Source organism: Triticum aestivum, chromosome 3B (genome assembly GCF_018294505.1).
Source record: "Triticum aestivum cultivar Chinese Spring chromosome 3B, IWGSC CS RefSeq v2.1, whole genome shotgun sequence".
NCBI lineage: Eukaryota > Viridiplantae > Streptophyta > Magnoliopsida > Poales > Poaceae > Triticum > Triticum aestivum.
In genome coordinates, this window is record NC_057801.1 from 67777199 (window position 1) to 67849287 (window position 72089).

General features: G+C 44.8%; 1 long non-coding RNA gene across 1 annotated transcript; it reads right to left on the bottom strand.

Annotated features, from left to right (window-relative positions):
• Positions 1–28035: 28035 nt before the first annotated feature.
• On the bottom strand, positions 28036–33232 carry LOC123064810 (uncharacterized). The gene is made up of 3 exons (XR_006430801.1): positions 29552–33232; positions 28973–29059; positions 28036–28800 (listed from the first exon to the last, which is right to left on the bottom strand). It is a non-coding gene; the product is annotated as an uncharacterized lncRNA (long non-coding RNA).
• Positions 33233–72089: the final 38857 nt, after the last annotated feature.

Sequence of the window (72089 nt, forward strand, 5' to 3'; positions counted from 1 at the left end):
TTCAGGATTTCTTGATTCGCCCTCTCAGCTTGACCACTGGACTGGGCGTGTGCCACGGATGCTAAATCAAGCCGGATGTGCTCTCTCTGACAGAAATCCTCCATCCCACCTTTAGAAAGGTTTGTGCCATTATCTGTGATGAAGCTATGCGGAAAGCCAAAGCGGAAGATAATCTTTTTGAGAAATTGAACCGCCATAGCTGCATCACACTTGCTGACGGGCTCCGATTCAACCCATTTAGTGAACTTATCCACCGCCACCAATAGGTGGGTCTTCTTATCCTTGGAGTGCTTAAAAGGTCCCACCATGTCAAGCCCCCAAGTGGCAAAAGGCCAAGTGATAGGAATCATCCGTAGCTCTTGAGCCAGAACGTGAGCTCGACGTGAAAACTTCTGACAAGCGTCACACCGCTTTACCAGATCCTCTGCATCAGCATGAGATGTCAACCAATAAAACCCATGACGAAAAGCTTTAGCCACCAGGGATTTTGAACCGGCATGGTGACCACAATCGCCTTTATGGATTTCACATAGAATCTCTTGTCCTTCTTGAAGAGAAACACAATGTTGGAATATGCCTGAAACACTGCAATGGTGTAGCTCGCCATTATGAATAACCATGGACTTAGACCGCCTGATTATCTGCCTGGCGAAGACCTCATCATCTGGTAACTCGCCCCGGTTTATATACGCCAAATATGGAACCGTCCAATCCGGAGTGATGTGTAAAGAGGCCACCAATTGGGCCTCCTGATCAGGAACAGCTAAATCCTACTCTGAAGGCAACTTAACAGACGGGTTATGGAGGATATCTAAAAAGGTATTGGGTGGTACCGGTTTACGCTAAGATCCCAGCCGGCTTAGAGCATTTGCAGCTTCGTTTTTGCACCGGTCAATGTGCTCAACCTGATAACCCTTAAAGTGACCTGCCACAATATCCACCTCGCGTCTATAAGCCGCCATGAGTGGATCCTTAGAATCCCAAGTACCAAAAACATGCTGAGCCACCAGATCAGAATCTCCAAAATAGTGAACCCGGCTTAAGTTCATTTCCTTAGACACGCGGAGACCGTGCAGTAAGGCTTCGTACTCAGCTGCATTGTTAGTACAAGGAAACATTAAGCAGAGAACATAACAAATTTTATCACCTCGAGGGGAAGTAAGGACAACTCCAGCCCCCGAGCCTTCCAATTGCCTGGACCCATCAAAGTGAATAGTCCAGTATGTACTATCCGGTTTGTCCTCTGGTGCATGTAACTCAGTCCAATCATTGATGAAGTCAACAAGCGCCTGAGATTTGATGGCGGTTCAAGGCATATACTTCAATCCGTGCGGACCAAGCTCAATTGCCCACTTTGCAACCGGGCCAGTGGCTTCCCTGTTCTGAATTATATCACCCAAGGGAGCGGAACTAACCACTGTGATGGGATGGCCTTGAAAGTATTGCATGAGCTTCCGACTTGCCATAAAAACTCCATATACCAGCTTCTGCCAATGCGGATATCGTTGTTTTGAATCGATCAACACTTCGCTGATATAATAAACTGGCCGTTGAACCGGATATTCCTTCCCAGCCTCCTTACGCTCAACCACAATTTCCACACTGACCGCACGGGCATTGGCAGCCATGTACAATAGCAAGGGCTCCTTATCAACCGGAGCAGCAAGAATAGACGGTTCAACCAACTGCGCTTTAAGTCCTCAAAAGCCGCATTAGCAGCGTCACTCTAGACAAAATCGTCTATCTTTTTCAACATCTGATACAAAGGAATTGCCTTTTGACCCAAACGGCTGACAAACCGGCTAAGGGCTGCAATTCGACCCGCCAGACGCTGAACAAGGGACACGAGAGTTTTATACTAGTTCGGCCCCTTCGATGAAGGTAAAAGCGTACGTCTAGTTGTGATGGAATTGATTGGGTTTCGATGACTAGGGAGCAAGTACACTTTGCATGAGTCTCGAGTTGTTGTCTGTTGTCCCCCAACCGCCGCCGGGTCGTCCCTTTATATACATAGGTTGACGCCCGGCCGGTCTACAGAGTCCCGAGGCCGACTCATACAAGTGTCCGGCTCGGTCTCTCCTTTCCTAACTTACAATACAAGTTACATAACCATGAAGGTTTACCACTATGGTCCCTAATCCGTCTTTGGGCTCCGGGCCTCTAAGCTTCATTAGTAAAGCGCCATCTTCTGGATCTTCGTGGGCTTCAATAAATTGAAGGTGAACCGGCCCCTCCTGGGCGGTTTACACTCAGTAGTTATATCCCCAACAGTGACGTTGTAGCTCGTTAGGTTCTGCTCATTTATTTGCACTGGCATCAATCTTTGATAGCCCAGTGGATGTAATTTCTTGTAATATATGCTGGATGTGCAACGTTTTTTCCTGTATGTCGTACCTTTTCTTGATTGGTTTTGGTCCTTTGCATAATTGCTCGTCGTAATGAGCTCAAATTATCTAATTTGGGCTAAAGACATGTAGGGACTTTAGTGAGCCCATTAAGTTAATGGGCCATTACTAGGCCGAAAGTTAATGGTCGACCCTCTTACCTCCCGGGTCGTTAACATGCCGACATCAAAGCGGGCAACAGGTGGGCCCAATTGATTTCACGGGCCGTTAATAGGTCGTTACTAAGTTTGGGCTACATATGTCCCAACTATACTGTAGGCCTTTAGCAGGCCGAAAGAGACAGCGGGCTTGTACTGGACCATGAAGAGCATGGGTCGCTAAGAGGCCGAAAGTCAGATTGTATTGTAAATGGCCCAACTGTGTTGTGGGCCTTTAGCAGGCCGAAAGACAAACCGGGCTGGTATTGGACCATGAAAGGCATGGGCCGTTAAAAGGCCAAAACTAAGGTCCGACTGCAGATGGCCCAACTCATTTATGGTCCGGTAACAGGCCGAAAGGCACACATGGCCGGGAATTGGCCCAACACTTAAATGGGTCGCTAAAAGGCCAAAACTCAGGTCCGACTACAAATGGCCCAACTGATTTATGGGCCGTCAACAGGCTGAAAGAGACACCGGGCCGGAAATTGTCCCAACACTTAAATGGGCCGCTAAAAGGCCAAAAGTCAGGTCTGACTACAAATGGCCCATCTGATTTATGGGCCGTCAACAGGCTGAAAGACACATCGGGCCGGAAATTAGCCCAACATTTAAATGGGTCGCTAAAAGGCCGAAAGATGTACATCCTAAAAATTGGCCCATCCATTGAATGGGTCGTTAACATGCCGAAATCTCGTCGGGCCAATATTGAGCCCAAATATATAGTGGGTTGTTAACGGGCTCGAACTGACGATGGGCTGCAATGGTGTCAAATCTTTAATGGGCCGAATTCGCACATCTCGTATGGGCCGTGCGCTTAAATGGACCTGACACAAGTAGCCCTTATATGGGCCGGCCTGCTAATTTTTACTGGGTCGACCTTTTTAACCGGATTATGCCACTGTTGGGTCATGCCACGTGTCGACCTATCATAGGCGCTTCCTGTCCAATGAGTGGATGACATCTGTCCCAACGGTGAGCCAACACATGTTTCCTGCGGCCAATGATGATTTTACACGTGGAAAATCCCCATTGGTCCAGGGTGTTAACGGGTTATCAGATCCAAAACCGGACCCGATAGCTTAACGGCATTCCGTTACGGTGGATGCCACGTGTCGGTCACCCTTGAAGAAAGCACTTCTGGACACGCGATTTATCGTCATGGAAGTGGACGCTTTCGTGATGATAATTTTGGTAATGTCATGGAACACTTCTACGATAACACAGGTATGACTATATTGATTCTGTCATAAAATCGTCATGGATCTACATGCATGACAAAAAACGCGACCTACTGTGACAAACACGTATCATCACGGAAGTGTATTTTTTTGTAGTGTTTACCCTAGCAACTAAATTCGTATCCATTTTGTACTCCTATACAAATCTTTATAAATCATTCTATGTGTTTTTATATATCTTCAAAAGCATGACAAAGATGTATTCCACTTTCATATATGAATATGATTTACAAATGTCGAAAGTCGAATTCAGAAACTAGAATCCAGTTTTCGTGAATTCGAATATTCGAAACCACTTTATGTCCAACTCAAGTGTCACATGCAGCATAATGTATACTCCCATTTAGATATGTACATAAGCGATGTATCAAGATTCAAATACCGAGTCAATCAACCAATAATATACAAAACTAACAGACATATGAACACTTATAGAGTATATGGAACAATAATATCAACTAACATACATAAGCCAGGCCACTGTACATTTTTTGCTAGAAGCGCATCCTTTTTTAGCGAAGCTAGTACAACATCTTGGCCCTTTCAGATGTGTGCCACTCAAGGACCATCTATACTATTATTATTGTTGAATGCACATTCAGCCCGGTTGGCATATTTGTAGGTCTGGCACAGCAATCAAAATGACATGTCTCGGGGTCCTATAAGTTAATACAGACTTGTGCTAAAAAACTTACAAACTAAAAAACTAAAAACAATTATTACATGATCTCTAAAACAAATGGTTTGATCGATTAGATGAACAAACAACACAAAGGTTATTCAACGATGGAAAGAACATTTCACCTATGATTTACCAAGTGGGAATTTAATTTCCTTTTTTCCTTTAGGACCTTAAGAATGTGGTCAGTATCAGCTTGCTTTGTTTTGAAATCCACCAAATATTTAATGGTTGTCTTGAGTACTGCTTGTGATTGTGTTGTTTGCTTCCTCGACATGTCAACTTCATCTCTAAGTACAGAAGCAGAATCTCTTTCTACCAATAGTTTAGCCTCTAGAGCATCAGCAATTGGCAATTCATGATGCACGATTGGGCCGGTGCCACTGTTGTGGGATGATACAACGTCCATGGGGACCTCGCTCTTTGATCTTGGGCTAACCTATTTTGCCTTTAAAGTTCCGATTGGATTCCGAAAAGTTGAAGTTCGCAAAACATCTCAACTGGGAGTTATAACAACAAACCAGTTAAACAAACAAGGAATTAAAGAGTTTCAGTTGGATGATGAAAAGTAGTTATTACCATCATGGTAACCGGTTGCAGTAGCAAAGGAGTTAAACAAACAAGTTTTGCAAAAGGTACCTGTTGTGGCATTGGAGTTCTCTTGGATCCCAAAAAGTTGAGTAGCCAGTAACGTGATCAGAGCAATCGATTACAGCAACAAAGCAGTTAAACAAACAAGTTTTGCAAAAGGAACCTGTTGTGGTATTGGAGTTTTTCTTGGATCCTGAAAAGCTGAGTAGTCAGTATAACTTGATTAGAGCAACAAGTTACAACAACAAACCTGTTACACAAATATATTTTTGAAAATATACCTAATGTGCAATTGGACTTCCAATTGGATCCTGAAAACTTGAAGTTGATAAGATGATTACAGCAGCAAGTTACAGCAACAAACCAGGTAAACAAGGAAGTTTCTGAAAACATACCTGTTGTGCCAATGGAGTTTCAGTTGGATCCTGCAAACTGAATGTTAGCAATCATAAATAAAGTGTTGCAAGATACATAAGAAACTAACATCAAACTAGTAAAACTAATCAGTTTTGGCAATGTATTTAATTACACATGAGCTAGTAAAACTAAAAATTCTTGGCAACGTATTAAAGTAACAAGTCGGTACCGTTTACCAGCAACACAGACATCTGTAAATTTCTTTGATGTAAGCAAAATGATTCCAAAACACACACACACATATAATATATATATATATATATATATATATATATATATATATTTAAAAGACGGTGACTGTCATATAAACCTGACAATTGTCTATCTATGAACATGCAAACATTACTAGTGCTACAAGTGATAACAGCAAATCATTTAAACAAACAGGGTATCAGAACATAAATTACACGTGAATTCTGCTGCACCCTAAAAGTACATATGACCAGCTATCTACGTGCTTAAGTAGCTATTTAAGTTCAGGAAAACAAGAAATTCTAAACAGTAAGTATCAAACACAGAGGTAGGCGTAGTCTATAATAGGACTAACAGGCTATGGCATCATGTAATTAGTAGCAAGCTAAATTAAGCCAAACAACATAATTGAACAATTTTTCATTAAGTGGCTAACTAAAATTCCGAGAAGCAGGTAATTGAACTTATGCTACCTCTTTGTACATGCACACTGCAACTTCTTTTTCACTTGCAAGGTTCTACGAAGTAGTACATGCATCAATTGCTTGGATACGCAGTCCCAATACTTATTTCTTGCAACACTGCATTGGTAAGTTGAATGGTTAGCCTGATAAGATGGTGCCTCCTTGATATCAAATATGAGGACGGGTTGTCATACTAGTTGTAGCCACACAAATCACACTAGCTTTTACTGTATATTTCATGCGATTACATTTGGCAAATCGAGATCTAAGCAATCTACAATAGGATGAAAAGACTGGCATCCTTCAAATTATTGGCGAACTCAGTTCATAGAAACAAGTAATTCAACCATTCCATGGGTAAATCAAAATCGCCATTGGAATATTTTTCACTTCCTCAATCATACACGCAAAAAGGGGCGACGCCACCGTAGGGGCTGGTGTGGGCGGCCGCCTCGGGTGGCTCGAAAGTGTGCACCTAGTTTGAGTCGCCCAGGTTGGCCCATGCTAGTTTTGTTCGTCCCAACGCACGAGCAGGCAATGTAAAAAATGAAGAAAACTGTTTCAATTTGGATGGGCCAATAACTTAAGTGCAAGGCATGCCCTATTGCAGGCTCGCGGCTCAAACGAGTGCCTCCCATATTGATCGACAACAGGAAAAATCCCAATTTGTTCGCTCTAGCCTCCAGTCCGGTTCGCTCCTAACCTAGCCGCCGTTGGACAGACCGACATAGCACTTCCTCGTGCCCTTGTTGGACGCCGGTCGCCGGGCTTCAAGTGAATGGAAGGACAAGAAGATGAAGATCTAACCCTGGGTGTAGCCTGCGTGGGAGGCAACGGCGGCAACACGGGCATGGCATCGAGCGTGCACAAACGGACAGTCGCATCACGCAAGAGCAGCATGCGCAACTAGCAGGTACATCACATCCCTGATTATATCTAATTCAAAATGTTCAATTTCTGGCCATTAGTTAAACCTGACGGTGTTGTAAAACTGCTTGTATGTAGGGAATCTATGAGAAAACGAAACCAATTTCTGCTTATTTTATAACTCCCCCAATCAATACTGAACTGATTGAACCTGATGTATCTAATCAAGTTTCCGGTGCAAACATACAAGCTCATGTTATTCTTGAGCCTGAAGTGTCTAATGAACAGACTACTAATGAAGGATTTGTTGGAAACATTTTACATGCTCCTGGTGATGAACATATAGTATCTAATGAGGGATGTAATGCAAGCATTTTGCAAGCTCCCATTAAAGGATTTAGTGTCTAATGATGATCTACTATGTTGATAGAGACATAGAGATTTGTAGGCATTGATGACAAGAAAATTATAGTACATGTTCATGGTTTGAGGAAACGTCGAAGCCATCTACCAGAAAGTCCCCGTATCATGACAACGTAGCATAAATACTTTTCTAATCTCTTGTTTGAAACTATTGGCATACTTGTGCAAGATAGATATATTGATATGCAGTTTGCGCACTGGTATAGGTGCAATTACACTTTGATATTTTCGGCCAGAGAACGAGTAATTCAAGCAGGTACAGATCATGTTAGTAGTCCTTGTACACCATGTTGCATTTTGTGTTTTTTGGTGCTTACATCATTTAGTGTTTTATAATCTGGAACTACTTTGGATCATTAGCTAGTTTTCAAAGTGCATGTAGCTTTACATTTCTCAAGTTATGTTGATTTCCGGAGTGCAAGTGCCTTCATATTTTTTAAGTTAATTTTTTTTCCCTGGTAACTTGAATTCGTGGATCCGCCACTTCACACAAATCATACACATAGGCCAGTACGAATTAAATGAAATGCAGGGACTTACGCTAGCTCGTTGTACAAGCTCACTGCAGCTCTACTTGCGGTTGGGATGTTCCATGTACAAGTCCATGTTACCACTTGATTGGATGTGCAGGCCTTGTGCTCCTTGCATCCCCTCTGTATTTTTGACACGACGAATGGTTGATCAAATAAGAGGAATCGACCTTCCTGTTGTACCGGAGGATAGGTACTTACAAGGTTATACCAGTGTGCAGGATGTGTACCAGATCCGGTAGTGCCGTCATGCTTCTCTACAAAATGGTTTTGCTTGTTTCAGATGATATCTCGAGAAGAAATAAGAGTTAAAGTCAGAGTTCCATAGGCATGTAGGCTAAGAGAGCAGTGAAAGGATATCCAAATATCGTCAAAACAGTGCGCAAGGGAGTGATATGTGGATACCTAGTTCGGGCCGGCATTTGGGCATGCTCCCTAGCTAGAGTGTTGGTCACTTTAGAGCCGTTGAGGGTGATGCGCTAGCGTTGGCTGGCTGCGCACGGATCCAGATCTTGAGTGGCAGCGGAGCGCTACCATGCGGTGGACGAGACCATTGCTGAAGCCCCAACAGCCTTGGGGGCAGAGGTGCAACGATGTGCTTGGTGAATTAGCCCTGATAAGGTGGGAGACAGAGCTGGTAAAGCGCACTTGATGCAGTGGAAGTCGGTGCCTGTGAGGCACGTCTATTTGTGGCGGCCGACTTTGTCGGTGGACCACCCGGTGCGGTCGACGATGGTGTAGATGAGGTAGCTCCGGTGCGGTGGTGAAGCGCGACCGTCGTCCTCGTCGTCGTCGTCCTGCACAGAGGTGGGGAAAGAGACGAGATGAGGGGTGATTCAAACTTTGCTTGGATTGGTGGTGAATTAGGTATTTGAGTGCTCTAGGCGAGGAAGGGGACGATGGAGAAGGGAGATTTTGCAGGGCTGGAATTGGGGCCGTGCCAAATATTTCAATTGGAAACATGGAAGCGTGAACTTATTTATTCGTCATTCTTTTGGGGGGTGAGGAGGGGTTGGATGGGTGCTAGCGTCCGTACGACACACGCGACCACCACGACACGACGCTGGTCTGCCTGGTGCGCCTACATTTTGAGAATGCAAACAAATCTTCTTTCATTTGCAAACGAATCTGTATGTATTACCATGCCCGTGTTTTCCTTGCAAATAATTAGTCATTCGAAACGACATACTATAAATTGATTACTGAGGAGTCATTTGAATTAGAGTGTGTGTCACATAGCGATCTCCAATTCTAACATGGATTTCGTATTTCACGGTATCCATGCTACTTTTTTAATACAAATTCATATGTATATGATCAACACCATGGTAGTGAGAAAACTTTGGGTGGATTTAAACATATGACCTAAAAAATAGCACAACAATTGAGTCAGTGTCAACTTTTCCAAACCTAGTATGGCACGAATTTCAAATAATTACGGAAGCCATATGCATGGTCCTCAATTCAAATCTTACAATGTACACTAAATTGAAACGTCGATATAAAGTCTCGTACTATCTACATTCAAATGTTGTTTTTAGCCCCTCCCCCCTCGGCACACACGCTACATAATTCCTGTATCGATCAAGCTTTCTCTCCTAGCCACCTTAGGAAGCTATCGGTTTTCGACACACATTCATTCTTTCTCTCCATTTCTCGATCTCTAACTCTCTCAACTACACAACCCCCCTTTTCCACTCTATTACCAAATGTATCTACCTCACACACCCACCATTGCACTCCATGCCGAGCTCTCTCTCTCTCTCTCCCTCTCTCACACTCTCTTGCTAGATACATGCATTCCCTATCTAGACCCCCCCCTCTCAGGCGCACGCACGCACGTTGTCTATCTAGGTCACTCTCTCGAGACTGTCTCACTATCTAGGCCACACTCGCTCAATCTCGCTCTCTTTATCTAATTCTCGATGAACCTCGCTTTCTTTCACACACAAATGATATATCTCCCTGTTCGTGCCTCGATCGACACACTTTATACTCTCTCACGCAGATTGTCTATCTATGTCAGTCCATCCAAGCCGCCCCACTCTTTCGACCTCATGACGGGCCACGCTCGCTCAATCCCTCTCTCTCTCCCTCTCTCTCTCTCTCTCTCTCTGTGTGTGTGTGTATGTCTTGATTGATCTATATCTTTCTCAGATACAAACGATATATCTCCATGTTTGAGCCCAATTCGACATATTCATATTGACCTAGCTTTAAATAGGTCACTCTCTCCAACCCGTCTCACTCTTTCAATCGCACGATGACCCACACTCGCTCAATCTTTCTCCCTTTATATATGTAATCGATTGACCTTGCTTCCTCCCACGCATAAAATATATCTACATGTCTGTGATTTGATCATATCTCAAGCTCTATCTTACAGCCCTCACCCTTCCCAAAAGCTCAATCGGACAATATCTCTCCAGAGCATATATATCTCTTCAACGAATGCCAGACCACACTCACTTTGTCTCTCTATCTATCCATGTCTTGATTGACCTCGCTTTCTCACGCCCTATCTTCCACACATTGGAGCTACCTATCCATCCCTCGCAGAGCTAAGCTATTTACATTGCGAGGGGGACTCCAACCTTGGATTAATTTGTGAAGGCATTTATTCTGGTGGGTTTAGATTATATTTTCGTAGTACTCGGCCCACAACTACTCCAAACACCATTTCAACCCGCACACCACCCCAATTGATTTCCCTCTGGCTCGGTCATCGCTCTCTCGCACGTTATTTCTCACCTTCAACGTCGCACCATGGTATTTTGTTAAAAACTCTGTTGTTCTCTTTAATTGTTACAAATAAGCTACAAAACTACACACCGATAGTCCACCTATAATGGAACAACTTTTGACCCACAAATTAAAGTGCTACAAACTACACACCGAGGGGTCCACCTGTCATGGAGCAAATTTGGACCCATATAAATTAAAAAATAAAAAGAACGAGGAACGAACATGCGACCAGGGCCTTCAAGCCGCACATTAATAGACAACATAGTACATCAACGTTTGTCGTACCCCCCTTTGTTGATATAATATTTTTATATTACCACAGCCTATTTAATGGATAACATGTTTTAATATCATTTTTGGTACATTTGTTCAGAAAAACATCACCTATATGCCAGTGTCATTTGCATTCATAAAAAATATGTTGGAACGTGCACATCTGAGTTTTAGCTCTTTTGATACCACCATGAATAGTAAACTCTAAAAAAATTCAAAAAAAAAATATGGTGGCAAAGAACGACAAATGTTCTAAGTGTTTGCCAAATTTCATTACGGAACGACATTCGTGGAAGTCGTGGCAAAAAAATAATCTATTTTGGAGTGCTGATTGTTTTTTTTTGCCACGACACCCACGAATGTTATTCCCTAATGAAACTTGGGAGGCACTTTAAACATTTGCCATTCTTTGCCACGGAATTTTTATTGGATTTTTTTTGAAGTTTTTTAGATTTTACTATTCATGGTTGTAGCATAAGAGCTAAAACTCGGATGGGCACTTTCCAAAACTTTTTTCATGAATGCAAATGACACTGACATATAGGTGATGTTTTTCTGAAGATTTTGGCATCTTATTTGCATTTTTCTGATTTAATATGAATTAGTTATGAAGTTTTCAAACTGACGGTCAAATGGTCAAAGGGCAAAAGCATAAAAGGAGTAAAGTGACTTGGACAGAACTGATGACTTTTGGGAATTAGGGTAAAACAGACGAGTGGGACACAACTAGGGGAATAAATCTAATTATCCCTTTTACTAAAAGGAAACGGCGAATACTGATATTTCCTAGAGGTGTACGGAAGTTTGGAACTGTTAGGAATTAATTATGTGGATAATCTCCACGTTGTATTAGAGAGTCGGTTAGCAAACTAACCGACGCGTCTGTCTCTCCCGACTCTCCGAAGCGTTGTGTCTGTTGGACATGTCTCTTCAGGAGATATATAAGTTGTAATCATCAGAGAATCAAATAGACCATTGATTTTGGGTCGCGATAACTGCCACACGTGTGGCAAGAAGGGAGACGCATCACGCGTCTCTAATGTAAACAGATTGCCACGTCATCGCATGCATGCATGCAGGAATTTTTTTTGGATTTTTAGTTTTCAAAATGTTTTATCTCTTAAACGAAAAATTCGATTGATCCCTCGCGATGAGATCTTCGAAACTAGATCCCATGTTGATATGTTTTGATGAAAAAAAATTGGATTAAAAGTTGCCATGTCTATTGCATATGAATTGCCATGATGTTTACACTGAAGTTGCCATGATATGTTTCAGCTATTTTCTTCTACATTTAAAAGTAAATTTTGACATTTACAAAACGGAGAATTAAGAAACTAGACTTGTCATGAACCATAAACTAAAATTGCCATGATACATGCACGTAAAATTGCCATGGTTCATACAAAAAATAATTTTCATGGTTAAAGTACTGGAGTTGCCATCATCAAAATACTAAAATTGCCATGATCTACAAACTAAAATTGCCACACGGCAACTTTAGTTTAAGCCCTATGGCAACTGCAGTGTAAACATCGTGGCAACTTCTGGCAAAAAAAAAAATTCGTCGAAACATATCAACTTGGGGTCTAGTTTTGAAGATCTCGTCAAGGCGGATTTAATGGTGAAAACGGATTTTTAATTCGCTTTTTTATTTAGGAGATACAACATTTTTAAGCCGAAAACCAAAAAAAATTCTGTTGATGTCATCTATTCATACGTGGCAAAGTGAGTGGTGATGAAAGCGTGTGGGCGATGTGCAAACGCCCACACGTGTGCGCGTTAACATTTCCGTTGATTTTAGCAATTGTTTCTTCACACGTTATCAGCACGTGTCTCTCCGCTGAAGAGAAAGGCCGGAGGCGCCGGATGAGGCGCAGTGCGAGGAAGCGGCTGCTCCAACGGTATCCTGACGCGGCCCTCTTCTTCGCTGCGACGGCAGCCGGAGGCAGCGACGCACAACGAGAACCAGCGAAGGATCATCCTCGCCAACTTCTTGCTCCTCGCCGTGGGCATCGGCGTCCATGACGTAGGCACGGAAGGCCGTGATTGGGAAGCGACGGGTGCAGCAGCGGACACCGGCTGCGAGGACGGCGCTCACGTGGTGGCTGCGGCAAGGCAGGCCGGTGCAATACGACGCGCATCGCATCGGAACTCCCTAGGCGAGGGCTCGGTAGAGTATCTCGACGGCAACTTCCTCGCAGGAGTTGGCGGCGGAGGCGCACAGTTTGCCGCTCCGGACTCGTGGACGCCATCCACCATCAGCTTCCAAACGCATAGCGTTCCAGTCCATCCGAGGCAAAGGCATCGGCAGACATGCATGCATTCACTTGCACATAAAGCAATCAGGTGAATAGTAATTTGATTTCCTTTACGTGATTATTAAACAAGGAACTTGCATGGATGTTCATGTCTTCATCGTCGGCCGGCTGGCTGGGACGAGACGCACGACGCCACAAGCGGCGCTAAAGCCTGAGGATTTGGCGAGAGTGCGCGGCGCATGGCGTCGGCGGCGGACGGCGGCGCTACCCTCCCGGACGGAGCAGGCGCCTCGTGCGTGCGGCGACTGGCTGCCATGTGTCGCAATCGGCCAGAGGAAAGGCCAGCGCGACGGCGACCCTCGGCACACGCGGCGTCGGTGGCGCACGTGGATGTGTCATATCCAGCACTGGATGACGGCAGGACAGCGGCGCCGATGCGTAGCAAGCCGGCACGACCGTTGGCGGTGTGGCTTCAGCCATGCACACACGGCTGCCTGTGCCAATGCAGCCCGGCGCGACACAGCACGCGGCGGCCTCGACCCAGCGGCGGCATCGGCTCAACGACTCCATGCGCGTTCGCGCACCCCGGCGGCCGACAGAAGTGGTGGCCTACGGCCACGGCCGTTCACGGCCGGCGTGTGGCAAGGCCAACAATACGGCCTCGTCCGTAAGCAGCGGCGTGAGCCAAAACGAATCCTTCGATTCGTAAACGCGCATGGAAAGGCCATGGAGCCTTATCCTTTCCTAAAGTCTTAGTTCAGCCCTTATAGTTTTACTTATCCACGCCTGAGTGCCTACAATTCTGTGTTAAGCCCCAGGCTTGGTTCAGCATTCAGGATAGGTCTTAAACTCTATCTTAATCAGGGGTAGGTCCTTGATTTTATTGATTATACCTTTGACTCACGGAAACAGTCAAAGAACTTACGGGCTTTATTTGTTTTTGGAGCACATTGGGTATCAACATATATGTTCCGGCAATTTATATATTGCTATATGTTGATTGGTGCACATGTATTTTTTTTACAACATAATTAATTTATTTCGGAGTAAACTAATGGGCATGAAGTTTTCATGCAAAATATGTTGAACATATCCAACAAAGAATTTGCTGAGATTGCCATTAATGACATCTAATTTTTGACTTGGCCATGGATGTCAGGACTAACTTGAAGACCCAGAGTCTCGGTTCTACCATAATCACTTTGGTTAAGTGGGCTTCGTGCTATAGTTGATATAGCAAAGTATGTTGCTTTACACTTCAGCTGGCACCACCTGCACCAGGTTCTCAAAATAGAGTGTGTGATGAAGGAGAATTCTCCAACACTCTGGAACTCCTTAAATTGAGTGAGATGACCAGCAGAGGGTGGTAATTATACATGAAGTGTATATGAAATGGACGCTTGTTTGATGTCATGACTTTGAGTCAGTGGCAACATACAACTCTAATGTGCATCAAATCAACCGAGAGTTAGGATTCTGCAATTGTGCGGTTTTAAATGCCAATCTCATTGATGAAATGTGTTCCCCTTTCAATCCTTTTATGAGGATTTTTGACTGAATAGTTTCCACAATGCTGAAGGAAAATGGAGGCATGATGAGAAGCAGATATGAATGGAGCACAAAATGACGAAAGTCGTTTCTTGGAGAATGACAAAGCTAGCAGCTCTGAAGGTTGCTATGGTGTGGTCATATAACTAACATTGAAAGGAAATATGATACTTTCAAGCATTTGGTGGGTCTGGAAGTGCAATCACTTGGCACGAGAAACAAGGCTCATGGGAAAAGAAATGTTGGAAGCCATACCTAGACTCAGCAAAACGAAGATCCACTACATAGTGTCGATGACATGCTAGTGGACTTCACTACTAGTGAAATACAATGTATCTATTTCTATATGAGCTTAATCATATCTTGAAATTGGTTTCTTTTTCTATAGAAGCCTATTGGAATAATCCAATTGAGAAGAAAATGTGTTAGTAGAAACTAGGTCTACTAACATGATACTAAGGGAGATTAAGTATTTCCAAACTCTTGAGAAGAGTAGTGGAAATAGCGTGACAATTGTTGGTCGTGATAGGGTAATTCTTGGTTCTGGTCAAGCCATAATTGCACTCCCTAGGGGTATTATATGATAATCACGGATGCATTCATGCATCAAGATTCTACTCGTACCTTGCTGAGTTATAAGGATATCCGCAATGGTTTCTTTGTTGAAACTTGTATAGTGAGTGAGGTTGGAAGCCTACTCCTGACTCAACAAAAAGGATTTGAATGAAATCCTAGAGTAAAGGTCTTCACTATCTTTTGGATTAATATACTAAACATACATTAAATTGGATACGCATTTGGCGTACAAGATAATTTTCTAGAATCTAGATAAGTTCAAGATATGGCATGGTTGCCTTGGACTCCCTGGTATTGGGATGATAAGAAAAAGGTAGAGGGTTCTACTACACACAATTTAATGGTGCGAATTTTCCAAATTCATTGGATTATGTATGCACGGTAAGTGTAGATTGGAAAATTGATCACAAGGCCATCATATCTAAAGACAAAGGATGAGCCAGTAGATTTCCTTGTATAGGAGATGCATGTGATCCAATTCAACCATTATATGGAATATTGAGATATTTCATACTGTTTTTGGATGCATCAGCGAGATGGTCCAATGTGTGTCTTACTTCTATATAAGGAACCATGCTTTTACAAAGCTTATCGCTAAAATCATTAATTTGAAAGCAAATCATCGTGAGCACGTGATAAAATCCATCAGAATGGATAATGCTGCGAAATTTAGTTCGTGAGCATTTGATGATTACTGCCTAGATTGAGGCATAACTATGGAGCATATTGGTACTTTGTGTACATACCCAGATTGGTTTTGTGAAATCACTTGTCAAGAGGATAATTTGATAGCAAGATTATTTTGCGAAATCACTTGTTAAGAGGATAAGTTGATAGCAAGGTTGCTCCTACATAATTGTAATTAATCTCCCAACATCTAGTTGGGGACATTGCAGTTTTACGTACTGCATACACAAATTTGATGAACTGCATATTATATGGTCTCCCCGTTGAAGTTAGTATGTGGAAATGAGTAAGTATTTCCCATCTGTGATAATTCGGTTGCGTTGGATACGTATCGATTTCACCACCGCAGCGTACATATATGGGCCCTTATAGAAATTGGGGATCTATGTGAGGTATTATTCTTCGCAATCATAAAGTACTTGTAGTCCTAAGAAGGGGACTTGTTTATGGCCTGGTACGCTGATTGTATTTTGATCAGGACATTTTACGGCATTAGGGGGAGATATGTACCATACTGAATGCCAGAAAGTAGATGAGATGTGAACAGACAGCTAGTCCTTTGGTCCACGTACGAATGAGTCTGAACTGGAGGTTCAGAAGATTATGAATTTGCAAAGTATCACAAATAATCTGCCAGTTGCATTTATGTGACGCCCCCGATTCAATCGTACACTAATCATTCACGTAAACGTGTATGATCAAGATCAGGGACTCAAGGGAAGATATCACAACACAACTCTAAAAACCTAAATAAGCCATACAAGCATCATATTACAAGCCAGAGGCCTCGAGGGCTCGAATACAAGTGCTCGATCATAGACGAGTCAGCGCAAGCAACAATATCTGAGTACAGACATAAGTTAACAAGTTGCCATAAGATGGCTAGCACAAACTGGGATACAGATCGAAAGAGGCGCAGGCCTCCTGCCTGGGATCCTCCTAAACTACTCCTGGTCGTCGTCAGCGGCCTGCACGTAGTAGTAGGCACCTCCAGAGTAGTAGGAATCATCATCGATGGTGGCGTCTGGCTCCAGGGCTCCAGCATCTGGTTGCGACAACTAGGTAGAAGGGAAAGGGGGAAAAGAGGGAGAAAAGCAACCGTGAGTACTCATCCAAAGTACTCACAAGCAAGGAGCTACACTACATATGCATGGGTATATGTGTAAAGGGCCATATCGGTGGACTAAACTACAGAATGCCAGAATAAGAGGGGGATAGCTAATCCTGTCGAAGACTACGCTTCTGTCAGCCTCCGTCTTGCAGCATGTAGAAGAGAGTAGATCGAAGTCCTCCAAGTAGCATCGCATAGCATAATCCTACCCGGCGATCCTCCCCTCGTCGCCTTGTGGAAAAGCGATCACCGGGTTGTCTGTGGAACTTGTCTGGGTGTGTTTTATTAAGTATCCGGTTCTAGTTGTCATAAGGTCAAGGTACAACTCCGGGTCATCCTTTTACCGAGGGACACGGCTATTCGAATAGATAAACTTCCCTGCAGGGGTGCACCACATAACCCAACATGCTCGATCCCATTTGGCTGGACACACTTTCCTAGGTCTGCCCGTCCTCGGAAGATCAACACGTCACAGCCCCACCTAGGCACAACAAAGAGGTCAGCACACCGGTCTAAATCCTATGCACGCAGGGGTCTGGGCCCATCGCCCATTGCACACCTGCACGTTGCGTACGCGGCCGGTGAGCAGACCTAGCAACCTCCATTACAAAGGAAGTTGCATTAACGCAGTCCAACCCGGCGCGCGCTGCTTAGTCGCTGACGTCACGAAGGCTTCGACTGATACCACGACGTCGAGTGCCCATATCTTTCCAGCGTAGTTGGTTAGTGCGTATAGGCCAATGGCTAGACTCAGATCAAATACCAAGATCTCGTTAAGTGTGTTATTTTGAAGCAACCGCGAACGCCGACCAGGGCCAGGCCCACCTCTCGCCTAGGTGGTCTCAACCTGCCATGTCGCTCCGCCACAAAGTAACAGTTGGGGGCCGTCAGGAACCCAGGCCCACCTCTACCGGGATGGAGCCACCTGTCCTTCCAGCCCCCACATCGAAATCACCTGTGGGTACTCAACGAGCTGACCTGACTTTAATCACCATCTGTAAAGTATATGTATGTATAGTATATACCCGTGATCACCTCCGGAGTGATCACGGCCCAATAGTATAGCAAGGCAGACTGACAATAATGTAGGGCCAATGATGATATACTAGCATCCTATACTAAGCATTTAGGATTGCGGGTAAGGTATCAATGACTGTAGCAACAATGACAGGCTATGCAACAGAATAGGAGTAACCGAACAGTAACATGCTACACTACTCAAATGCAAGCAGTATAGAGAAGAATAGGCGATATCTGGTGATCAAGGGGGGGTTTGCTTGGTTGCTCTGGCAAGGAGGGGTCGTCAACACCGTAGTCGAACTGGGGGGTCGTCGGCAGCCTCGGGGTCTACCAGAAAGAAGTGACGGAGGGGGAACACAATAAATAACAGAGCAATCAAAGTATCACAAAGCGTAGCATGGCAATACGCGGTGCTAGAGGTGACCTAACACAGTAGGAGGTGATACCGGTGAAGGGGGGAAACATCCAGGAAAGTATCCCCGGTGTTTCGCGTTTTCGGACAGATGAACCGGAGGTGAAATGTTGCAGGTTCACTATGGTAGGGACGCGTGGCGGACGGACGGGCTGCATATCTGGATTCGTCTTGTCGTTCTGGGCAACTTTCATATACAAAGTTTTTCCATCCGAGCTATGGTTTATTTTATATGATTTTTAAAAGATTTAAATCATTTTTAGAATTTATTTAATTAATTTAATTCAACATTATCTAGAATAGTGTTTGCTGACATCATCATGACGTCAGCAGTCAACAGGGGGTTGACTGGGTCAAACTGATGTGTGGGTCCCGTCTGTCATCGACACACTTAACTAAACAGGATTAGTCAATTTAACTAAAGTGATTAAGTTAATTAATTAGGCTTAATTAGATTAACTAACAGGATTAATTAAGTTAATTAATTGTCTTAATTAATTAATTATATTATTTTTATTTATTTTATTTAATTCCTCTTTTTTTTGTTAGTTTAGTTTTTCTCGTTTGTATTTTCTTTTATTTATTTACTTTTCTGTTTTAAATCATTTTGAATCATTTAGGCATTTTATAAAAATGTGTTTACTACACCATATTTATCTATGTAATATTTAGTACAGACCGAACATTTTTATTTTAATGTTTGAAAACTTTTATTATTTACCAAACTTTGAATTTGAATTTTGGACCGGTTTTGATCTAACGATAGATTAGCAGTAGTAACCGTGGTGACGTGGCATCATTAGTGTGGGATCACTGTAGCTTAATTATTCGGGCGTCATAATTTACTGAGTATAAAGGTGTCACAAAGTAAAATGTTCCCATATTGAATGTGCTAGAGAGAGTGGATGTGACTCATAGGTCCACTCGGCCTCGGAAGAGGGGGAGGAATCTGGACACAAGAGGACAAAGCTTCAAGGAAGCGTCCCAGGGGAATGAGGAATCCTCAAACAGTAAATGCGGGTCAACTTGGTATTGACATTCAACCTGGGGTTGAAAGTACACCTGAAGGATGTTGGACACATCCAGGACCCAGCACGAGTGTGCACACAAATATTGGTGCTGGGACATCGGAAGACCTGGACTCAATTGTTGTGGGAAATCACAAAGAGTCAAAAGGTAATGATGAAATCTCCACAATGGATATGGATTCGGGAGAATCATATAACAAAGACTACATTATGTCGACATTTATTTATCCTCATGAATTGCGAAAGACCTTGGATTGGATCTAGAACCAAAGTCCATGCATGGCTGAGTGTCTAAAACGCTCTAGTTGATCCAAAGGAAGGCAACAAGCCAACAATTGAGGATGTGCTCGCTCTCAAGAAGAGGGGGTATTGACCTGATCAGTAATACCCACTCCTCTGAATTTGTTCCATGGGGGAGCAAATGGGTTTTTGTTCATGAGAAATGAAAACGAAGAGGTGGTGAGATATGAAGCAAGGCTTGTAGCACATGGGTTCGCGCAGAGACCCTTCATCGTTTAAGATGAAACATGTTTTCCTGTTATGAGTGGAATAACATTCCGATATTTAATATCACTCGTAGTGAATAATGAATTTGTTTATCAAATTAATGGATGTTGTGACTGCATAGTTGTATGAGTCACTTGATTCAGATATCTTTATGATAATTCCTGATGGAATGAAGATTCTGAATTTATTCGCAACATGTATTGTGAAAGCTTCAAAGGTCATTTTATGACTTGAAGTCGGCAAGGATGTGGTATAACCGACTGAGTGAGTTCCTTCGTTAGAAGGGTTACTCAAACAATGATAGTTTCTCATGAATACTAATCAAGAAATCCAAAGAAGGATTTGTACAATTTATGTGTATGTTGATGATCTGAATATCATTGGAACTACGCAAGAAATACAGAGACAAGCAAATCATCTTATGACGGAGTTTGAGGTGAAAGATTGGGTTGAAACCATACTATGCTTGAGTTTGGAACTCGAGTGTATTCCTTTGGAAATACTTGTTCATCAGTCTACATTTATCCAAAAGATGTTGAAAAGTTCAACCTAGATAAGTCATATCCATCACGGAACTATGGTGTGTGAGATCTCTTGAGAAATAGAGATAAATACCCATTTATACCTAATAACGGTGATGAAGAGATAGTGGAACCGAGTTCCCATATCATGGTGCAATTGACGCACTAATGTATCTAGAGAGCTGCACCAGGCCTGGTATATTATTTGCAGTGAATTGATTGGCTAGATACAATGCATCACTAATACAAGGTAATGGGTTGGTGTGAAGAATATTTTTGCATATCTTCTGGACACCGTAAACCTTGGTTTATTCTATGAGAAAAATCAAGAACTAGTCATGGTTGGATATCATGATGTTGGGCATATATCATATCCCCATAATCCCATATCATAGACTGGTTTTGTCTTCTCGAATGAAGGTATAACCTTCTCTTGGAAGTCGAGAAGGAAAAACTTTAGTGGCTGCATCCACTACTTATTCTGAGTGTATGAAGCAACATCTAAATCTGTTTGATTTCACAGAAAGATGAACTTTGTTGAAAGTTTGAACGGGTTTGGTTGGTAAGAATCACCCACCTTTATCTATGATGATAATGTTGTTTGTATTATGCAGATGCAGACAGGTTATAAAGAGCAATATTATTCTAACAGTATCTTCTTCCTCATGAGTTGAAAACAAGTGGGAAGATAAATATCTTGGAAGCAAAGTCATATATGATCTTTGTGATATGTTCACAAAATCTTTACAAAGTTTTTCATTCCTGAAAGATGTTAATGATGTGGTACGAGATGACTTTTGCATGGTTCAGGGGGGTGCTCTTCTGGATGATAACCTGTTCGAGATCCTCGGATCCTTGATATTGCACTCTTTTCCTTTATGAGTTTTTCCTATATGGTTTCTCATAAAAGGTTTTTAATGAGGCAATAGTAATACAAGTATCATGCTATGTCTTTTTCTCCTTATTTCCCACTGGGTTTTTGAAAGGAGTTTTTCATGGCATATTACGTATATCTCCTCATATTTTTCCCACGAGGTTTTTCGAGGAGCATTTCTCAAGATGATGATTCTACATAGACAAAGTGGAGATTAGGGGGAGTGTTAGGAATTAATTATTGTAATTAATTATGTGGATAATCTCCACGTTGTATTAGAGAGTCGGTTAGCAAACTAACCGACACATCTCTCTCTCCCGACTCTCCGAAGCGTTGTGTCTGTTGGACATGTCTCTTCAGGAGATATATAAGTTGTAATCATTAGAGAATCAAATAGACCATTGATTCTAGAAATTGTTTCTTCACAGGAACCACCTTGACCGGCGCTAGATTTTGCTTGATTGTCCGGTGGTCTCCTTGATACGTGACAAACATTTTTGGCAATATTTTGATGTGCTTGACCTTTAGCTGTATTTTCGCATAATTCATGTACAGGCATGACATGCTGATATATCTGATTATGTTTCAAGTTGTCTACTTTCGCCACGTCCGCAAACCCAGGTCCACATATCAAGCGTATCTTTCCATCTCTACCTTGTCGTAGATTAGGCATACTAGTAGACTGCCCGTGCGTTGCTACGGGCTAACGAATAAATTTGTAAACAATACTCAAGTTACCCTCCCCAAACGAAGACATTGCACGCAATGTTCAACCGAAACACAAATGCAAGTATCTTCTCTCTATTCCAACAAACGCCATGCACCCCATCTAGCCTCTCTTTTCCGTTGAACTTCTCCCTACTCTTTGTCCATACATCAACCATCCTCTCAATCTACTGCCCCTTGATTCTTTATGTGGCTTCTATGTTATTGTTTTGTTGTCTCGCTCTACTACGTATGTTAAAAATATGGCATATACAAGGCACCTCACCTTAGTAGAAATAGTAAGAAAATATGGCATATGGACATGAAAGCATTCTTTCCACCACAAGTTCATTCACAAACTAATAATGCTTTGTTTATCTCTGGGCTCTGCTTCCATCTCCACCTAAGATGCATATCTCCGTCACTGTATCTCACTAATACATTTTTTCCTACGGACCTCAAATATACATACAACAATCGTACTACAAGGTTGCATCATTGTCATTCCATCTCTTCTTTCACTTCGACGCTTTTGGTCATTGCAACACCAGCATGCGCCGTCTTCACACTGCTCCAAATCTGCCCATCTTTCCATTCGGCTCCAAATACGCCCATTTTTTCTCTAAGTCAGCCATGTCGTATGAAATTTGTACTTTCAGCCTCATAATTTCATTGTTTGGAATGAGGAGGGATTTCATAGTTCACTTCTCTAAAAGAGAACATAACACATATTGATACAGATTAGTGATGAAAAAGAAATTGCTTCCATAGATGTAAATTACTTCTGTACAAAAATATATTTTGTTTCAAATGTTGATACTCCTTGCTTTTGGAAGGTTTTTTCACTTCCTTTTTTTGGATGGTAAGAAAATTGTTTCGGGTCAAATTACATCTATGGCAACTAAATACTGTTTCCATATGGTTAAATTTTATTTGTTTGGACTGACCATAGAAAATGCTTCCTTCAATTGGCAATCGCTTTAATGTAGTATATGTTTTCTTTTATCATAGGAAAGGAGAATGTATTAATTTGTTACAGAACAAAATTGAGATTGCTTTATTCTTTAGTTAAAATTGGTGTCACGAATATGTTTCATGGAATCTGAGAATTGTTCCAAACGTATCAATAAAGTGCTTCCAATAAAGTAAAAATTGGCAAACTGAGGATTCTGCATTGAACCTCTTCTAAAATGGTGATAAAAGAGCACACATGTTGAAGATAAGTTTAGACTTAATATAATCGAGAAACAACTGTTTTTCGTACCAGTCAAGCAACTACTCTCTGACTCAATGTGCCACACCATTCACTCACCGATGTAATCCATACACATATTCAGTACCTTTTGAATTTTATGCTCCCACTTCTCCATGTGTCGACCCCTTTGTTCCTTGTTGACCCTAGCTTGTCTTGATAAAACATCAAGCAACAACAAAATATTACACCTGATACGACATCAAGCTATAGAAGAACTATTAGACCACCCAAATTATTGAAGCTTCAGAATTTGTGTCTGGGTCCATGCCTAATAAACTGGAAGAAAACCAAAAGATACTTAATGATATGAATCAACTTGGTTAAGCATGGTCAAATACAATGCACGGTGGAATATCTACCCTGGAAAACAAATCTTAGCTGAAGAACTTGACTTATGGAGTGTAGACGGTTCAGATCTTTTTTCCTTTTAATTAACATGTTTGTTATTATAAAGTGGGTAATTTATTTGTGCGGTCTATAAAGTGGGTAATTCATATAGACTAAGACATTAAAAAGGGGGTAGGTGGTGCAAATTCATAGCAAGTTTTATATTGGATGCACCCAAACAACTGTGTGGACACACAAAAATAAAACAATCACTTTGAAAGTTTGAATAGAAATGTCTACATGAACATCAGATGGTCTAGTGTCTCCACCGAAAGCACTACAGGAACACCTCATTAACAATTTAGCAATGAACGAACTATTCTAGTATTTAGACATGAGAATACCCTAATTTAAAAGTCATAAAAAATGTTACCACTGGTTTGGGTATCCTGGAAATAAAACAGAGGTAATAAATTCCTTATAGCTAATAAGGTGAACATAGTAAATTGATTACCTCTCGTTTGATCCCATGTGCTCTAGCCAAAAATAGATCCAATGGGCATGATACCCTATAAGGAAACAAATCTAGCAAGGAAACTGATTATTATTATATCTAATTTCCAGCTACCAGTGGTAGGCGCAAAGTGGAACACTATTACGTAGGTCAACAAATTTGGGCAGGAGAAAACTGAGATACTGTGACGAAAATCCTCGTGACGGAGATGGATAACGTCATGGCAATACCTAATGTGTGATGTTTTCGTGGGTGGCGTCACTGATTACCGCAATCGGCGAGGATAGACGTCACTGAATCGTTTCAGCCTTTGAGGGCACCTGACTACCCATTTATACGATGGCTTAGTAATTTCCATGATGAACCTAATAGAGTCGCTGAATATTACGAATGTGCTATGATAAAATTTTCTCATCTAGTGTCTACCGGTGGGACCCGCTATAGCTGCTTCATGGATTATTGAGCGGTAGGACATGCGTACCAGTGTTGGCAATAAGACCCACCTAGTATTTTTTAGAGTCTAGTGAGCTCTATAATTATTTTCTTCCATCTAATATAGATAGGTAATAGGCAGTGAAAAACTTATTTTGTTCCATCTAATATAAATAGATAGTGGTTGGGCAAAAACAAAAATACTTGAATCCATGCATTCCTGAGCTGATGTTATTTCGTTCTATCACAAAAATAAAAACGGAAATATAAGTTAACAAGTAAAAGTTTGGTACACGGAGTTTGAACCCGGGACCATTATGGTCTGAGAAAATGGCGTTGCTAATATGCTAGAATTTTATTTAGATACTTATATGTAAATTGTGCTAAAAATAGTATGCACCAGAAAAAAAATTATGGTCCTGGACTATATATATACACATACGCGTATAACACTTTCTAGTAGGTAAGCTATTTCTTCCCCGGGCGTGTGTGGCTCGATCAGTTCGTCTGTCCCGGGTTCTAGTCGGCTCGGCGTCACGTCGCGGCGGGGAGAGGCAAGGCACGGCACGGCCGTGCTGGTGGCTATTGGTAACTTCGTATTTGAACGGGTGCAACACAGCCCAGCAAAACACCCTTTCTTTAAAAAAATTATACGTGGGCTGAAGCCAGCTCAACCGCACATATAGCCAGCAATTTTTTTTCCCTCGTCCATCTTCTCCTCCCCGAGCGAAAAGCTCTCTATTAGATTTGGCTTTCTTTCGATCGTGCGGCGGCGGCTGCAGATCGGGGGCAACCAAACGCGACGACGGCCCTGTCCCGTCAGGTTCCTTGAGGGCAGCCCATTGCAGAAGCTGCTAGTAGCGTCAGGGTCCACCATGGTGTGCAGCGGCGGACCCAGCATGCGCCATTGCCGGACCAGCCTAGTCGCGCGGCGGCGGCGTCCCACCCTATGTTCATGACGTGCGTTTTCAGTGCGAGTACACGCGTGCGTGCGTCCTCTGATCCCTCTCGTGTGATTGCAGGGAATACGCTTCTCAATTCCATCGGAGCAAAATGAGGGAGAGGAGCCATGGTGATGTGGGTATTGGCTATGGCTTCCTTTAGCAGAGCCTTGGGTTCGCCTAAGATACTCGCCTCGTCGCCTTCGTCAGGTACTACCGCCACATGGTATCATTAACTAATGAGTCGGGTCGTAGTCGTCTGATCTTTCACACTTGTCAGTACATCTTCTTGATCCTCTATTTCTTTTCTTAAGTTTTGTCCGTCATATTGACATGGAGCACAGACCACAGGGGTACGCCGGAGTTCCACGAGAGGACTGTAAAGCTCAACCAACAACCTGGGTTAACATGGGTACGATGCTCAACTCTTTGTTCTCTGTTTAGGTGAATTGCTTATGTGTGGGGATGGATTCAGATATTAGTTTGTTATGTCCTCCTTGTCAGCGAGTTCTTATTCGTCAATCATGAGATGCTTGTATAATACTCCCCAGGATTTGCCAGGTCAGATGAACTCATGGAAGCTAGTTTATACGTGTCACCAAGTTGAAAATTGTAATTGATTGTACCTATTATGATTTATCTTCTAGAGAAATTATTATGAGAATCTAGATAGTACATCTAAAATGTGTTAGTAATTAAATAGTTAGCTCCAATGCAATATTTTCATTATGATGATCCTCCCCCAGTACCTGTTCTGAGCTCGTGGCAACTCTGTTTGAGGGAGTGTGAATAGATTTGGAAGTGAATTATTGTTGTAGAATTGCAGTTTGAGTTTTATGAGCGATTCAACATGATTTCGGTAAATTACTAATGCAGAACTAATTTACTACACTTGTTTGTGTTAATCAAAAGTGATACTAACTATATGTTAATGCAGATTACTGTCCAATCAAGTAGATACGGCAACTGTAAAGATCAAAGCCTAAATAAGTTTTTTATTCGGCATGTGACCATCGCGTAATTGTAAGATTTTTTCTGTTGAAATTGTTGATCACACTTCCAATCAATGTGTGTAAGGACAACAACCTAAAAAGTTCATGCTTTCTTCACGGTTCTAGGTTGCTTGAAGGTTTCTTCATTCGTGGCTTTGTCGAATATTTTGTTTTTTACACCATTTGAAATCCAATCTAATATTTCAGGTGAGCTTTGTTGTTCACAAATCCATATCTTTAGTTCTATTCATATTACTTATTAGACAAGTACTAACATGTCTTTGTTGTTGTTTGTTGCAATGGTAGCTGATCTTTTGTAACTCATTCACACTGCTACATTTATGTCAGTGTTTCTAACAGGATCCTTCATAAGGCATCTTTCCAAAAGTTGATACGGACAAAGGAGGATCAAATGAACTCTAGTTGCCTTCAAAAAGTCATGAGAAGAGGTATCCAACGAAGGTTCACACCAACAAAGTCTCTATTGATGATCTCCAAAAATAAAAATGATGTTGTATTGGATGTGTAGCTTTTGTTATTTTGGATGGGGAATGTAAGTGTGATGTGTACACCGTTTAGAGAGAAGTTGGCTTGTAATGTGATGTGAAAAATGGTCAATGGAAAGATGGGCTTAAAAACACCACAAGTCCAAAATATGTTTTGTATTGAAGCAGGCCAAACTAATATTAGAGGAAAAAGGTAAAAAGAAAATAAAATTTCAACTGCTCCATAAAAAGGTGGGCTCCACTATTGGGTTCCAAGTTGACTGCGGGCCACAAAAAAATTAGATCCAAAAAAAGAAAATTAGCTGAATTATTGGGCTTGCCCCATTTGAAAACCGAGTGCGCATTAGCCCACCATAAATCTAGTGACGACAGCTTCTTCACCGAAGGTCCTATATAAGATGACGTTTTTTGCACGCTGCGTCACTATGAATAATCTATGACGGGGATTCTGTGACGATGCTAGTGACGCCTGAAAAATGTCACACATGAGTATTTTGTGACGTTTTCAGCTATTACATGACATTTCTTAGCTCGTCACAGTAGGTCCAATCTCTTGTAGTGTATATAGGTTATGAATGTCAGGCAAAGTGTTTTAAGTTTATATGATTTGCTCAAATATAAGTTGCAGTATATTTAACCATCACATTCGCGTAGATGCAAGAAGCTACTGTTGTCATAGCTAGATACTAAACAGAAAATTATTATGAACTAAGAATTCCAAGATACTCATTCAGCTAACAGAGATATGCATTAACATATTTGAGCGCTACAACCGAAAAGAGCTACTTACTCAAGCAGTGATGGAAAAACGTTAGAGATGACCAAATTGCGTTCAAACAAATTTATAATGGAAGTATAATGGTTATATATATGAATGAGATTGGGCCCACAAACAATGTATATGATTTGCTTGCTCTGTAAGTTACAGTTCATATAAGGGTGCCTAGATGCAGATCCTACTATTGTAACATTCATCGCCAAAATAGGAAATGCTTATTGGCTAGGCCTTGCAGTGTATTATCTACCTACAAGGTATACAACTCCAGCATAATTGGCACATGATGATCTCATGAGAGGAGAAAAGGACACATACCAGCAAGGCCAGATGAGACGCCCAGCCCACGCAATCTTGTGCTTGAGCGTGAGCTCGTATGAGATGCTAGCCTCGTCGTTCAGCCCCAGTTCCTAGGAGATGCTTGCATGCACACCTGGTCACCATCGTCCTGCTTGCTGCCGTTGTGTTCGAGTGCGTGCACGTGGTCGTCACCGTCCTGCTGGTTGCCTCTCTCACAACGCCTTCTACAAGCACGTCACTGGCCATAAGCATGCTGTCGTCCATGATGATGTTGCCGCATCGCCGGGGAGTACCTGGTGGCCGTCAACGTTCGCCATGTTATCTGTCATCGTTCGGGCGGACGCCATACTCCGCCAGCACACTGTCGTCCAGGTGGATGCGGCCCTTTGCGTGGTCAACAGCACACCGTCGTCCGGGTGGACAACGCCATCAGCAAGCAAGCCGTCCTCCTCCGTGTGGGTGCTCGCGTCTTGTTGAAGCCGATGTGGATGACCTCGTGTGCGCCGCCACCGAGAAGAAAGTCGTGGACCGGTAGGAGGCCGCCCTGCGTGAGCACATATGTATTCCTCGGTAAGGCCGCTGCCTTCCTGGTAGTTGTCGCTATGGTCGAGCACGTGACTATGCCGTCAGGAGATAGCTGATGTCAACACAGATAGAAATCGACCATGGCAGCAAGCACATCGAACAAACACACATCAACAAGCAAGCACACATACCTCCATCTTGGGATCCGGCCACCTAACGTTGACTTGCCCGCCCGTACAATATGGCCGCGTCGATAAGGGGTCGGCGTCATCAGGCCGCTGACGTGGAGATGGCATGGCGGGGGTGCCGATGGGGAAGATCAAAGGTTAGTTAAAAATATGACATGTAGTCATAAAAAATATGGTATGGCGAGGGTGCCGATGGCATTAAAAATATCCTGGTAGAGCGCGTGTGCGTTGCTACGGGCTACAATGCATATAAATGAATCAAATAAATAATTAATGTCGTCACCAAGGTCAAAGTGTTTTTTAGCATGTTAGATGCCCATGCATTATGACATGCCTTTTAGTGTATTGTCGTATTCAAGAAATTATTAACAATAAATTTCAAAAGAATTGTATATATATGCAGACAAACATTTAAGGAAGCACAAGATAAACTTTTTAAAAATTGTGAAGGATTAAATAGAATTCACAAACAACAGTAACCAGCAATTGTTTCTAAAATTTAATTCCTTCGCACTATATTTCTTTAAGGTAAAGACATTTAATAAAATGTAGATCAAATGTCGTATAAGACTATACCAGTACCTCACAAGCTATATGGATTGAATCAGCGAGCTAAAAACTCATCAAGAAGCGAATCAGTTACATGCCTACGGAAGTGAAGATTCAAGTTGAACCTGCAATAGTAGAAGCATTTACAGTGGCCTCAATATGTGAATGTACTGAAACTGGATGTACCTAAGACCATTTTCAGTGCATAGCCATATAAGGTTACTACTTAAGTTTGCTCACATAATATTTTCATAGCATATAGTACAAAGTAGTGATTGACTGGTTACGTGTAGATTTAAGACAATTGTGCATGCATATTACTCTAAATATTCGAATGCCCACAACGGAAAAAATCTGTTAATTCAATGGAATTAGATTTATCCAACAATATTTTTACCATTATCAATCTGCATAGTAACTTGCAACTGATAACAAAGACATATCCCTGAGATTACTCCAAATAAGTCACTTGCTAACCTTAAAAAATAAATCAATACCATCTCCGACATATCGTCTCAGAGGCATTATGAAGCTAGCGCTCTATGTTCATCCATTCGAGACCACAAGAAATTCGCATTCGAGACCACAAGAAATTCCTACAATGTTGAAGCAGTGGCTAAACCTTGCAACACGAGCATCCATACATAAATAAATGACAAATAAAAATGCAGAGGAAATATTTCATGGAAAAGGGGAGTATCAAATTTGAATCTAGTTCACCATCTTGCTGGTACATATGCTACAAAAGGAAATATTTCAGAACTGTAACTTGGCAAGTTGTCGTTTTTTTAACATCATATTCTTGATGAACTACAAAAGGTGGAACAAATGGCTGTCCTTATTTTCTGAACCCTACACTTGATAATGTATTGGGAATATCCAGATAATCATACATTTAACTAAAGTCCAGTGATGCATAAGCAGCAGCAAGAATCAAGTGTGTCAACCTCAGGATCCCCATGTCTCTAAAGTAATAAATTTTAAGGAAGCGCCTGAATTGTTTGTACGACGCTTCTGAGAGAGGGTTGGTCACCATCGAATAGGTAACTATGCTTAAAGCAAAGTGCCTAACCTATAGATCAGATTACCTAAATTAGTAGATGGAAGAACTCGGCCCTATACTATTATACAGCCTAAGCACCAGATTGACACCTAAGAAATGGATATCTAGTGTCCATATTTCCCTATCTGTAGTAGAAGATAAAACTAAATCAAATCGAAGGTCCCCGTGCATTGATTTGGAAAATGCCAATCAGACTCTGAGCATAATAGAGATTGCATTACACAAATAAACAATCGATTTGGGTGGAACTGGTTCTACTTCTTCAATAGTACCAAAACCAATCCAGAAAACCGGCAACCACCTGGGCAGGAAAGTTCTTGTGCAACAGAGAAGCACGTGGGAAGCTGGAGGGTGAAGGAGCCATGAGGAGGCCAACAGAGGTCACAGAAGCTGCAGGGCAGTGGCGCTAGACAGTGGTTAAGGACGAAGACCGTGTAGACATCCGCGGAGCCGGTGGGGCCGCATGCCATAGCAGAAGGTGCATTCTTTAACATTTCTCTTTACCTTTTAGAATCGTCAACAATGACAATAATGTTGAAAGAATTAGCATAGATAAATTAGTGATACTAAAAACATGATGGCATGATTAGTTAAACCATTACCGCTCATTCTCACCTTACTGACTCATAACAATCAAGCCTAAAAACCATGATCTGACCATGGACAAAGACAAAGACAAAATGGGCAAAAAATCTATAAATAGAACTGTAGCAATATTATTGCGTACCAACAAAAACTAAATGGCAGTGTGATGGTAATGTGCATTCAACCCTGGTTTTTTTATAGTCCACATGAAATTGGACAAGGATTCAGATTAGCACCTGATCGACACCAATGCAACCGATGCGGGGACGAACTTGGACTCTTCGACGGCGACGACAAAGTGGCCGACGGCGCCCTTGGTCATCTTCTCGTGGAAAAGATAGTCGCCACTGCTTGCGGCCCTTTACAAGGTTGACCTCTGAGTCATCCACGTCGGCGTAGTCGTTCTGCTCTCGTAGTTAAAAAACCCCAGAGGTAATGTACCACACCATAAGGCAAGTAGTATGAATCAACTTTGAGATTTCATATGGTTAGATATAGTAGACTAAATTAATTAGGCGGGGTTTGTGTACACATCAGTAACAAAATGAATAATCAATAAGGCAAAGTTAGGGAAATCCACATACTGAGAAAACATTGTTAATGCAGTGTGAAATAAGAGAGGGATGAAACATAGAATAGTTGTTCATCATATGTTAAGAGAAGATGTGCAGCAAAACAAGTTGTGCTGTTTGAAGATGAGTGTAACCATGGACAATTAGGTCAACATGTTCTGATGCTAACAAAACCAGGGACACCTGAATTAATCCTAAAATTATATTAATCTCAAATTCTTCAGTTTTTTTCCTATAAAAAACGCCCACTGTAACTATGTTTTAGTTCTTCATCACTCCTTCCACTTTCCTGAAAAAAGGAAAAGGAATAGGGCAGTACTAACAAAGGGGGATATCTTACTTGAGAAATAACAATGAATATCTTATACTTTTCAAATAATTTCAAAAATGTTTTAGTGGTATACCAGGCCAAAATAATTTGTATCGTGCTTACTTAGACAGAATTTTCGACGTGAAGGTCGTCTACATTTATTAGTTCTCGACTTGAACATGAATTGATTGGTGTTTTGAAATTTTAATGATTTAAAGTGAAGTTGTGATGCTGCGACTGTCACGTGTGACGGCATGGGGTGTTTGTGGCGGTGGTGGGCTCTGAGTGACTTGGTGATGGTGTCGCGGCAAGAGGACTGAGCAAGCAGAGACCTGCACGCGTAGCGGCATGGGAACTGAAGCCATAAAAGAATTTGTAAACTGCAGTAAGTAGAGTAGTAAACAAATTACCATCCGTCTTGTTATGCAAGCATGAGATGATGGATTTTGCATAGATCGTACATTGTCTGAAGCTAACTCTTCCAATAGAAACTATATATTTGCACATCAACCTGCTTGTTCTGGTCCTCGTGTTAATAGAAATCTGAGAAGTGGTCAGCGGCAATCGACAATTCTGAGCGAATAACCATTATTGGCTGCACAAGCAGAAATTTAGAAGCTTGCATTCATAGGCATCTATTCACTGGGCTACTGTATGACTGCTACATACAGTTACTTTTAGGTGGACATCAGAATTTTAACATTGATGATTTGGTCCATTCGAGTAAAAATAGGTGGTAGTGTATCACGTTCATACCTTGATGCTCTCGTAACTAAGATACATAGATAGGTAAGTCTTTATGGCGTAACTCAAGCTTGTATCACGTTCGGACCTCCATGGACGACCTTGAGGGACGGCGGGCCGCCAGTGCGGCTGCGGATCTGGGCGCTGCCTCCCCTTGCTGCCGGATCCCTCCATTCCCTTCCCTCCCTTGGGAGAGGGAGAGAAGGTGAGGGGGTGGAGGAGGCCGCCGGCGGTGTCGCCATGGTCGGGCAGGGCTCCTCCCGCCTGCCTGCTAGGTCGACGTGGCATCGGGTGGGCTAGGGTTTCGCCCGAGCTGCTGGGAGACGTGTTGACGGAGAGGGCGGGGTAGAGGGAGGTCGCCGGCATGGATGGGGGAGAGGAGGCCACCAGCGAGGTATGTCACCGGGGAAGATGGGATCGGCGGCGGCGGCGGTGTTCAGTCCTTAGGAAACAGATCGAGAGAGGAGTCGAGGGGGCCTTGTTCCTTTGATTTCGCTCGAGGGCAGTCTGCTCGTGCGTGCGAGTCCTGGTTTTTTTCGTAGGTTTTTCCAGGACAAAAAAACCCGTCTCTGGTGAGACGAAAATTGACCGACGAAGACTACCAACTGCTCCATTAGGAGTAGAGAGGAACGACCTTCCTGACAACAATGTCATTGATGCTCGCCTTCTTCTGTTCTGCACCCACATTGTAATATAACTTGGAAATTAAATTGGTGTTCACTGCTTTGACAATTTTAGCTTGAGTAACAACAAAATTTGATGATAGCACCCTTTCTTGAAGAAAACCCGTCCTCGGGTTTGTCTCCAATTTCTGTCCAACCTTTCTCTCTAGAATCTTCACCTCTAGGGTGATTGCACTGTCTGCCATCGGTTTCAGCACGTGTCTCCTTCCATCATGCATGAATGTGTATGTGTTTGATCTTTCAGCAATGGTCTTCCCAATAGCAACTGACACGCATCCATCGGTACAACGTCATAGTCCACCTTGTCAATATAGTCTCCAACCACAAATTTTACACGTACCTTGTGTGCGATTTTTAATTTACCAGAATTGTACAACAACTCCACATGGTGCAGATGCGGATGCTTCCACATAGACAAGCCCAAAGTTTGCACTAGGTCTTTGCTAATGGCGTTGGTGAAGCTACCACCATCAATGATCATCTTGCATGTATGGTCTTTGATTTTGCACTGTGTTTTAAACACACTCCATCGCTGGCCTTTCGCATCACCGTCTTGTACCTTCTTTACCAAAAGATTCAGCCCCTCGGTCGGTGCAATGACTTTTTCCTTTCTTTTTTCCTGTTGCTCTCTTCTTTTTAGCAAATGATTTTTCCAGTCTGCGATGAACACATCTGTTGGCATGGAAATAAAACGGATTTGTTGTCCCTTTCAAGATACAGAGTAACTATTTTTCTTGGAATTCCGAACAGCCCCAACATGTTTGCACCATGGGTTCCCAAGTAGCAGATGACACGACACCATGGGCACAGGACAAACATGAAAAAAAATTCTGCACAACAATATTTCTCCAAAGTAAAAATTAGCAAAATGTTGTGGGTAATTTGGATTTCACCTTCGAACCACTTTAGTGTGTATGGTCTTTCAAGAGGTGTCATCTTCAGCCCCAATTTTTCCACCACCTCGATGCTCACCATATTGACTGCAGTACTCTCATCGATTGTCAGATTGACACGTCGCTCGTTCACAATGCAACGAGTGTGAAAAAGAATGACTTCGCCAATGCCTTCCTCCTCCATCAATATGTTCTTGCTCAACATGTTGATGCTCGCCTCCGCAAACGATATTGCAAATTGAATCGCCGTGACTAACCTTAGCTCCGAATACCACTTGATGAGGCACGGACTAGAGAGATGCTAATTCATGATGATGCTTGATTAACAGTCCGTCCTCCTGTTCCTCCTCGGAGTCCTTGCAACCTCCAAGAATATTTTTCACCCACGTACAAAAATACACGAACAAAAATAATGATCCCCTTGGATCAGCACGTAGGCGTTGATGTGATGATCAACCCTCTGTCGCTAGCAAGTTTTCACGATAGGAAAATCACAAATGATACACAAGATATGGTCACCCAAAACCTGGACGTTTTACTGTGTTGTTCATAACTCACGAATAAATTCAAAACTGATCTCAATTACATCGACGTAACGCATTTACCAATTTTTTATTAATCATACACTACTAGGAAAAAGCCTAGTAGCAGCGAGGGATTTAGGCCTATCAGTAGCGCGGGCAGTAGCACTACTGGTACATCGCTACAACTAAAGGTTAGCAGTAGCGTGCCTCAACCAACGCTACTGCTAAATCGACTTAGTACTAGCGCTTTCCCAGAGGAGCGCTACTGATAATTAGTAGTAGCGCTTCTCCCTGCCTGCGCTACTACTATTATTTCGTATTTTATTTATTTTTTATTTCATGTTGTATTCATACACCTTTACACAAGTTTTCATACAACATGAATCTAGAGATTGTTTTTACATCATAATGAGTTATTACATTACGGGGTGAAAGAACCGTGGACTAGTTTCAAGTGGATGTCCATCCACTTGAAACTAGTCCGATGTTCTTTCACCCAATGATATAATAAATATCATCATCATCATCATATCATTAACAACTTATCATCATAATACATCATTGTCATATAACATCTCCTCAAGATCATCGTTTTCATCAATGAGACATCACATAGCAAATTGGTCACTAGTCGTAATGAAAACTACTCCTCATCATCAACTCTAACACATTGTACCACATAATAAACATATTATACCTCATAGGACCTACTACATTCTCTTAGGACCTACTATATTCTCTAAGGTAAAATAGCAAAAAATAAGATAGCTCCTGACTCTCCATTATGGAGAACGGAGATTATCCTGTCTCCAATTCTTGCCTTTCTCTTAATGTTACTTCCAAGAACCTCCTTGCGAATGTCCAAACATTTTTTTCATTTTTTGATTAGCATGTGTTCACCGGTTTTAAAAATCCAATATCCACAGGTGAGCTCCCTAGATTGACCTGGCTATATGTTCATAACTGCAAGGCGTGATACATCAGATGAGGCACACAATCCATCGGGATTTTTTTGTTGAAAAACATAGTAATAACTTCTTAGTTAGCAATGATGTACTAGTTTTAGAAGTATGCAAAAGATGCACGGATGTCATAATAGTAAAAAATCTTACCAGGGTATCTCCATAGAAGTTACCGTGGTTCAACACGTGCACTAGTGGCACGTATTCACCATAATTTGGAGGAGTTCGATAATAGGTATAGTAATTCTCAAGATAAGTACAAAATGCGATCAGATGACTTTTCTCCTTATAAGTTAATTCGGAGCCATCAGTGTAGTGGGTTTTGTCTACCATCTTCCGCACATTCTTTGAAGAATCAAAATAAGATGTCAATGGAAATAAGCTGTCAACTATTTTGAAATAAACAATATAAATTAGTTAATAACCAAGTTTGAGAAACTCACATTGTGGTAGAATCGGAAGCGTATCAACAAGGATCCAAATGTCCATATTGTCTTGCTCGATGTCAGGATCACGAAGATCCATGGTGACAATCATACCCTCATAAAAACCATATATTTTGCAAAGTGCTTCCCAATTTTGGCAACCAAAATGGGTTACGCTCTGAGAATTGTACAGATTTACTTCAAAATCCATATCATGATGGGTCCTTAGGTGTATTTTCTTTGTTTCAAAATTTTCATGGTCTTCAAAACCCATCCTCTCCAAGATATAGCGTCTTGCATGGCATGGGATAAGCTAGTCAAATTGTAAAAGATGAAAATTAGACGTTGAAATAGTTGAAGTCATGCTTAATTACGAAAAAACACTTGTCGTTGTTGCGTACCGTTTCAACATTGAAGGCCTCCTCGAGCTTAATGCTGAAGCGCCGATCTTCGTCCAGCTGAAGGAACCTGTCGCACAGATCTTGATCATCGTGGCACCAGCTGCACTCCCCTGGGAGACTATCGTCGTCCGAGTACGATATTTCCTACGTTCATAATTCAAAGATTAAACTTGTACAATTAAATATATGTACTAAAAAACCTAAATTAGATCATTATTTTTCGAGAAAATCCAGGCCACTCGATATTTCCTACATATTCTAGCACAAGTCATTCCAGAATTCACGGAAAACCCTTCGTCGGCGGCTCCAGGGAGCTCGGTGGGGAAGTACTTGTCGGGGCCTAGCTTCCTCCTCTTGTTCTGTTCTATTGACGGTTCGACGGATGGTTGAGTTAACCGAAGCACAAAAGTACCTAGTTGCACAGGTAGCTTGAGGGCAGCATGCTTTGACAGGTAGTCGGCGATGTCGTTCTCCATCCGGGGGAAATGCTCTGCTTGTATACCGTCAAAGCGCTCCTCCAGTCTCCTCACTTCATCTACGTAAGACTCCATCAACGGGCTATGATAATCTTTGTTGATCTGCCTGACGACAAGCTGCGAGTCACCCCTGACGATGAGCTTTTGACTCCGAGGTCTGCCATGATCCTGAGACTCGCAAGCATTCCCTTGTACTCGGCAGTGTTGTTTGTTGACATCACCCTGGGAAAGCGCATTTGGATCACGTACTTGAGGTGCTATCCGGTGGGTGCGACGAGCAGCATACCAGCACCGGCGTGTTGTAGCGAGAAGGCTCCATCAAAGTACATGATTCAGTTGTGACTCATTTCCCTGCCAGGGAGAGTGGTCTCCTGGGCCTCTTCGTCTGGCGTCGAGGTCCATTCAGCCACGAACTCGCCAAGACTCTGCTCTGAATCGTCGAGGTGCCTTCGAACTTTAAGCCAAAACTTGTCAGCTCCAGGGCCCATTCCATAATCCTCCCCGTTGCATCCGAGTTATCCAGTATCTGTTGCAACGGGAGGCGGGTGACAATGGTGATCTCGTGCTCTTGGAAGTAATGACGCAACTTCCTCGAGGCCATAAGGAGGCCGAAGAGCAATTTTTTGCACACCAAAGTACCTCGACCTAGCCCCCTTGCAAGAGGGAGCTGACAAAGTAAACTGGGTGCTGCACCATTTTCTTCTTCTGCACCACTCCACTTAGTCGCGTGGGCCCTGTTGCACTGGCGTCATCCCTTTCCGGGGACTCAGTCTTGCCGGGAATGAGCCCTGCCGGGGAGGGTTCCGGCTTGCCATCCGTTGGTTTTGCCGTTGCCGCTGCCTCTTCGTCGACCTCTCTCTGCGCCACCAGTGCGGCACTAACCACCTGATTCGTTGCCGCTAGGTACAACAGCAACGGTTCTTGTGGTTTAGGCGCAACCAGCACTGGGGTAGAGGAGAGGTATTTCTTCAAATCCCGCAGTGCTGCCTCGGCCTTCGGGGTCCACTCCATTGGGACCGCCTTCTTCAAGATCTTAAAAAGGAAAGGGCACGCTTCGCGGACATGGAGATGAATCTGCTCATGGCGGCAACAGAGCTAGTGAGCCAATGCACGTCCTTGCTCCGCTTAGGTGCCTCAATCTTCTTGATGTCCTTGAACTTGTCTGGGTTTGCCTCAATCCCACGCTGTGACACAAAGAACCCGAGAAGCTTGCCGGACGGGACACCGAAGACACACTTCTCAGGGTTCAGCTTGAGGTTGCTCTTGCGCAGGTTTACAAATGTTTCCTCCAGATCTTGCACAAGTGTTGCTTTGTCTTTGGTTTTGACCACTATGCCATCCATATAAGCTTCCATATTTCTATGTAGATGGGGCTCAAAACTAATCTGGACTGCTCTTGCAAAAGTCGAGCCAGCACTCTTCAACCCGAAAGGCATCCGTAAAAAGAAATACATACCACATGGGGTGATGAATGCTGTGTTCTCCTCATCTTCTCTTGTCATGAAGATCTGATGGTACCCTGAGTAAGCGTCGAGGAATGATAGTAGGTCACACCCGGCCATGGAGTCAACAATCTGGTCGATGCGCGGTAACAGGAAAGGATCCTTTGGACAAACTTTATTGATGTCTGTGTAATCAATACAGAGCCTCCACTTCCCGTTTGCCTTGCGCACCACTACCGGGTTGGCCAACCACGTCGGATGGAGCACCCCCCTTACCAAGCCTGCCGCCTCTAGCTTTCTGATCTCCTCCGTGATGAACTCCTGCCTCTCCAGAGCTTGCTTCCTGACCTTCTGCTTGATGGGCCATGCATGAGGACAGATAACAAGATGGTGCTCAATCACTTCCCTGGGAACGCCGGGGATGTCTGATGCTTGCCATGCAAACACATCGACATTCTCCCACAGGAAAGCAACAAGCTCGCTTTCCTATTTGCCGTCGAGGGTGGAGCTTATGGTAAAAGCTCCTCCCATGCCATCCTCCTTGACGGACACCTTCTTGGTCTTTGGTGGTGCAGCTCTGGACTTCTTGCTCTTGCCGGCGGGGCTCTCTGGCACGTCCTCGACGGGAGCACAACACCCCGAAGAGGTGCGCTTGCTGGAGTGGGTGTGAGGAGTCTCGCCGGTCTTCTTTCCTCCCGGGGCTTCAACGGCAGGAGCAGGTGCCATGGCGGTAGCTGCTGCAACCGCTTCTCGATAGAGTTGGTCAGCACAAATCAATGCGCCTTTCTTGTCGGAGGGGACGGTGATGATGTTCATCGGCCCGAGCATCTTCAATGTGTTGTAGGTGTAGTGAAAAGCCGCCATGAACTTGGCTAGTGCCGGGCGGCCGAGAATCCCATTGTATGGCAAGGGGATCTCGGCTACATCGAAGACAATCCTCTCCGTCCTGTAGTCCAACTCGCCTCCAAACGACACGGGCAGCGTGACCTTTCCCTTTGGCTGGCTCCTCCCCGGGTTGACCCCCTGAAAAGTGCCCGTCTTCTCGAGGTCCCCATCAGGGATCTGCAGCCTCTTGATCACAACGGGCGAGATCAAGTTCAGACCGGCCCCTCCGTCAACTAGCATCGTCGTCATCTTGAGGTTGCGGATCATTAGGGAAACCAACAACGGCAAGCACCCGACCGCAGTAGTGCGGTCAGGGTGATCCTCGGTGTCAAAGATGATAGGAGTGCTGGACCACTTCACTGGCTTCCGCGCGTCGAGTGACGGCTCCACCACTATGATCTCACACGCCCACTGCTTGAGGTGGTGGTGGGATGTATGCAGCAAGGTGCCACCATAGATGCACATGGCCTCGATAGCTTTCTGGAACTCGTGGTCGCCGGACTCATCGTCCTCTTCATGATCATCGTCTTCCTGCTTCTTGTCGCGGCCCCGGGCAGGCCTCTCCTGCTGATTATCCTTGCCGCGGCGGCCTCCTTGGCCGCCACGCTTCTTGCCGGATCCTTCAGCACCCTCTTGGCCCTTATCCTTGTCCCGCCGCTCATACTCGGCTTTCTTCTTCTCAGCGAGCAGCTCAACTTACCGGCAGTTCTGGAGGTCGTGGCCCTTGGTGCAGTGGATCTTGCAATACTTCTTGTCGGAGCCCCCTGGCTTGTCGGTAGCCGCCAAGGCCCGGCAAGCGGCACAGCTGGCAACCTCCTTGTTGGGGTCACATGCCTTGGCCTTCTTGGCAGTGCCGGTGTCGTTGGACCCCTTGATGGAAAGCATGGTCTTTCCCTTGTGCTTCCTATTGCGGCGCTGACCCTTCTTTGTCAAGGCGGCAGTGTCACCCGTGGAGTCTATTTCCGCGCCGGCATCTTCATCGAGGTACTTCCTCCCCTCTTCAGCTCGAGTGCACCGATCGGCCAGAACATAAAGTTCGTCCACATCCTTGAGTTTGTATATTGCCAGCTCCTCACGCATCTTGCGGTTGCGCACATTCTGATGAAACACACTGATCACGGTGGTAGGATGAATGTCTAGGATGTTGTACTACACGCGGCCGAACCTTTGGATGTACTTGCGCAAGTTTGTCCTTCCTTCCGGGGGATGATATGCAAATCGCTCGCCTAGCCATGAGCTTGGTGGCCTCCAGTAAAGGTGCCAACAAACTCATGACACAGATCTGCCCAAGAAGAAATGGAGTCCACCGGCAAATGCATCAACCATGACATAACATTGGGCTTGAGTGCCAACGGGAAGTAATTGGCAAGCACCTTATCGTCACGAGCCCCAGCAGCTTGCATCGCGATGGTTTAGATGCTAAGGAACTCCGACGGGTGAGTCTTGCGGTTGTACTTCTCACCAACATCGGGTTTGAACATGCGGTGGGAGGGCCACTGGAACTGCCGTAGCTCACGGGTGAAGGCCGGACAGCCCACCTCGTAGGGTAGGCCACCATAGCCTCCCGGTGCTGGGTGATTTCTACTACACAATCTTCTTCTTGTAGACGTTGTTGGGCCTCCAAGTGCAGAGGTTTGTAGGACAGTAGCAAATTTCCCTCAATTGGATGACCTAAGGTTTATCAATCCGTGGGAATCGTAGGATGAAGATGGTCTCTCTCAAACGACCCTGCAACCAAATAACAAAGAGTCTCTTGTGTCCCCAACACACCCAATACAATGGTAAATTGTATAGGTGCACGAGTTCGGCGAAGAGATGGTGATACAAGTGCAATATGGATGGTAGATATAGGTTTTTGTAATCTGAAAATTTAAAAACAGCAAGGTAGCATGTGGTAAAAGTGAGCGTATACGGTATTGCAATGCGTTGAAACAAAGCCTAGGGTTCATACTTTCACTAGTGCAAGTTCTCTCAACAATAATAACATAATTAGATCATATAACAATCCCTCAACATGCAACAAAGAGTCACTCCACAGTCTCTAATAGCAGAGCACAAACAAAAAGATTATTGTAGGATATGAAACCACCTCAAAGTTATCCTTTCTGATCGATCTATTCAAGAGTCCGTAGTAAAATATCACGAAGCTATTCTTTTCATTCGATCTATCATAGAGTTCGTACTAGAATAGCACCTTAAGACACAAATCAACCAAAACCCTAATGTCACCTAGATACTCCAATGTCACCTCAAGTATCCGTGGGCATGATTATATGATATGCGTCACACAATCTCAGATTCATCTATTCAACCAACACAAAGTACTTCAAAGAGTGCCCCAAAGTTTCTACCGGAGAGTCAAGATGAAAATGTGTGCCAACCCCTATGCATAAGTTCATTGAACCCGCAAGTTGATAACCAACACATACATCAAGTAGACCACGTGAATATCCCATTGTCACCACAGGTAAGCATGGCAAGACATACATCAAGTGTTCTCAAATCCTTAAAGACTCAATCCGATAAGATAACTTCAAAGGGAAAACTCAATTCATTACAAGAGAGTAGAGGGGGAGAAACATCATAAGATGCAACTATAATAGCAAAGCTCGCGATACATCAAGATCGTATCACCTCAAGAACATGAGAGAGATAGAGATCAAACACATAGCTACTGGTACATACCCTCAACCCCGAGGGTGAACTACTCCCTCCTCATCATGGAGAGCGCCGGGATGATGAAGATGGCCACCGGTGAGGGATCCCCCCTCCGGCATGGTGCCTGAACAAGGTCTTGATTGGTTTTTAGTGGCTACAGAGGCTTGCAGCGGCGGAACTCCCGATATATTGTGCTCTTCGAAGTTTTTAGGGTATATGGACTTATATAGGCGAAAGAAGTCAGTTAGAGGAGCCACAAGGGGCCCACGAGGGTGGGGGTGCGCCTAGGGGGAGAGGGCGCGCCTCCCTGCCTTGTGGCCACCTTGAAGCTTCCCTTACGTGCACTCCAAGTCCCCTAGATTTCTTCCGTTCAAAAAATAACTTCCCCGAAGGTTTCATTCCGTTTGGACTCCGTTTGATATTCCTTTTGTTCGAAACACTGAAATAGGCAAGAAAACAACAATTTGGGCTGGGCCTCCGGTTAATAGGTTAGTCCCAAAAATGATATAAAAGTGTGGAGTAAAGCCCATAAACATCCAAAACGGGTAATATAATAGCATGGAACAATAAAAAATTATTGATACGTTGGAGACGTATCAAGCATCCCCAAGCTTAATTCCTGCTCGTCCTCGAGTGGGTAAATGATGAAAACAGAATTTTTGATGTGGAATGCTACCTAGCATAATTCTCAATGTAATTTTCTTTATTGTGGCATGAACGGTCAGATCCAAATGATTCAAAATAAAAGTTCATATTGACATAAGAAATAGTAATACTTCAAGCATACTAACTAATAAATCATGTCTTCTCAAAATAACATGGCTAAAGAAAGTTATCCCTACAAAATCATATAGTCTGGCTGTTGCTCTATCTTCATCACACAAAGTATTTAATCATGCACAACCCCGATGACAAGCCAAGCAATTGTTTCATACTTTAGTAATCTCAAACCTTTTCAACTTTCACGCAATACATGAGCGTGAGCCATGGACATAGCACTATATGTGGAATAGAATGGTGGTTGTGGAGAAGAAAAGAAAGGAGAAGATAGTCTCACATCAACTAGGCGTATCAACGGGCTATGGAGATGACCATTAATAGATATCGATGTGAGTGAGTAGGGATTGCCATGCAACGGATGAACTAGAGCTATAAATGTATGAAAGCTCAACAAAAGAAACTAAGTGGGTGTGCATCCAACTTGCTTGCTCACGAAGACGTAGGGCATTTTGAGGAATCCCATCATTGGAATATACAAACCAAGTTCTATAATGTAAATTCTCACTAGTATATGAAAGTGACAACATAGGAGACTCTTTATCATGAAGATCATGGTGCTACTTTGAAGCACAAGTGTGGAAAGAGGATAGCAGCATTGTCCCTTCTCTCTTTTTCTCTCATTGTTTTGGGCCTTCCTTTTTTATGGCCTTTCTCTTTTTTTTAAGTCCGAAGTCTCATCCCGACTTGTGGGGGAATCATAGTCTCCATCATCCTTTCCTCACTTGGGACAATGCTCTAATAATGAAGATCATCACACTTTTATTTACTTACAACTCAAGATTACAACTCGATAGTTAGAACAAGATATGACTCTATATGAATGCCTTCGGCGGTGTACCGTGATATGCAATGAATCAAGAGTGACATGTATGGAATTATGAAGGTGGATTTGCCACAAATACGATGTCAACTACATGATCATGCAAAGAGCAATATGACAATGATGATGCGTGTCATATAAACGAAACGGTGGAAAGTTGCATGGCAATATATCTCGGAATGGATATGGAAATGCCATAATAGGTAGGTATGGTGGCTGTTTTGAGGAAGGTATATGGTGGATGTATGGTACCGGTGAAAGTTGCACGGCACAAGAGAGGCTAGCAATGGTGGAAGGGTGAGAGTGCGTATAATCCATGGACTCAACATTAGTCATAAAGAACTCATATACTTATTGCAAAAATCTACAAGTCATTAAAAATAAAGAACTACGCGCATGCTCCTAGGGGGATAGATTGGTAGGAAAAGACCATCGCTCGTTCCCGTCCCGAACGGGAGTGGAGTGGTCCCGCTGTGCAACAATTCTTGCCGGTCCGACATCATCGCCATGATGCCATACGTCACAGCGCACGGCCTTGACCCGAGCTGGGTCGAGCCGGACGAGCTCCAAGTGCAGGAATTCTTTGACACCTTGCACGAGGGGTACGTCACCGTCGAGCCATGGCTCATCGAGGATACCTCCCAGGTGGAGCTGGACTACATCGCCGCCAGGGTGGCGGAGGTGAAGCTCACCGAGGAGGCAGGCAGCACCAGCAGCGTGGAGGACAAGGCCGCGGCGGAAGCGAAGGAAGAAGAGCTTGGCCGGTGGGCGGCGGTCGTTGGGGAGGCCAACAGCGCCGGCACCGGGGCTCCCCTCGTCGAGGACGTGGTCGACGAGTCGTTGTCGGAGGAGGCGAGGGGAAGGATACCACGACCGCCGACCCTCTAGTCACTGGAAGAGGGCGAGTCCTACGGCGGTCCACCTCCGGTAAGCCGGTCCGTCCCGGCTGGGCCGCGCAGCTGAGATAGGCCCAGGAGACGTCTGTGCGCCAGACAAGGGCTACTGCGACGAAGAAGGCGGTGAAGGCCGTGGCGGCGGAGAAGAAGGCACCCGCTTCCTCGGCCACTGCCTCCCCCCTCGCCGGCTGATGTCGGCGCAGGGATCGCTTTTGACTTTGGACCCCTCAGCCCGGAGAGGAAGAGGAAGGCAACAGACGAGGATGAGGAGGAGGAGGAAGAGTAAGCTCTGCCCTCCCCCTTCTTTTCTTTTATGTTTTCTCCATTTCCTCAAATGGTGCCGCTTATTCTGAATCATCTTCAACCCACAGGGACGTGGAGACGCTGTCCCAAAGGGCGAAGAGGGCCAGGATTTCGACGAGCGGCCCGCCCCCGGCAGGCACCTCCAGCACACCACTGGTGGTGTTTAGCAGCCTGGACAGCAGCCCCCAGCCCAGCCCCCAGCCGGAGTCCATCATCATCCTTCATCGACGTGCGCTAGGGCCGTGATACTTTGTTACTGACCATGCCATGGATGTAGGAGGGGAGCAGCAGCAAGGGGAGCCATAGAGGGCTTCTCCCAATGTGCCGCCCCCATCGACCACGCCGCCCCGTGGGGCGTCCCCGGGATAGGCACCAAGCACGGAGCCCATGCACACGGAGGAGGAGGAGGAGAATGCAGGCGCCGGTGGCTTCACCTCGACGCCGGACCTTGGCGGAGAGGGGTCTTCTGCTTTCCGGTTTGGCGCGGGTAAGCCACTCGCTTTCCGTTTTTGCTTCCGTTCTTTCTTCTTTTTTACTGGCTTTTGATCTTGGCCTCGCCTTGTCCCCTTCTTGGCATTCAAAATTCCCCTCGACGGACCCACAGGATGTCGATATCGTCATCAAGGATGTCGCCGAGGATGCCGCGGTGCAGGCCGAGAAGATCGCCGCCGAGGAAAGTGCCAAGGGTGTTGCTGAGGACGCTGCCAAGGGGCCCGCCGGGGAGCCCGACAAGGGACCTGTCGTGGAGGCCGGCAAGGCCGCTGCCGAGGAGGTGGTTGATGACCAGCCCTCCTCCTACGCCGCCTCTGGCTCCGGCAGGTACCGGAGGGTGAGTGACGACTTGTTCGTCCACCTCCCAGGCGCATCGAGCACCAGGACACCCGTCGAGGGGGAGGTGTTCGACGACGAAGTGCTTGCCGCCGCCAGGCTCGAGGTCGTCGACGAGTCGAGCATTGGTGGCGATGGCTCCCAGGAGGAGCGGCTGCTCCAGGCCATGGGAGCTAGCTTCCAGAAGCTCCAGGTGCTCCACCGCGCCAGTTTGGACAAGGCCAAGTCCAGGACGGCGGTGGTGGAGAAGGCAGAGGCGGACCTCCAGGGCACGTTGCCGAGGCGCAGAACTGGTTCCGCCAGGTTCAAGATGAGCTAAAGGCCGCACAGGGCGAGCTGGCCAAGCGTGACGTGGAGCTCACCATGAAGCTGGCCGACGTTGAGAAGGCCCAAGAGACAGCGAGGAACTTGGCTGCCGCCGCCGAAGTCATCCGGACCCAGTGCGATGCCGCACTAAACTCCCAGGAGGAGGACCTTGCCGCGCCCGAGGAGAATCTTGCCGCCACGCTACGCGGCAAGGATGAAGAGGTGGACAAGCTCGTCGCACAGCAGACCCGAGAGCTGGAGGAGAGGCACAGGGAGGCACTCGAAGCCCAGGCTCTGGTTCACGCCAGCAAGGTGAAGGAGCTGGAGGCGGAGCGGAACGAGCTGAAGGGGCAAACTCTGAAGCTGTCCAAGGAGAAGGACATGCTCAACAGCGCCCTAACGGAGCCGCAGGGCGCGACCGTCAGCAGGGCCGGAGAGCTCTCCGAGGCCAACAACTCCATCAAAGACCTCAGGCTAAAGCTGGAGGGTCTCGAGAAGATGCTGCCAAAGGTCAAGGCCCGGGAGGGGACCCTGAACAAGGACCTGGAGACCGAGAAGCAGCTGCGTAGGAACGAGCCACCAACCTTAACGACCTCATGGAGGGTGAGAAGCATTGGCTTGGGCGCCTTGCCGTCATTGCGAACTCGGCCGCCACGCAGGTGGCCATCATGGGGATGTCGGACGTGAGGTACGCCCCAGAGACGAGCCTGAGCCCCAATGCCAATCTGACCCTATTCTTTGAGAAGGTCGTTGGCGCCCTGGAGCGGCTTCACTCCAACCAGGCGGCCTCCCTGGCCGAGGAGTCCCGGATGCTCTGTCGGGGCGCCATGACCAAGGAGCTTGCCTAGATAGCGCACTGGCATCCTGACCTCGACTTCGGAGCTGCGCTGAAGAGCTTGCCGAAGTGAAAGTGCTAGTTATCGACTAGAGGGGGGGGGGGTGAATAGGCGATTTTTATCAAAGTCTTCAAAACATGGAAGTTTTGAAGAGAAACAATAGAAATGACCTAATTGATATGCAGCGGAAGATAAACTACAACAAGCAAGCCATAGTCAAGTATGCAATAATGTGAACGTACAAAGACTAATAGCAGCTAGGTAGTAAGGATCAGGATGGAAGATAGTATGAAGCCAATCAACGATAGTAGTCAAGCAATGAATTCAAACAGATAAGACAAATAAGCAATGACTTCATGAAGACAAACTCAAAGTAAAGGGATGGAAGGGATAGAACCAGTCACTTGTTGAAGACACAATATTTGTTGGACCAGTTCCAGTTGCTGTGACAACTGTACGTCTGGTTAGGGAGGCTGAGATTCAACTCAGAAGACCGTGTCTTCACCTTATTCCCCTTGAGCTAAGGACACACAGTCCTAGCCCAATCACGCTGGTAAGTCTTCAACATAGACTTCCGAACCTTCATAGACTTCGCTCACCGGCGATCCACAATGACTCTTGGATGCTCAGAACGCGACGCCTAACCGGCTGGAGGATACACAGTCCTTAAGTGTAATAAGTCTTCAGGTCACACAGACAGAAAGAATTCAATGATGGCTAACACTCTTGGGCTCTGGGTTTGTGGGCTTTGTCCTCGCAAGGATTTCTCTCTCAAAGGCTTCGAGGTGGGTTGCTCTCCAAACGACAAAAGCCGTAAACTAACTCTGAGCAGCCACCAATTTATGGTGTAGGAGGTGGGATATTTATAGCCACAAGGCAACCCGACCTGATATGTCCAAAATGACCCTGGGTCACTAAGGAACTAACACGTGTTCCAACGGTCAGATTTCAAACACACACGACAACTTTACTTGGGCTACAAGCAAAGCTGACTCATCCAGCTCTGGATAAGATTTGCTCTCATTGTCTTGGCTCGAAGACATAGGATTTGGGTTAAGCATCACTTCAGTCACTCTGAATTTGTTCACTTGGACCGCACTTAACAATAGGTTGGTTCCTATGACTCAACAAAGAAGAAAAGGAAACAACGAAACAACACAGTCTTTGCGCTCCATAGTCTTCGCTCAATGTCTTCTCATGTCATAGTCTTCAATGTGAATATCTTCACATACCACCATTGTCTTCAATGTCTTCATACATTTTTAGGGGTCATCTCCGGTAGGTAAACCGAATCAATGAGGGACACCTCCTGCGTTATCCTGCAATTCTCACAAACGCATTAGTCCCTCAACCAACTTTGTCGTCAATACTCCAAAACCAACTAGGGGTGGCACTAGATGCACTTACAATCTCCCCCTTTTTGGTGATTGATGACAAACTGGTTGAAGTTTTCAACGGGAATGAAGTATGTGAAATTGTAAAGGATAGGGTATTGTCTTCATAAGTGGCAAGGGCTCCCCCTGAAGATGTGCATGTAAGTAATTTGCTTTTGGAATGCAAATGCACATGGCAGGTTGTACTTGTGGAGATCCTCTTCAACTTATGAAGATAATTCATCATGCATGAAATGAAATAACTTAAAGAATGACATGCATAATGGAAAATGGACGTCTGCAGAATGATCTAAGTGCGGAATGATCTAAGTGCGGAAGTTATCATCGCACATGAAAGAGCAAATAAGTAGCAAACGACCATCGAGTTTAAGTGTTACAACTCAACGAACGAAATGTATCAAAAGCAAGAGTTGTAACCACTAGGCAAAATATAAAGCAACCACCCATATGAACCCGCTTGAAGACTATCAAACTCATACGCTTCTCCCCCTTTTGTCAGTAATGACCAAAAAGGTTGGAAGACATAGATCAGCTACTCGTCCTCATGAGGTGTAGTTGAAGCAGCAAGGTTGTCGTTGTTGTTTGGCGGTGCAGAAGAACTTGGTGCAGTGTCGATGCGTGCAGAAGTAGGGGTGGTGAAGTAGCATCGTCTTCATCATCGATCACATTTGCATTCACGGTTGCCGCGGAGGAAGAATAGTCAGAGTCTTCAAGGGATGGAGTTCGTCATAGGACAGCATTCCATGGAGGAGTGGAGTCAAACTTGAATCGTTCAGTGAAGCCATCATCTTGAAGATCTGCTTCAGCACTGAGCAGGGTCAAACTCTTCCATGATTGCCGACAGGTTTCGTGAGTGACAAATGCATTCTAGGTGGCAAGATTTCGAATGCGATTGACATCCACCAAGAGACTTTGCATCTGACGCTTGAGCCAAAAGTGATGCTTATCTTGTTTTTGATGCAGAGCCACAAGAAGTTCTCAGTCATTTAGGACCCGAGAGCGCTTCTTTGGCCTTTGAGCAATTGTGCTCTCAGTAGCTTCAGTTGGCGCACGATGAGGCAGATGAGTGTTTCCAGCCATCGGATAGACACGAGTTACAACTTGGACTCCTTCCATAGGCTGTGTGAAGCTCTGGTGTTCAGCATTTTGAAGACAAAGAGGCTTCTTGGCAGGCTCGGGGTATATGGCTTCAACTGACATATCAACCTGTGGTAGAAAAATCACATGATTGCGAGCAGAAGGCTGATAGTTGATAGCAGAATGTAGCTTGATGAGGCGCATGACCCATGGAGCATAGAATTTCAGGCCAAAAAGGTCAGATCCAGATGCAGCCAGTTGCCGGAGGAAGAAATCTTGTGCATTGAAGCTGATGCCATTGAGGATGTAAAAGACCAATGTCTTCATGGCTCCTTCAAGTTTTGCAGCTGATGAATGTCCTTTGATAGGCCATAGAGTCCGCCTGATGATGTGATATATGGTGCGTGGCAGATACTCAAGGTCATCAACAAAGAACTCTTTTGGGTATTCAGCGTCATGTGGCAATGGCTTCATCATGCTCAACATCTGGCTCATGTTGGGTTCTGGCTTATGGAAGATGCTCTCTAAAGCATTGCGGTGGTTTTGACAACCAGGTTCGTACAGCTCTTCGGGAGTGGATAGGCCTGTAAGCTCAATGATGTCAAGAGATTTGGCTTCATGATGAACATTTCCGGTCATCCACTCGAGAATCCATGTTTTTGTATCCCTGTTGTAGCCGCGAATGTGGAGGGTAGCATAGAATTGAAGCAAAAGGTCTTCATTCCAATGTTCTTTGTCTGTCACCAAGCTGAGCAGACCTACATCACGAAAGTAGTCAAGTGCTTCTTCTAAGCGTGGCAGTCCAGCAATGGCTTCAGTGTCGAGGCGCATATGAGGGAATATGCGCCCTTGATCATACAGAACGCAGGAGTAATAGCTTTGTTGCTGATGACTCGAGAAACGATCAGATGATATTCTTGGCCTTGAGTAAGGGTTCTTTGAGCTGTCAAAGAAGGTGTTGTGGCTTTTGAAGCCATTTGCATTGAAGGACCCGACAGATGTGGCAGTACCTGGAAACCTTGGCAGTCTTGGCTTTGGTTTCTGGACCTGAGGCCTATGCTCAATGTGATAATCAAACTGAGGACCAAAGACATTAGGCGGAGGGACCAGAACGGGCCATCTTACTGTGATTAGCTCGCCATGGTTGTATGCTTGCTCAATTGTATAGGGCCTTGGTGGCGGAACAGGAGCAGTGGCAACAACAGTTGCTTCAGGCTGCACAATAGAAGCTTCAGGAGCAGTTGCAGCATCGACTTCTGGCATGTTGCTCGTGGAAGGCTCCACATTAGCTTCAGCCATGACTACGTCACTGGCTTCATTTGTGTTGGTGGTGGCAGCCTCAACATTTTCAACCTCCACTTGTTGAGCTGGAGGGTCTGGCACAGACACATTCACTTCAGGAACAACTTCTTCGGTGATGGGGGAGTAGGGACACGTTCTTCTTGATGTTCGTGATCGGCTGATGCAGCCGGATTGTCTTCAGCAACTTGGGCTTCAGACACTGAGACATTCACAGTTGGAGTGGCTTCTGAAAATACTTGACATGCAACAGGTTGGTGGTGCACTTCTCCTTCTGGAACGCTCGGAAGAGGGAGTTGAGGCCTTGGTCCTTTGCGAAGCCTTTGTAATACATGCGATGCCTTTGTAGATGGAGTAGGCAGGCCATCATCCTCTTCAACTTGCACAGATGGTGTGACTTTTTGTTGTTGGGGAGTACTGGGGGAGTCTTGTTGTTGCGGGCGATCAGCCCATGATGCATCCTGAGTAATTGGCGTCAGAGGACGACCAATGCTGATGATTTTGATGTTCGTGAGAACAGGCGATGATACCACATTGTGTTCAATCTGGGAACCATTAAGATAGGTTCAACAACAAGGGGCTCTGTGGGAGCAGCCCGATTCTTCTTGGTTTTGCACTTCTTCTTGGAGGGAGCAGCATCAGAGGCTTTTGAGGGTTTCTGTTTTCTGGCTTCAGCCTCTGCAGCCCTCGTCTTCTTCTGTTCTGAAGCGGTTGACATGGCCTTTGGCTTCGAGCCAGTCATGCTGCTTGGGAAGACTATGCGAGGTTCATCCTGCCTTGAAGGTGCAGGTTGGACAGTTGATAGCTTCTTATTCTTTGCAGCCATCCTGGGGTCGATGCCAGGACGACCAAGAGCCTTGCGCTTCCAGACTCTTCATGCGCTCTCTAGAGCCTCGAGCTTCTTCATGCTTCTTGTGAAAAGCTTCTTTGAGCTCGCGCAACATGATCTTGAAGTTTTTGACATCATGCATGTTGAGCGTGGCCACATGCTTCTTGAACTGAGCCTTTTCATAGTCAATCTTGTGCTTCAGTTCAACGATGCACTGAGCAATAGCTAACTCACAAGCAATAGCGCCATTGAAGGAGACGCTGAGGCGAATGGGAAGTTGCAAGACATCAAAGCTGAGATTTGGTGTGTCAAATCACTCATCAATGAAGTTATGGTTGATTGCCACGTCAAAGAGAGGCAAATTATCAAAGATCTCTGCCTCTTCCTTGCTCTTGATCAGTTGCTCAAGAGCATCATCTGCAAGATCGTCATCGCTGGACAGATCAATGTGCTCATCAAGTAGAATGGCAGCAGGAGTCAATGTCTGATCAGTACTCTTGATGATTTTCTTTTTCTTCTCCGTCTTCTTGGAGATGCGTGAAAGATCTTCAGACTGCACACTGTCTTCAGGAGGTGCAGTGGCCAGTGGCTTCACATGTGACGCTTTTGGAGGTGCAGCTGATTGTGAAGCCTTGATTTTCTTTGGCTTCTGCGGCCCTGGAGGAGGAGTTGGGGCTTCATCAGTATCAGCATCATTATCAGAACGATCCACTTTGGCACCTTGTACCAAGATGTATGAGATCAGGACATCAAGGTTCATGAAGGGGCCGACCTCATTTTCTTCAGCTTCACGTGTGCCGTCATCACGGGGAGCAGAGGGACCAGGATTGAAGTCTAATCCCCATGACTTCTTGTTTTCCTTTGCCGATGCCTTTGCATACTGGAAGTTGTGTTTTAAGAGATTATCGTCACGACACCAGAGCAATGATGATGGATCGACATTTTCAGGATGTGGTCCACGGACCATACAAGGATAGAATTCTTGTGCAATAGCTTCAGCTCTGTTCTTGGGGGGAAGGCCTCGATAGAGAATATCACCCCAAGGAATTTTGATAGCATTTTTCTCAGCGTACTCCTGGGTCACGAACTTGTACTTGAACCATTGTTCAGCCCAATAGCGTCGAATCCATTGGATTCGGGTCTTGCGCTGATTATAATCCTCTTCATGATCTGTCTTGTAGATTTCTGTGAGGTCATCAGGCAAATCTTTTGATGTTCCCCCTCGATGCTGTTTGCCACCCTTCCTTACTGATTTCTCTGCAGCCATGAACTTCAAACTGAATGGCTTCAATTTGTTCAAAGGCTTCAAGGGCTTTCGCTTGCTGGTCGAACAGGAACTAGCTTCAGGAGAGTTAATGTGTTGCTGTAAGAATTCTGCAAACGAATGCAGACTATGAGAACCAAGGGATTCTCCCACGGACATGTACATGTGACATCATTAGAGAGGTGAGGGAAGGGAAAGAGGTCATATCCATTCTGAGAAGATTTTGAAGATAAATCACTTTGAAGACATTGACCTCATGTTGTGAAGACATTCACTTATATGTTGAGAGTTGGTTCCAGATTTGTCCGAATCCGTGAATAAGTACAAGTGAGGAATCTAACTATATATTAAGCTTAAGTGAATATACTAGGCAGTATGAGATGCAGACAGAATAGATCTAACATTGTGTAGACAGAAACCAATTTTGGTAAATAGGATGAATCATTGAGGATCAAAAATATGGTAAAAATAGAGTTATATTTACCACACGAAGAACTGCTAGATGGGATGAATAGGAGACCGAGCAGTTCAATCCACCGTGCCCTAACTTGGCGACGGAGGACACCTACGGCGGCGGCGGAGAGGACGATGTCCGCGGCCGGCGTGAGGACGGCGTCAGAGAAGTCGCGGCAGCTAAGCGCTTCGTCGCCGGTGTCGTCGAGAGCTAGCGGCGGCGCTAGGGTTTTGACGAGGTGAAGAGGTGGAAGAAGGTTTTCTTGACCGCAGGGGACACGTATTTATTAGTAGGTGTGCGGCATAGCGCAATTACGCAGGTGCCCCTGCCTGTTCACATCCGTGGGACACGTGGCAAGCATGCAACATACTTAGAGTTGTCCCACGTTCCCACGCCCGCCAAGTTTGTCAGATGGTTGTTCCGGCTTCTACGGATTTCAACAATAAAGATGAATCATTTAAAAGGACTTGATGTTTCTCTCTGTGTCTTCTGCTGACAAGGATGCAGAGAAGACATTTGACAGTTTCAATAGAATGCATATGATCTGGACAGATATAGTTTGAGATAGAAAGCATAGAGAGATTAGGGTCCGATCACATTCACTTAGTTCAAAAGATTCACAATTGAAGACATAGCTATAAGTGAATGCTGTAGAGGACAAAATACTAGTATATATATATATATATATATATATATATATATATATATATATATGAGAAAGCAATCAAATCAACATAGTGAAGTAAATCATGAAGATAAGTTGAAAGTTGAAGACAAACCAAATGCGAATATATTCAACAATAACGCCATGAGTGAAACACTTCGAACCAAGAAATTTGGTGGTGGCGTTACCCACCATATTGGAAATATTAGACCCAGACACGGTGCACAATTATCGTGGCGCTCCGAAGTCAAATTTCATGTTAATGTATTCACACTCAGAATGTAAGTCTTCATTGATTGAAGATATACTTTACTTCGTGTGTTGCACATCTAAGTCATCAACATGCATAAGTGTTAGGATGTGTGCCTGATCACAGGACATTTGAGGATTCCAAGATATTTAGCTCACACTGTAACTTGCAAAACCTTTTCTCATCCAAGGGCTTTGTGAAGATATCTGCCAGTTGCTCTTCAGTGTTGACGTGAATGATGTCAATATCTTTCTTCATGACATGATCTCTGAGAAAGTGATGACGAATTTCAATGTGCTTTGTCTTCGAGTGCTGGACTGGATTGTTGGCAATCTTGATAGCGCTTTCGTTGTCGCAGAAGAGAGGGACTTGTTTCAGATTGATGCCATAGTCCTTGAGAGTTTGCTTCATCCACAGAAGCTGAGCGCAGCAAGATCCAGCAGCAATGTATTCAGATTCAGCAGTTGAGAGTGATACACAGTTTTGCTTCTTTGAAGACCAACAGACAAGTGATCGTCCCAGAAAGTGACATGTGCCTGATGTAGACTTGCGATCGACCTTGTCACCAGCATAATCAGCATCCGAGAATCCAACCAGATCAAATCTTGAGCCCTTTGGATACCATAATCCGAGTGTTGGGGTGTAAGCCAAATATCTAAGAATTCGCTTCACAGCTAAGTGATGCGATTCCTTTGGTGCCGCTTGGAATCGAGCACACATGCAAACACTAAGCATAATATCTGGCCTAGATGCACATAGGTAAAGTAAAGAACCAATCATGGAGCGGTATACCTTTTGATCGAACTCTTTACCATTGTCGTCGGGACCAAGATGGTGTTTGGCTGGCATTGGCGTCGTGTACCTTTGCAATCTTGCATTCCAAACTTCTTCAGACAGTCTTTGAGATATTTTTCTTGAGATATGAAGATGCCATTCCTTTGCTGACGAATTTGAAGACCAAGGAAGAACTTCAGCTCACCCATCATGGACATCTGATATTGCTCTTGCATCATGTATCCAAACTCATCACTATACTTCTGGTTGGTGCAGCCGAAGATAATGTCATCCACATATATTTGGCACACAAACAGTTCACCATCATATGTCTTCGTGAAGAGTGTGGGATCGAGGGATCCAGGTTTGAAGCCTTTGCTCTTCAGGAAGTCTTTGATCGTATCATACCAAGCGCGAGGAGCTTGTTTGAGGCCATACAGTGCTTTGTTTAGTTTGTACACCATATCAGGATGTTTTGGATCTTCAAAGCCAGGTGGTTGAGCAACGTACACTTCTTCTTCAATCTTGCCGTTGAGGAATGCACTCTTCACATCCATTTGATATAGCAAGATGTTGTGGTGATTAGCATAGGCTAGCAGTATGCGAATAGCTTCAAGCCTTGCTACAAGAGCAAATGTTTCATCGAAGTCAATTCCTTCAACTTGAGTATATCCTTGAGCCACAAGACGTGATTTGTTTCTGACGACTTGACCATGCTCATCTTGCTTGTTTCGATATATCCATTTAGTGCCAATAATGTTATGCTTGTGAGGGTCAGGGCGCTTGACAAGTTCCCAAACATTATTCAGCTTGAATTGTTGAAGTTCTTCTTGCATGGCTTGAATCCATTCAGGTTCCATAAAGGTTTCAGCAACTTTCTTGGGTCCTAGTATTGACACAAATGAAAAATGCCCACAGAAATTTGCTAACTGTGTTGCTCTTGAGCGAGTAAGTGGACCAGGTGCATTGATGCTATCAATTATCTTCTCAATTTGTACTTCATTTGCAACACGAGGATGAACTGGACGAAGACCTTGCTCATGCTGATCATTGTCATCATTGGGAGGATTGTCTTCGGTCTGAGCATTGTCTTCAGGTTGGTTTGGTGCAGAGATGATAAGTTCCTCTTCAGGCTGTGCTTCAGAAGGCATGATTTCACCAGTTCCCATCAGCTTGATAGATTCGCTGGGAGGAGCTTCATCTAGTGTGCTTGGTAGGAGCTCTCGTTGTGAACCATTGGTTTCATCAAATCGCACGTCCACAGTTTCAACGATTTTGTAGTGAAAGAGGTTGAAGACTCTGTAAGAGTGCGAGTCCTTTCCATAACCGAGCATGAAGCCTTCGTGAGCTTTAGGTGCAAATTTTGACTTGTGATGGGGATCCTTGATCCAGCACCTAGCACCAAAGACTCTGAAGTAGCTGACATTTGGCTTCTTGCCAGTAAGGAGCTCATAGGATGTTTTGCTCAGAAGCTTGTGGATGTAAACACGGTTGATGATGTGACATGCTGTATCAATAGCTTCAGGCCAGAACTTTCTTGGTGTCTTGTACTCATCGAGCATTGTTCGAGCCATCTCAATGAGGGTTCTGTTCTTGCGCTCTACAATGCCATTTTGCTGAGGTGTGTATGGAGCAGAAAACTCATGAGTGATTCCCATTGTATCCAGATAAAGATCAAGCCCAGTATTCTTGAATTCAGTGCCGTTATCACTTCTGATATGCTTGATCTTGATGCCATAATTGTTCGTGGCTCGATTGGCGAATCGTCTGAAGACATCTCGCAATTCAGTCTTGTAGAGAATTATGTGCACCCATGTATATCTTGAGTAGTCATCAACAATGACGAAGCCATAGAGACAAGCTGTTGTTGTGAGGGTAGAGTAGTGAGTAGGGCCAAATAAGTCCATGTGTAACAGCTCGAAGGGTTGAGATGTCGTCATGATTGTCTTCGAGGGGTGCTTCGCCCTAGTCATCTTTCCAGCTTCGCAGGCACCACACAAATGATCTTTCTTGAACTTGACACCTTCGATGCCTATGACATGCTTCTTCTTGACGAGTGTGTGTAAGTTCCTCATGCCAGCATGCCCCAGCCTCCGATGCCAGAGCCAGCATTCTGAAGCTTTTGCAAGAAGACATACGGCAAGCTGTGGACCTGCTGAGAAATCTACCATGTATAGATCATCTTTCCTATACCCTTCAAAGACTAGAGACTTGTCAGATTCCATTAGTACAAGGCAACGATATTTTCCGAATAGCACAATCATGTTCAAGTCACAAAGCATTGAGACAGACATTAAGTTGAACCCAAGGGATTCAACAAGCATCACTTTATCCATGTGTTGATCCTTTGAGATTGCAACTCTACCTAGACCCAATACCTTGCTTTTACCAGTGTCAGCAAATGTGATTTGACTCTTGTCGGATGGACGTAAGGTTGAGTCCATGAGAAGACTTCGATCACCAGTCATATGATTAGTGCATCCGCTGTCCATAATCCATTCTGAAGCACGAGGTGTCATACCCTACAGTGCAGTTAGGAGGATAGGCTTCACAAGGTATGTTGTGAAGCATAAGCATTTGACGCACACTAGGATTATCACAGCTTAGATCAAGGTTAGAACACACAGTATGACAGGTAAGCGATTCATATGTGGAATACATAGTAAGTCATTTTATCATGCGTCCCTTAATGTGTTTTAGGTCCCCAGCAATAGTATCGGACGCCTTTGATTGCTGGCTGGAGACCATATTCTGCAAAAGAGAGTTAATTCTTCTTCACCACCCACATCTTCAGGGGTGGCTTAGAAGCAATGAGTCTAAGTGCAGCATCTGAGAATTTCGGCTTTGAAGCCCTAGCAAATAGCCTTGCAGGAGATGAATGATACTCATATGAATAAGCAGAAAAGTTCTTAGTCCTATGAACATGGTGGTTTGAGGACACACGTTCATATTCATAATTTTGAGTACGATTTCCCTGCAAAACATTGGCGTTAGGGTGACTCAAGTGAGTCCTGTATTCGTATGAAGCCGTTGGACCATATGATGCCTTTGGTCTGGGGTTTGTCTTCTTCCCTGGTGGTGTCATGATGACATTCACTGGAAGATTCTCAAGACAGCTTTTGGGAACCCAGATGTTCTTCATAGGTGGTCCATTCCTGCAGTTAGTACCAATATACCTGGCAAACACTTCACCATTCTGATTTTTGAACAGTTTATAGTTTGCATCAAAGGATTCATCAATGATAATAGGATTAGCATAGGTAAAGCCAGATAAAGTGGATGGATCCACTGAAGGTTGCTTTGCAGCAACCCATGTGGTTTTGGGATACTGCTCAGGCTTCCAGTAGGAACCGTCAGCATTCATTTTCCTCTCGAACCCAACACCCTCTTTCCTAGGGTTTCGGTTCAGAATCTGCTTTTTGAGGACATCACGAAGTGTCTGATGTCCTTTCAGACTTTTATACATCCCTGTTTCAAGCAATGTCTTCAACCTAGAATTTGCATCATCAATAGCAGTGGTATCCTCCGTAGAGGGGTTAGTTTCCACATCAGTAGTTGAAGACAATGCAACAACAGCGGCATTGGTAGCGTTATCACGCTTAATGCATTTTAGACATGGTGGTTCAAATCCATTCTGTGTAACACTCATTTGTTGAGAAAGTAATGAATCGCGCTCCTTCAGAAGATCTCCATAATCCACTCTTATCTTTTCAAGATATTGCTCATTCAGAAGAAAGTTTCTCATGATCAGATAAGAGAGCATTATGTTGATCTTGAAGGGCGTCAAACTTGGAATGAAGTCTCTGAAGACTCTCAGCCAATGCTTTTGACTGATCCATTTCTTCGCCCAACATATCATCGCTCTTACTAAGCATGTTTTGAACCTTTCCAAAGCTCTTTGTTGTTTGGTGGCAAGGGAAGCAAGTTTGACATAGCTAGAGCCAAATTCATCACCTGATTCATCATCACTAGTTTCAGAGAGGTAGCATTCAGTTACCTTAGCACCCCCTGCCATGAGGCATGGTGAAGATGAAGACGATTCAGGTGGAAAGGTCATCTCTTTAAGAGACTCCTTGTAGTCATCAAGCCAAGGATCATGACGATTAAGATGACCTTCATAGACCTCAGAAAGCCGGTCCCAGATTAGCTTCGCGTGATTGAGGTGCATGACGTTCCTAAACTGATTTCGGGACAGACAAGAGCAGATGACATCCTTCGCTGTGAGGTTCAGTAGAGTGTACTTGCGAATGTCATCAGACTCCACCATCTTGCATAGATCGGTATGACCAATCTCAGTGACGGTCCACAGTTTGCTATCCATAGCCATGAGTCGCTTCTTCATCATGGCTTTCCACCGAGGATACTCATGACCGTCAAAGGTGGGGCAAGATACATTCCTCAATCCTGCAGTCGACATAGCTAAACTCCAGGTGGTTAAACCGAATCACACAGAACAAGGGAGTACCTTGCTCTGATACCAATTGAAAGTGCTAGTTATCGCCTAGAGGGGGGAGGGTGAATAGGCGATTTTTATCAAAGTATTCAAAACGTGGAAGTTTCGAAGACAAACAATAGAAATGACCTAATTGATATGCAGCGGAAGATAAACTACAACAAGCAAGCCATAGTCAAGTATGCAATAATGTGAACGTACAAAGACTAATAGCAGCTAGGTAGTAAGGATCAGGATGGAAGATAGTATGAAGCCAATCAACGATAGTAGTCAAGCAATGAAGTCAAACAGATAAGACAAATAAGCAATGACTTCACGAAGACAAACTCAAAGTAAAGGGAGGGAAGGGATAGAACCAGTCACTTGTTGAAGACACAGGATTTGTTGGACCAGTTCCAGTTGCTGTGACAACTGTACGTCTGGTTAGGGAGGCTGAGATTCAACTCAGAAGACCGCGTCTTCACCTTATTCCCCTTGAGCTAAGGACACACAGTCCTCGCCCAATCACTCTGGTAAGTCTTCAAGGTAGACTTCCGAACCTTCACAGACTTCGTTCACCGGCGATCCACAATGACTCTTGGATGCTCAGAACGCGACGCCTAACCGGCTGGAGGATACACAGTCCTCAAGTGTAATAAGTCTTCAGGTCACACAGACAGAAAGACTTCAGTGATGCCTAACACTCTTTGGCTCTGGGTGTTTGGGCTTTGTCCTCGCAAGGATTTCTCTCTCAAAGGCTTCGAGGTGGGTTGCTCTCAAAACGACAAAAGCCGTAAACTAACTCTGAGCAGCCACCAATTTATGGTGTAGGAGGTGGGCTATTTATAGCCACAAGGCAACCCGACCTGATATGTCCGAAATGACCCTGGGTCACTAAGGAACTGACACGTGTTCCAACGGTCAGATTTCAAACACACACGGCAACTTTACTTGGGCTACAAGCAAAGCTGACTCATCCAGCTCTGGATAAGATTTGCTCTCATTGTCTTCGCTCGAAGACATAGGATTTGGGTTGAGCATCACTTCAGTCACTCTGAATTTGTTCACTTGGACCCCACTTAATAGTACGGTGGTTCCTATGACTCAACAAAGAAGAAAAGGAAACAACGAAACAACACAGTCTTTGCGCTCCATAGTCTTCGCTCAATGTCTTCTCATGTCATAGTCTTCAATGTGAATATCTTCACATACCACCATTGTCTTCAATGTCTTCATACATTTTTAGGGGTCATCTCCGGTAGGTAAACCGAATCAATGAGGGACACTACCTGCGTTATTCTGCAATTCTCACAAACGCATTAGTCCCTCAACCAACTTTGTCGTCAATACTCCAAAACCAACTTGGGGTGGCACTAGATGCACTTACACGGAGGATGCAGGCATTGCGGCGCTCAAGGAGCGTATCAAGCCCATCATCAGCCGCATCGACAAAATCAGGAGGTTGGAGGGCCAGCGCCGGGACTAGGCACCCCGTTTCTTATCGCCGCTGCAGGTTCATGACCAAGACAATTGCTATCTTTAGTTAGAACTGCGGCGGCAATTTCTGTAATATAACTCTGCAGTACTTCTGACATTATGCATGTTATTTTCCTATTCGATTTTCCTTTGTATGTCCACCCTACTCTAACTGGGTAGGCTTGCCGGCACGTAAACCCAGGGCGGCGTCTTGAGGACGGATCCCCATTGGCCTGCCGGGTGTGCTTGCTGCCGGGCGAACCACCTCACCGCCATTAACGCGGCCGCTCGAACTGTCGAGCTTGACTCGAGTCAGAGTCGATAGCGTTGCTAATTGCAGAAGGCAACCCTGCCGCTCTTGACGCGACCGCTTGAGCTGTTGAGCAGACTCGAAACAGAACAAGGTGTTGCCAATTGGGGGAAGGCCTCTCTATGTACAGGTTTTCCATACATAGGCAGAATCTCCGAGGACAATAACCTCATATTAAGGAGAAAAGTTTAAAGTTTGGCATGACTTAGCTTTTTTGTCGCCGCCCTGGCATCCTTCATGCTCACCGGCAGCACCATTTTCTCCTGGACGTCTCCTTCGCGGGAGCCATGGCGATGAAGAACTGCTGGGCCAACTACTAGACCAGCTTTTCATAATTGCTCCCCCTGCCTGGCGCGCCAAAGATGTCGGTGGGAAACGACACCTATGGTATCACGAGGATCCCTTCTGCGGTTGGGGGGCGCGAGATCGTTAGAAGAGAAGGATTAGTAATCAGCACAAGGATCATTTACCCAGGTTCGGGCCGGGAGGAGCGCATAAAACCCTAGTCCTGCTTTGGTGGATGTATTGAGTGTTCTTGAGCTCTTGAACTAGCTATGGTGGCTGCGTGGTTCAAAAGAGCCGAATCCCTATCCAGTACGCCATGGGCCTCCTTTTGTAGTCGAAAGGGGCTGCCACAGTGGCACACAAGAGGTGGAAAGGCCTACAGTGCTATGAGCTTATCGCTTGTATTATAGGACAAGGCGCATTAAATGCGTAGCTTAGGTGTCCTCTTGCTTATTCGATGACGGGAGCGAGGCCTGTCCCGTCCGTCGCCGCTCCTCCTCGCCCCAACACGCGCCCTAGCCAGCGATGCATGCAACGCCATGTATGCAGGCAAGCAGCTGAGGTGGCGTGGTGGTGGTGCCTTCCCAAAGATCTGCATGCCACCACGCAGGCGTGTGCTGAGTTGGCCTGGAAGCTGCATGTTGCCACGCAGGTGCCTGCCCAGCTGGTTGTGCTGGCAGCTGCATGTGAACGGTGATGGAGACAGGGTTGGTGTGGGCCTAGCAGTGGCCCCGCTGACGCTCTTGGCAAGGGCCTTGCCGGGTTGCCCGACAAGGCTTTTGTCGCGGCGCGCTGTCGTTCCTTGCCGGGGGTCTCATGGGTTCCCTCGACAAGAATCTTGTTGAGGGTCGTTGCCTTCCAATCCTCATCTGACCTTGAATATTCTTTGTCTTCACAAAGATCTGCATGCCACCATGGAGGTGCCTCCCAAGACCTGTCCCAACGTGGTTGATGGTGTTGGAGACCGTGGGTTCGGGGGTGGCTCACTCCGCTGGTGTGGGCGAGCTGTCCCGGCAAGGGCCTCGCCGAGGCTGTTGAGGCTCGCTCAGCAAGGGCCTTGCCGGGGAAACCTGCTTCGTCCATCTGCTATCTGTGGTCTCGGTCTTTGGCGTTGCGCTGATTGCTTTTGTGCCTTCGACTTCTCTCTGGCTTCCCTCCTTTGCCCTGCTATGTGCGGTCGTGGCGCGTGGCTCTGACTGCCTGTGCACAGGTGAAGGGGTCAAAAGGAGAGCCCCTACTTTTGTACACCCACAGGTCATGAGGAGTGCGGGATCAGCAGTCAGTACGAGCACGCGGGTCATTTACCCAGGTTCGGGCCGTAGGGATGCGTAATACCGTAGTCCTGCTTTGATGTGTATATTTGTCTTCTTGAGGTTCTTGATCTAGCTACCATGAGCGTAACTTGTTCAAAAGTCCGAATCCTTCTCCTGGATGCCTCGGTCCTCCTTTTATAGGTAAGGGGATCGCCATAGTGGCACACATGAGGTGGCATCGGGGAACCGCGGTTAAGCCTATCGCTAGCTATTACGGGACAAGACGCATTTAATGCGCATTTGACGTGTCCCCTTCACTTTACCGTCGCTTCACCGTGCCTTGACGCGCGCCTCGGCCAGTAAAGCGGCCAGCGCCATGTAGGCTAGCAGATGCTGAGGTGGCGCGGTGGTTGGGCCTTCACGAAGATTTGCATGCCACCATGTAGGCATGCGCTGAGTTGGCCGAGAAGCCTCACGTCGACACGCAGGCGCCTGATCAGCTGGTGGGCTGGTAGCTGCATACAAGTGGTGATAGAAGTTTGGCGGGTGTGGGCCTAACTGTGGCCTCGCGGACGTCTTCGGCAAGGACCTTGCCGGGCCCCCCGGCAAGGGGCTCTACAAAAAAAATACACTTCCGTGATGATACTTGTTTGTCATAGTAGGTCACATTTTTTGTCATGCATGTACATCCATGACGATTTTATGACAGAATCACGATAGTCATTCCTGTACTATCGTAGAAGTGTTCCATGACATTACCAAAATTATCATCACAGAAGTGTCCACTTCCATGACAATAAATCGCGCGTCACAGAAGTGCATTCGTCAAGGATTACTGACATGTGGCATCCACCGTAACGGAACACCGTTAAGCTATCAGGTCGGGTTTTGGATCCGATAACCCGTTAACAGCCCCGATTAATGGGTATTTTCCACGTGTAAAATCATCATTGGCTGGAGGAGACACATGTCAGCTCCGCGTTGGCACATGTGTCACTCATCCGATGGGCGAGACACGCCTATGATATGTTGACACGTGGACCGACCCATCAAGTATAAATGGGCCGGCCCAACTAAAGGCCCACAAGATTTTGCGGCCATAATGGGCCGGCCCAGCTAAAGGCCCGCAAGATTTTGCGGACCATGCCCCAGCTAAAGGCCCACCAGATTTTTCGGGCCATAATGGGCCGGCCTAGGTAAAGGCCCACAAGATTTCTGTGTGCCATAATGAGCCGGCCCAGGTAAAGGCCCATAAGATTCTTGTGGATCATAATGGGCCGGCCCAGCTAAAGGCCCACGAGATTTTGCTGACATTAATGGGCCGACCCAATTGTAGGCCCACAAGATTTTGACGACCCTACTAGGCCGGCCCATTAACTGGCTGCCATGTTTTGGGCCAAATGCCGGCCCATATTTGATCCGGTCCATTAATGGCCTGCCACGTTTCGGGCCTAATAATGGCCCATATGAGATCCGGCCTGTTAAAATCCTACCACGTTATGGGCCAAATTACGGCCCAGATCAGGTCTGGCCCTTTAAGAGGCTTTGGGCTAAATTATGGCCCCTATCAGATTCGTCCCGTCAACTAGACGCTATGCTTTTGGGCCCACTTGCTAAAGGCCCATTTAGTAATTCAGCTTGATATTAGTTTCGGCCTGTTAAGGGCCCATTTAACATTTCATCCCTATATTAATTTCATCCTGTTAAAAGCCCATCATATAGTTGGGCCTAACTACGACCCGGTTTGCATCCAGCCTGCTCGCAACCGATATCAGATTGGGCTAAACAAGGACCGAGACAATTTTAGCCTGTTAAAAGCCTGTGATTTGATTCGCACAATCATGGGCTGTGGTCCATTTCGGGCTGCTGCCGGCCCGTGAGCTGTTCGGCTGTTTCAGGACCAACCTACTTCTCAGCCACCTAAAATCCCATTGAGTTTTCTTGCGAAAAGAGGGTCGGGGTTTACTCGGCCTATTAAAGGCCCTTATCTACTAGTGGGTCAGTTTACTTTTGGCCGTTTAACGGACCAAGATGATGGGGCCCATGATGTGGATCATACATCGTGATTGCATGACGGCCCGATTATGTACCGTAATTTTATGGTTTGGCCGGTTTACTGTGTAGACAAGATATATATACAGTAAAATAACTATAGCATCGTGAATAAGAAAAAGCCTAGACTATACAATAATAAAATTACGGCATATTACATCCACCGGGCATCAAAGTTCGCCACTATGATAACAAAGCACAAGCAGACAGCAAATTACATACACTGGGCATCAAAGATCGCCACCAATGCAAATAAACACGCCAACAAAATAATATACAAAACCGACAGCACTTCAATAGAGTTCAAGAAAGGTTAGCCCTGCTGGGGAGTTGCAGTGCAAGCAGCTGAGAGAGATGATGAGACTCTGCTTGTTCAACACTTATATCTTCCTCACTCTGAAAGATAAACAAGCAGACAGATGATAGGTTTTGCACATAAAAGTATTAGTGCTGACAATTCATCACCTTTCTTACTGATGAATAAAGTGACACAGTTTAAAATTGCATTAACACAATATGGTATTGTTCAGATCAAGACATGGCAGGAAATGACATTGTGAAGGAGTTGGCAGCATCACGACACCACTGGATTACAGATAAAGAACTCATAAGTATCAATGGTTAGTGTGTTCTCAATTTATCCCATTTCAGAATGGCAAATAAAGAGACGGTTTAAATAATAGTAGAATATGATATGACATTGTTCATAGTTAAGACATTGCAGAATATGACATTGTGCTGTAATGGGTAGGTTCACCACACTACTGGATTACGGATGAAAAACAGAAGCACACATGCAGTGCAAAAGAAGATCACTTGCTCTGTATAGTTTAATTTACATGGTATGAAGAAGGAACTTGGTTGTACAACTGAAAACTTAAATTGAGAAGGACAAACTTTTGTTTATGAACTACATAATAAACTTTAAACATGCAATTTGATGCAAACACCGAAAAGAAACAACTGTAGCAGTCATGGCTAACCAAATATACACAACCAAGTTTGAAGGCTTGAGAAGGACAACCTTACATTAGTGGTGAAGACAGGCTCTATAAAGCCCTTGTCCATGCTGATGGGGGGGGGGGACAATTCAAGAAGTTTACCATAGAATCTTCTTCATAAGCATTGCCTTTATTCTACATTTTGTTAAGAGTAAATATAGATGTGATAATATACGAAAAATGGAGAATATTTAAGATAAGATAAAGAGTGATGCTACATAACTAAGTAGCTATAAATGTATGTGCATCGATACAGGAAAAAGGCACAGCCAAGAGCAATGCACAGCTAAACTTCTTCAGTACCAACCTTATGGTAAGAGTAAATATAGATCTGATGTGTAGAAAATGGAGGGCAAAGGAAAATAAGCTACAGAGTGATGGTACATGAACAACTACTTGTCAATATAAGTAGACTGATAAAGGATAACATGTACTTACAAGAACAATGCAGAGCTAAAAAAATTCATTGGCATTGGATATATTCTACACTAATGTAACCATTCATACAGATCAGATAATTTGGAGCGAACAATTGATAAGCAAGCTATCATGCATACTGCTGTCACATAATGAACCAGGTAGGTATGCAAGTACAGTGATACAGGACAACATGTACTAACAAGAGCAAAGCAGCAGGCAGCATATTTGCGATATCCTGTCGTTCTTTTCAAACCAGAATTCTTCTTCGAGCAGATTTCCTGCTAAAAAGATACGTATGGCACATGCGGTAAAGTAGAAGTTCAAATTGTCATGTGATTTCATAGACAGTACCTCATCCTGGGAAAGAGACCAGTGCATAACAAGGTTTTTCCATTCAATGTCTTCTAAATTTAGCACAAGAGACTTCACCGGAAATTCGTTTATAGACTTGCCATCAAAGTGTGATTTCCTTAGGTAACACTGATACTGCTGCAATGCTTCCTTGAAAAGCACAAGCAAGCTTTTCTCATCATGACTATCCAGATTGACCCTTGCCTAGTTACAACAATGTAACGTAAATCATTGATGTGTTCAATCAGCAGAAAATAAGAAAATAATAACCATGAATAATAGCACTTACACGTAAGTTGGACAGTAATATGTGAAAATGGTGGTTGTCTTTACTATAATCTTCCAATGATGGGAATATATGCACGTAGGCCCTAACAACATTGAAATCATTGTCTTTTAAACTGGGAATAAATGGAATGGGGTCCCAATCTGCAGGAATTGGCTGTCTCTGTAGTTGGGATAGGTCTTCGACCGGTGGACTTGCTATGCTTTTTGCTGGAGTGGGATTTTTCAGTGGTACGGCTGGTGCTATGGCAAATGATATGGGTATACCTTTTGCTGGAGTGCAGGTCCTGTGTGGTGGGGCTAGTGGTGTGGCCAGTGAAGTATGGGTACAGTCTGCTGGAGTCGGTCCTACGTTTTGTTCCACTGGTTGTACAACCAATATAAGTGGGGTGCTGTTTGATTTCTTGTCACGACCGGTTTTTCAATAAAAAGCTTACTGAGAAACCGACCTTTATATAGACCGGTATAGGAAAAACCTCCTTACTGGTAGACAAATCGTTGATACAGAAATCCAGTAGTACTAAATATTATACAGGGTTGAGCTAAGGTAGCTCAACAATTTATTACAAGCATACCAATATTATACATAAAGGCGGATATGACACAGTGGTGTGGTGGCATACTACTGACTCGTAATAAAAGTGGTGGTGGATATGTCACAGTGAAGCGGGTGACATGACTCCTAATCCTGCAACTAATCGAGCGTCGAGGTGAGGCTCGATGATTTTATTCGGGTAGCGGAAGCGTATATGATACAAGTGACCAAATCCAGGATCGCACGGGACTGACTGGGTTTCTTCTAGGCGTCGGACTCGCTATCGTACTCTTCATCCATGAGATCGCCTTCGTCAACATCTGGCCAAATGAACAAGCCAAGTGAGTACTTTGAATGTACTCGCAAGACAGTTCGGACATAAGATATAACAAATGCAAACATGATGCACCATGAGCAATTAGCAATGCACACTCAAATAATAAACTTGCATGGCATGTTAAATAAAAAGGAAGTCAGGCGGTAGTCCTCCCGAAATCCCAAAAATAACTGCAAACCGATTGGGTGTCTGAAGCGACGCCTCGAAAGGTAAAAATAAATTAACATGCCGCAGTCGGGCGTCTGAGCGACACCACATAAAGGGCTTATATTAAAAATGTAAATGACAGTGCGTGCCACAGTCGGACGTCTACGCGACATCTCGGAAAGGGCTTATAATGAAAATAAATAATAACAGTGATGCCACAGTCGGACGTCTACGCGACATCTTGGAAAGGGCTTATAATAAAAAAAATAGTGATGCCACAGTCGGACGTCTACGCGACATCTCGGAAAGGGCTTATAATAAAAAAAATAACAGTGATACCACAGTCGGACATGTACGCGACATCTCGGAAAGGGCTTATATCGAAAGTAAATAGCTGGTGTGCCACAGTCGGACGTCTGAGCGACATCACGTAAAGGGCTTATATTGAAAATAAATAACAAGAGTGCCACAGTCGGACGTCTGAGCGACATCACAGAAAGGGCTTATATTTCACCATGCATATTCAATAAATTCATGAAGTTAAATCACTCCAAGGAAATACTCAATACATAATAATAAACAGGTTAGTCCATCCACAGGAGTAATCATCTAGCCGGACTTAACACTCATGTTTGCTCACCGGAGATTTGTCATTGAGACTGACACTGAGACTGACAAAGATAAGTTGACACAGTCCTTGACCATAGACACGGTTACTCGAATGATTTTGACTCTCTAGAGTTTGCACTATTTAACCACAACCAACTGATTTCAGTAGTCACGAAGGACTAGTTCCGTTTACAGTATTTCGGTAGAAACACATCTAACCAGTACACACCCATTCCACCTCATGATGCCAGGAATCACCCTAAGCAATGTTCAAGAAAAACTTTGAGACGGGGAGGCCACAACCTTGAATAGCACGGGATCAAATTTATATTCGTGCGCTCTAAGGGGTGCCTCCCTCTTGGTACCAACCGGAAACACGCATGCCCCCTGACCGGATGACTGGCTTTAATCCAGGGCCATGGAACCCTCAGCATGGCCTCTCTATTTGGTGTGTACGAGGAAAGCGGTTTGCAACTTACTAAACCATATTCTTTGCAGAAAACATGTGGTAGCACAAAAATAAATGGATGATAACGTGATTTGATCCACATTGACACTGGAGTTAAATGGTTTGGCATAAGACTGGCATGCTTCAACACTGCCATCTTACCACCTCTCATGTCACCACATGATCATGTAAACTCACATCGAATAACATATGAAGTTTCGAAGTTTACTTGCATCAGCCTTGCATGCAATATAACACTTACTGCTATGCATATAAAAGTGCCATGAACTAACTACTCAATGCAAACATGCAAAACACTCATCATTTCAAAGGTTCAAACATGCTTGCCTGGTTCGGAGTAGTCGGAGTCTAGCTCGGTGAAGTTCGCGGTTCCGTCACCTCCTCCGGTACCTACGGTTATAAAGAAAATACGCACTCACGTAAATACCGTGTGTGGACAAAAAGTGTTCCAAAACTAGACATAAAAATAAAGATGATAGAAATAGAATCAATCAAAAATCATTTTTTGTTTAAAAGTTATTCAAGTTTCAGACCAGGGACTTATCTGTGATGAACAGAAAGTTTCCAGGGGCTAGCTTATAAAAACAGAAAACGATCCGATTAGAAACCCGTCAACTCTAAAGGGAAAGCGTATTCTGCCCGAAGGCGTTTTCCAGAAAAACGGTTCGAATATAAAAGAGAGGCTGACGAGGGGGTCCCACTCGTCAGGTTTGAAAGTTTGAGAGAGAAAACAGAGCGCGCCGGCGCCCGAAGCTTGCGGTGGTCGCCGGCGATGATCCACGGCGAGTTAGGAGGAGCGGAGGGTACGTGTGGACTCAGGGTGCTCTCCCGCGTCTGTGGGTGGTGGAGTTGGTCGTCGGCGAGCCCCACGTCGACGGCGGCTTTCACTCTGGCGAATGACTGCTCGGGCGTCAGTGGATCTCACTGGGGAGGGCTGCAAGGGTTGAATTGGCGCTCGGGTTAGGGCATTGGGTGGAGTAGGAGGCGACTGGCACGGTCTGGAAGGCGGGTGTGGTCTCAGCTGAGCAAATCATGCCGGAGGCCGAGGCGGATCAGGGCGGACGGAGACAGAGGAGAAGGCCTCCTCGGGATCCTCCTAGGGGTCGAGCGCAGTTCTGGCTTGGTGTAGGGAGTGGTGCTGGTCGAAGGCGAGCTCAGGGTGGCTATTTATAGCCGGCCCGAGGCGGTTCCCACGAACGGGATAAGTCCGGCGGCGATTACGGCGAGGCAGTGGCCGGACGGGTGGTTTAGGTGGCTGGGCATCAACGTGATGGTGCACTGGTTCCATTTGAGTGCTAATCTTGGCCTGCCCTGGTTGATATCCCAGGTTCCAAACGGAACGGCGTACAGAGCTCGTCGGCGGCAGGGGGCACGCTCTGCACTGCTCAGGCCACAGCGACGGTGCCGCAGCACGCGCAGGTAAGCAGACAGCCACGCGGAGGCCTCGGGTGGCTCGGGCGGTGCTGGACGGCGCCGAAAGCTGGTGCTGGCTCCCGCTGGCCACCACGGGTGGCTCTGCCACCGCAGAAGTTGCCGGCGTCGGCGAGGCACGCCACCACCGACACCTGCGCCCGTACAAAGAAGCGTGTGGCGCTCTGGATAAGAAGGAGGAGCAGTGTGCATGGCGCAAGAGTGGGCACTGGTGAGATCGACGCCGGGTCTCTGAAGAAAACGACACTGACGGTGCAACTGCAACACTGAACTCTCTGAATTTACTGAACCTGAACAGCAACAGTGCCTGCCCTGTGCTTGATGAAATGTTTTTGGCATGTGGGAAATTTATCTGGGGCTGATATATGGTGAGGTGGCCTCTCAATGCACCTGGGGGCTGCTTGATTTTTGTCAGAATTTTTGGAAAAGGAAAAATATGAATTTCACCAAAAATGATGAATCTGGTCCAAACTGGTAGTGAGGAAAACTTGAAAATTTTGAACTGAGGAAGAGTGGATCTTGATGGATCTAGGTTGGGGGTGCTAAGGACTAGTCAGAGGAGTTGGTTTGGGATCAAAACTCAAAGTAAATTTGGTACTTCCTTTGTAAACCACCTAGGTCCAAAAATAATGGCAGAAATAGTTTTGGGGATAAAATAAATGGAATAAAAATCAAAAATGGGTTGCACTTGCTAGGTTTGGATATACGACTTGACACAAAGTGGAAGGAGGTGTTTTGGAAGAAATTTTTAACATGGGCTTGGTAGAAGAGAATGGTTTGGATAAAAAGGGAATAACCAAAACTCATAGGATTTCTTTTTAAAAGAAAACTTTCAAAAATAAATTGTGATGAGTCACATGAATGAAAAGCCTTTAAAGCCAAACATCAAGGTTGAGGATGACCCAAGATAAAGATTTTGACATAAGAGGAAATTTTTGAGAAGGAGAGTCTTTTTTTAAAAAAGATTTTGAATAGCCTCCTTCAAATCAAACAAGGAATGTGCTGAAAACCAAATGAAATTTTTTGGAGTGTCACAACACCTACCCCCTTAGGAAAAGTCTCATCCCCGAGATTTCAGCTGATCCTCAAATAGGTGTGGGTGCTCTGTCCGAAGAAAATCCTCTCTTTCCCATGTTGCTTCATTATCGGTGTGATTGCTCCACTGAACTCTGAAAAACTTGATTGTTTTCTGACGGGTCCTGCTTTCAGACTCCTCCAATATTTTTATTGGACGTTCCCTGTAGGTGAGGTCTAGTTGCACGTCAATGTCTTCATGGGATACATGCTTCTCTGGGTTGCTCTCGCACTTCCTCAACTGTGATACGTGGAACACATCGTGGATGTCTGACAGCTCTTCGGGTAGGTCTAGCTGGTAGGATACTCTGCCTCTTTGTGCAACTACACAGAAGGGTCCGATGAATCTTGGTGCTAGCTTTCCTTTAACCTTGAATCGTTGTAGGCCCCTCATAGGTGATACTCGTAGGTACACATACTCACCGGGTTCAAAACTGACTCCCCGATGTTTTCGATCGTAATAACTCTTCTGTCGACTTTGAGCTGTCTTGAGTCGGTCCCTGATTACCTTAACCTTTTCCTCAGCCTCCTTGAGCATGTCTGGGCCAAAGATTCGACTGTCTCCGGTCTCTGACCAATTTAGTCGGGTACGACATCTCCGCCCATACAAGGCTTCAAAAGGTGTAGGCTGGCTTGGTAACTGTTATTGTATGCGAACTAGGCATATGGCAGGCTTTCTTCCCAACTAGTTCCATAGGTGAGGACAC